General features: G+C 38.4%; 1 protein-coding gene across 1 annotated transcript; it reads left to right on the forward strand.

The window, feature by feature from the left end:
• Window positions 1–9,811: 9,811 nt before the first annotated feature.
• On the forward strand, window positions 9,812–41,812 carry LOC121389105. Its single transcript, XM_041520720.1, has 9 exons — window positions 9,812–9,860; window positions 16,711–17,280; window positions 18,535–18,600; window positions 22,899–23,023; window positions 23,958–24,135; window positions 37,458–37,541; window positions 38,591–38,664; window positions 39,674–39,775; window positions 41,289–41,812. Exons 1-9 carry the CDS (start codon window positions 9,851–9,853, stop codon window positions 41,556–41,558), a joined length of 1,479 nt encoding a protein of 492 aa, XP_041376654.1. The 5' UTR covers window positions 9,812–9,850; the 3' UTR covers window positions 41,559–41,812.
• The last annotated feature ends 30,277 nt before the right edge of the window (window positions 41,813–72,089 follow it).

Consider the following 72,089-nt stretch of genomic DNA (forward strand, 5'->3'; position numbering starts at 1 on the left):
CCCCATGTCCCAATTGCTTGAAATAATTTTGAAAGTTTGTATTCTGATGTCACCGGTAGATGTCGCTCGAAGCACAACAATGCCTACGTCACGACAAATTTCACAGACTTGGGGTGCGTTCGTTTCACCTCTCCTGGACATGTTCCAACTGTTCTGTCCTGGTTGTATCCCCTCTCCAGATATCGTAAGACTTAGCAAAATTATTGGTTTTAAGGGTTTGTAACGTGCACGAGGAAACAAACCGAACCAAAATGATAACGGTCACATGATATACCAACGTCTGTGACATTGAAATGGAAATATCCCCTCTAAAAATAGATTGGACCTCGCTTGCTTAACGGTTTTTTCTCGACAACACGTCTTGTGAAAAAATGCAAAAAATGCATTTCGTGGTTTTACAAACATCAGGATTACCAAAAAGCACTCCAGGTGAATGGAAATGTGTATTCTAAATAATAAAATGTAAGTAAAGTGCAATTTTATTTGTGAAAAATGGGGTTTAATAGCGAAAAACAACGCCGTAATGGTTAACAAATAAACGTAACTAGGGTGTGTCCCTTTAAAAGGACTATCCTAAGTTTGCAGCCATTGTAAGATGTTTCGATAACAGAGCCTTGTTAAACAAAACTCTCTCTCTCTCTCTCTCTCTCTCTCTCTCTCTCTCTCTCTCTCTCTCTCTCTCTCTCTCTCTCTCTCTTTATTGGCAGTTTAAAATGGGACACTTGAAACAGCGCGCAAATACTTGTACTTTGATCAAAATCATTCATTGAATTACGACAATAACCCCGCCAGCGATGTGATTTACCATCAACACAAATTGCATGGTATTGACGCAATAAGAAGGCCGTCCCTACAGTGTCAGATCGTAACGCTGTTGTCTCGGATTCCATAACGACATCTCCAGTAACCCTCACAGTACTTCTATGACATCAGAGGACCGCGCAACGGCAACCCGCGTAGACACTGATTTGATAGAAAGTGAAATCAGCCATTGATCGAGCCCGTAATAAATAATGGACATTAGTACATAACGTGACACCAACACCTGGAGGTGTTCACACGTGTATTGATATAGTGCACAAACCGTGAAACATAGAAAGGTGCTAAAATTTTGTATTGGTTTAAGTTTTTTTTTTTCAATATAAACTCTTCAGAGAAGGTAGGGGAACCTGAAATATTAATGTTAATATGAACTGTTAAACCGCCACAGACATCCTAAATAGTAAAGAACGTTCAGGTCTGTTTATCAACACACCGAAACACATTCCATAGTTTGCACATGCAAGACACAGTTGTCCCGTACACGTGCGTGCGGTGTCATTCTCGATTTTGACAATTTTCAGGAAGGTCGATTAATCACCGTGGAACATTATTTCTGTCAATCTTTTTCATTCTGTTGATCGTCCAGTTGTTATTGTTTTGTTTTTAGTAATTTTTAATCTTTCAAATTTTACTTCTGACCCCAATCGTCCTTCAAGATCTTTTGTGGTCATAAAACCTACTGTAGTACTGAACTACCGGTTGTAATTGTTGCCCAAATAATTCACTATTATCATATAACCATTCCCCACAGCTAATTTTTGGAAGAGTATATATACAACGTGGCCAGTATGGCCAGTATGGTGCGAGGGAGCTTTTTACATGGAATGAATTTTTTAAAAACAACCAAGTTTTCTTTAACAACACCACTAAAACACATTGATTAATTAAACATCGGCTATTGGATGTCAAACATATGGTAATTTTGACTCATAGTCAGAGGATACCCGCTTAATTTTTTGTAACTCAGCAAGGAATCTTTTATATGCAGTTTCCCACTGACATGAAAGCCTTTGATCAGTTGTGGTGCACTGGTTGGAACAAGAAAAAAACCCCAATCAGTTGAATGGATCCACCGAAGTGGTTCGATCGTACGACGCAAGCACCTCAAGCACGCACTCAACCAACAGAGCTAAATCTCGCCCCTGGAATGAATCAAGCCATGAGCTGCATAGAGTCCTCGTGCACACACACACACACACACACACACAACGCACACGCGCACGCACACGCACATACATACACACACACACACACATACATACATACGCACACACACACGCACACACATACACACACATACATACGCACACACACATACGCGCACACACACACGCACACACACATACACACACACGTACACACACACACACACACACACACACACAGACAGACACACACACAGACACACACAGACATTTACACACACACAGACACACACACACACACACACATACACACACACAGACACACACACACACATACACATATAGAGACACACACACACAGACAGACACACACAGACATACACACACACAGATAAACACACACACACACACAGACACACACACACACACACACACACAGAAACACACACACAGACATACACACACACACACACAGATAAACACACACACACACACACACACACACACACAGACACACAGAAACACACACACACACACACACACATAGACACACACATAGACACACACACACACACACACACATATACACACAGACACACACACACACACACATCGACTCGACCTCATTTTTTAAAATTGAAACCGATGAACATGAAACAAACTGGTAAAAGTGAATAAAAAATTGGGATCCACATCTCATTTGTCACCAGTAATGGAGGGTACCCTGGAAAATGCTTCTCTTTCGTTGATGTCCTGCTGGGGCAGGACGTAGGATTGATCCCCGTCTGTGGGCCCATTGGGCTAATTCTCGTTCCAGACAGTGCTCCACAACTGGTGTAACAAAGGCCGTGGCATGTACTATCTTGTCTGTGGGATGGTACATAGAAAAGATCCCATGCTGCTAATCGGAAAGAGTATCCCGTGAATTGGCGACAGCGGGTTTCCTCTCTCAATATCTAACCATATGTCCGACGCCATATAACCGTAAATAAAATGTGTCGAGTGCGTCGTTAAATAAAACATTTCTTCCCTGATGTCATGCCATAATTGGTATTCTCAAAATGTTGTGCACCAAATTACCCACATATGCGTCTATGGCATGTATGATATATTCAATCAAGCTTACACTCTACTGGTCCTGATGACGTGATTGAATGTAAGATACCCTCTAAAAGTATGATTAAATCTTCACTATACTCCTTGTGTTGGTTGAATTTTGTTCTTGGGAATCTGCAAATGGAAATGGAAATGGTTTATTTAACGACGCACTCAACACATTTTATTTACAGTTATACGCCATGTCTGTATTGATTAACCTCTTTGTGACCCAGTGGATTATTTCACATTCCAGCCATCGGTCCACTGTTGTGTCATAAGCCGTGATTTGCAATACCATCAGAATTAGCAGAGAACTGGCGCTTTGACTGACAGCTTTGCGACCAAAAGTAGTAAGAAGCATTGCCAACAAGGGCAGGGGTAGCTAGGGTCGGAGATAAGGTCGGAGCAAGGGTCGGAGCAAGTGGGCTTTGAGGTAAGGAAAATAGCACACGGACGAACAGGCAAGGAGACGTTCAGACAGAGGCTGTTTGGAAGCAAAGCAGACTTGAAATTACGCATCCAATCAATAAATGTATTTGTTGTTACTCCGTTGCCTAGTAACATTAAGAAGGAGCTGTATTATTATTATATGTACCTTCTGTTACTGGCGTTAATAAGCATGGTAATTATGAGTTTCCGTTGCAGCTCTAATTATTAGTGTGTGGGTTTTTTCCCTCGCTCTCTGCGACCCATTGATTGCAAAGCTAGATACTTCACCGCCGACTCCTTGTCGGCGAGTAGCTGACTCGCCCAGTCCTGCTTCTGCTCAAACCTAATAATATTTTTTTTCAGTGAAGTCAGTGTGGTTTTAACGCAGTTCATATTAATTTCTGTGCGCGTTCGTTCAACGCTTTTTCGTTTACCTAATAAAAAAAATCACTTTCGCATGAGGTCGACAATCAAAGTATGAATTTGAATTGACCTGTATACCTAGCCTCACTGTTTTTGTTGTCTCTGTTAGTAGTCTGGTAGCACTAGCGTAGCCAGGATTTTACATTGGGGGGGGGGGGGGGGGGGGGAGAGGGGGGCATACGAGGGGTGGGGCAACCCACACTATATATGTATGTATGTATGTATTGATGTATGAATATCTATATATTGTATGCATGTCGAGGTTGACTGTTACATACATAGATATTAACGCACTGGCGCAGGGGATAATTAAATCCTTTCTGGCCTCACAAATTGTCCCATGCTGTTGCTGGGACTCTAACATGTGGCACCGAATCGCCCGCAAATTGCTGACTAACAACGATGCGTTCTGAGATATCCAGACATCCATTATGTATGTATGTATGTATGTATGTATGTTTTTATAAAAAATATTTAATTTTAAAAAAGGTTTGATTTTGGGAGGGGGTGCATAAATTAACTAAAAGCAATTATTAATTATGTATGTGTATTTTTCAACAAACTGGTCATATATTAAGTAGATTAATGTTAGTTGTCACGGGGATCCTATAATACCCGTAACTGAATAAAACACGATTATCCAAATATCTCTCCTAACTGTATATCTATTAGATCTCTCTGTATCTGGCAGTATATACCCGAGTAGCTCGGCTCTAGGGATATCAGAGATAAGATCTTATATAAAGTATATATACTAAAACGCAAAAGAAACGCAGGTCCTGAAAATGCGAAAGAATTGCACTTTGTAAAGCAGTATCTTTGGTGGAATTGAACCTCAACTGTGTTAAAGGACATGGCACACACCCACACCGCAGTCCCACCTGCGTGTCAATTTCATTACCTGTGTGACGTCACGAATTCTCAAAACACGTTGTTTGCACGTGCTGGATCATCCGTATCATGAATCCAGTGCAAACACACTCATTGAAATGCTTATAAAGCCTACACACCTGGATTTAATCGCATAAATTCAATTTGAGTAGTGACAGACAACAGAATCACATTTTAAAAATGCCGCGACTGACGCAACTCCAGCGAGGGATGGCCATCGGGATGTTGCAAGCCGGACAGACCCGTACTGCTGTAGCCAGACAATTGGGATGTCATGTTTCGACAATCGCACGCCTTTCTCAACGTCACCAAATCACTGGATCTGTGAACGATCGACCACGCACCGGCCGCCCGAGGGTGACAACCGCAGCCCTAGACCGGTACATCCGGGTGACCCACCTTAGGAATCGGATGCTGCCAGCAGCTAACACCGCTCACCAGGTGCGTGGTCCACGTGGTCCAGTGTCCGCCGATACCGTCCGACGCCGTCTGAGGGCAGCAGGACTCCGTAACCGCCGTCCTTATGTGGGACCAATATTGACCCCTCGGCACCGCCAACAACGTCAACAGTGGGCGCAACAACATCAAAGATGGCGACGTGGCCAGTGGCAACAAGTTCTGTTTACTGATGAGAGCCGTTACAATGTTTCCAACGCTGATGGCCGAATCCGAGTATGGCGACGTCGACATGAACGTTACTCCGACTGCTGCGTTCTGCAGGCCGACCGATGGGGCGGGGGTAGTGTGATGGTGTGGGGTGGGTTCTCATTCAACCACAGAACACAACTTCATGTGTTCAGACAACGCGTTAATGCCGCCGTGTACCAAAATGACGTCATCAACAATCACGTCGTTCCCTTCTTTGCCGCTCACCCACGTGTGCGCTTGCTGCAGCAAGACAATGCCAGGCCGCACACTGCCAGGGCAACACAGGCGTTGCTGGCTCAGCACAACATCCCAACGTTGCCTTGGCCAGCCTTATCACCGGACATGGCGCCTATCGAACACGTCTGGGATGAAATCGGACGTCGCCTTCAGGCTCGCGGACAACCTCAGAATATGCAGGCGCTGGAGGCAGCATTGGTCCATGAATGGAACTCACTCCCTCAGGCATTCTTTCAACGGCTTGTCAACTCAATGAGGAGACGTTGCACTGCCTGTTTGAATGCCCAGGGTGGTCACACGCGATACTGACTTTGACAATGCTACAGGTCGTCTCTTTCACATTTTTAACATGGACCCCCACCCTACTTTATGACATGAAACAATAGCCAAAAAGGAATTCAATCAAAAATTTCCAACACCAATGTGTGCCGAATTGGTGTAGCTCCAAAATAAATGTTGAAATCTTCATTTCGTTTTGTTTTTTTAATATTTTATATCCAATTTAATGAGAACCTGCGTTTCTTTTGCGTTTTAGTATATAATATAGCACGTTAGTTCACTAGAAAACAACAAAACACAATACGCTTTGGAATCTGTATTAACCTTAAGCTGACAAATATATTTGCCGCAGGTAATTAGTTAACAACAACAATAATAATAACAACCCAGAACTAATCACTTAATTAGTTAATCACTAGGTGTCTAGTTTACACAATATTCTAATCACTTCACCGTGATACAACACACACACGTGTGATAATTGAGAAACGCTGCCAGGGGAACTTAATTAATAAAGGAATTACAACTCTATTCCTAACTGGTTAATTTTTAATTAACCTGTAACTACTCATTCAGTAACCTTGTAATACAGAATTAATACTGGTACCTATCACAATAAAGACAATAACATACAGTTTACCTAGGTCCTCTAGGATGACCGGCTAAGCTTTATATTTTTAGAACAGTGAAGCCTACAATTTACTTCGTCAGTTACCGGAAACACTGTCTAAATAATATTGGTATAATACAGTATTAAAATATTTAAAGTCACATCAATCACATCAAGGTTATACAACAGAGCAGAAAAATATATTTACCAGTCCAGACGGACAACGTTCCCTGGGAGCCTTCCTATGTTTCTCCCCGATATCTCTAAATCCTATCTATTTATTACAAAACCGAATATCGCCTGGGGGTACAAGGCGGTACCGAATACCTACAAGTGATATTTCCACAGCGACCAAGACGGAATATTTTTCTTAGTTGGTCAGACTAGCTGTCGCCAATCGCTAAAAATTCCCGGTCGTAAAACAGAACTCGCGGAGGTATTACGTAACTACTGGCCACATGGCCTCCGCATCTGGTCTGGGTGTGTATTGGGAACAGCTCGACCACCGTCGCGCGGAGGTATTACGTAACAAAGTGCCCACCTAGTCTAAGTGCATATTGGGACTGCACACGGCCCTCTAAAACAATTAATATCGCCACAGGCGAAAAGAATTTAAGAGCATGTTCCGTCACATTAGTAGTTAGTAAAACTAAGTTCATACCATTGCTTCCTCTAATAATGATATTTACCATCCATTAAAGGCTTTTGTAGGAGATATCGCTTCTTGTAATCTTGATTGGTCAAATTTTAATCACAAGACAATGTTTTGTTACGTCACTGTGTTTGTTTCAGCGCTAAACCTACTATTAGTGACGCCACGCCACTGCCGTTCTGCTAGTTAACGAGTCTACCACTGACATTCAACCCACATTACTGACATTGTTTACAACTGTCGCAAATGAAAAAATTTATAATGGATGATAAAAAGAATACCCCCCTCATGTGTTGTGATATCATAATTTATCAGCACTCGTTGATAAAAGTATAAAATCCTTGGCAAGCCTCGGATTTCCTACTTTTATCAACTCGTGCAGATAAATTATGATATCACAAGACACGAGGGGAGTATCCTCTGTATAGGTAGTACTAAACCAAATAACTTCCGGCTGGGTCAGAGTTCGAGGTGCACCGAACTTTTGATAGAGAAGTGAACACCACAAGTCCTGTGATTGGTTATAAATGTGAGTGTGTTGGTTGTAAAAAATAATAGTTTCATCTGGGTAAAACAAAAGTGCAATTTTATTTCATCTAGTACCAATGTGTCAAGTAGCCTTGTGCTTGAAACATGTATGGGGTACCTGTAAAAAAAAGTACTCGAATTTTGTGCGAAACTAGGGTAGTCATAGATGCTACCCGTTATCTCAGAAACGAGCAGCTTGACCCCCATTTTTTCTGATTCACTTTAAGTGTAAGGGGTGGTAGTATTTATATCCGTGGCGTTTATGTCGGTTGATACGTTGCAGGTAGGAGTTTTAGCCACATATGTTACTATTGTCGTCTATGGGATTTGATTTGGTAGTATACACCCTATACAGGTCTCAGTGGCATACTGGTTAAGTCATCGGCCTTATGGTAGTACTAAACCAAATAACTTCCGGCTGGGTCAAAGTTCGAGGTGCACCGAACTTTTCATAGAGAAGTTAATACCACAAGTCCTGTGATTGGTTATAAAAAATAATAGTTTCATGTGGGTAAAATAAATATGCAATTTTGTTTCATCTAGTACCAATGTGTCAAGTAGCCTTGTGCTTGAAACATGTATGGGGTACCTGTAAAAAAAAGTACTCGAATTTTGTGCGGAACTAGGGTAGTCATAGACGCTACCCGTTATCTCAATTTTTCTCTGATTCACTTTAAGTGTGAGGGGTAGTAGTATTTATGTCCGTGGCGTTTATGTCGATTGATACGTTGCAGGTAGGAGTTTTAGCCACACATGTTACTATTGTCGTCTATGGGATTTGATTTGGTGGTATACACCCGTATGACTGGTTGGTACTTGGTTCGAATGAATGAATTTAAACAGCACACATGTCACTATACCACTAACCCATGCCGTAGTTGACATAGCTGAGGTAATGAATAAATGCACAGAAACAAACAGAAATGAAATAATATTGATTTCGTTTAAAGTCGTAGACCCTAGTTTCAGCCGGTGATAATGGACTCTAAGTTTAGTTAATCCACAAACATGCAACACACATTTAGATAAGGTTATAACAGAGAGAAGCTAAAGTCTGTCATGGTTTAACGAAGAAATACCCCCCCCCCCCAAAAAAAAAAAAAAAAACACACAAAAAAACCCACAAAAAAAACCCACTGAAGATTATCTCGATCACCATTAAAGACAGAAATGTTTTATTTAACGACGAACTCAACACATTTTATTTACGGTTATATGGCATCAGACATATGGTTAAGGACCACACAAATATGGAGAGGAAACCCGCTGTCGCCACTTCATGGGCTACTCTTTTTCGATTAGCAGCAGGGGATCTTTTATATGTACCATCGCACAGACAGGATAACACATACCACGTCCTTTGATATACCAGCCGTGGTGCACTGGCTGGAGCGAGAAAAATAGCCCAATGGGCCCACCGACGGGGTCGGCTATTGGATGTTATACATTTGGTAATTTTTACATAAAGTCTCAAGAGAAAAAACCACACAGATTTTGAGAGGAAACCCGCTGTCGCCACTTCATGGGCTATTCTTTCCGATTAGCAACAAGGGATCTTTTATTTGCGCTTCTCACAGGCAGAATAGCACAAACCATGGCCTTTGTTGAACCAGTTATAGATCACTGGTCGGTGCAAGTGGTTTAAACCTACCCATTGAGCCTTGCGGAGCACTCACTCAGGGTTTGGAGTCGGTATCTGGATTAAAAATCCCATGCCTCGACTGGGATCCGAACCCAGTATCTACCAGCCTCTTGACCGATGGCCTAACCACGACGCCACCGAGGCTGGTCCGATCACCATTACTTCTCAGACGAACGTGCGTTTTCAGAATTATAAAAATAAAAATGTATTTTTGGAGTTTTACAAAAACCTGGATGACCAGAACCACTTCAGGTGTATAGAAATGGGTATGGTAAAACATAAAATGTAAGTACTTCTAATTTAAAATGATCAAAAATGACTTTAATAGTGAAAAAATACGTCTTAGTGTTTAAAAGTAGGATCTGTGACTTTAATATGTGGCATTTTTTCGTCTTGCAGCACGATGACCAATCGCTCTGCTTGAGGCGAGACTTGTCATTTCATTCATGGCGGATGGTAAGTAAACACTTTATAGTCAAATAGCATCAGGTCTCACTACACAGATCACTTCCGGGTGATGTATTTTGCCCATGCTACTTTGTAATATTGTGCATTGACCTTTTGGGACATGAGTGTATAGCGCAAGAGGCAGCCGGAGTGAATCGGTTAATGAACCACCTGTTCAGACCGGTACTACAGCCAGATGCGGTCATATAGCAAAAAACTGAGACGGAAATATTCTAAATTTTGGAGTGAAAATAAATGCTTATATAATGTATGTTCGCAATGGTGTATGTTGTTAGTGCCAACGAGAACCTGTTCTATTGGCATTCTTCGTTTGAAGGGAAATTTAACATGGATTTCAATGGCAGATGGCATCTGTGTAGCGAGACCATAGTCTTGAACCCGGAAATAAGTAGTACATAGTTATTGTTTATGTTGTTTACCGACACCACTAGAACACATTGATTTATTAATCATCGGCTATTTCCATTAGTTGCAAGGGATCTTTTATATGCACCATCCCACAGACAGGATAGCACATACCACGGCCATTGATATACCATTCGTGGTGCACTGGCTGTGACGAGAAATGGCCCGATGGGCCCACTGACAGGGATCAATCCCAGACCGACCTCGCATCAAGCGAACGCTTTACCAATGGGCTACGTCCCGTCTAAAGTAGTGCATAGCTGAATGTTCAAGGATAGTTTCAGAATACCATTAGGAACTCCATATCAGATAGTTTCAGAATACCATTAGGAACTCCATATCAGATAGTTTCAGAATACCATTAGGAACTCCATATCAGTTTCAGAGTACCATTAGGAACTCCATATCAGATAGTTTCAGAATACCATTAGGAACTCCATATCAGATAGTTTCAGAATACCATTAGGAACTCCACATCAGAAGCCCCCAATGTTCTCTAGTATGGTTCTCTCACAGCAGAGTTAAATGTGTAACCTTTTCCCCGTCCCAACCAGTGCACCACGACTGCTACATCACAGGTCTGTGGAATGGCGCATATAAAAGATCCCTTGCTACTAATGGAAAACTCCTGTCCTGGACGAAGGAGCCGGCCGAGGCCTGCGCCTGTGCCCAGGACAGGTGTGCGCTACAACAGCTTGCTCTGAATGTGCACGTTAATTCTCTTGACAATTGACAATTGAAAATGTAGCGGGTTTACTTGCTAAGTCTATATGTCAAAATTACCAAATGTTTGACATCCAATAGCCAGTGATTAATAAATCAATGTGCTCTAGTAGTGTCGTTAAACAAAATAAACTTTAAATATATAACCATTATTTTAGCATTTTCTAAGGATTTTGTTTTGTTTTCTTTTTTTGTTGTTAATGTTTCTCAATAAAACAGTAACTGTTGACATTGTGCGACTATCCTGTGGAAAAGGGGCGGGACGTAGATCCCAGTCGGTGGGGGCCCATTGGGCTATTTCTCGTCACAGCCAGTGCACCACAACTGATGTATCAAATGCCGTGGTATGTGCTATCCTGCCTATGTGATGGTACATATAAAAGATCCCTTGCTACTAATGGAAAAATTTAGCGGGTTTCCTCTCTATGACTGTCAAACTGACCATATGTTTAACATCCAGTAGCCGGTGATTAATAAATCAATGTGCTCTAGTGGTGTCGTTAAACAAAACAAACTAGCCTGGAAAATTCATTCACGTACTATTTATTTCCTGGATGGGTCTATTTTTGAGCCAATGTTTCTGGGCCTCGCTCCACGAATAGTCCACTAAAAATGTGAGGGAAAATTGGAAAAAAACTAGTAGATGCATTCCTCTAACCACCCCTAATAACATACATAGACGTCCACATGAATGCTCTGAGATTTCGCCGCTAATGCGTCATGACGTACTGGTATGGTAAATGCAAAAATAAGGTGATGAACATCGATATAAAAAAAAAAAAAGTAAATTAAAACAGAGCGTAAAGAACTGTGCAAAAATACAAATATCACAGATAGGTAAAATTAAAACTTAGAATAAAATTCAGTATCACGAACATAACATTTCTTCTAACAAATATATCTTAATTAATTAGTTTCCTTCCGATGATTGCACTTCACCAACACCTGGCGTACTGATGATGATGATGATGATGATGATGATGATAACTAGTTTAACGTGCCCATATACCACTAGGGTTTCGAACAGGCCCATCCCGATTCCGACCTCCGATAAGATCGGTGGCCTGACTCGGGATGGAGGGGGGGGGGGGGGGGGGGGTTGAAAATGGGCAGAATTTTAAAAATAGCAATTAGTAAAGAAGTTAATAGATTAAATAAAAAAAAATTAAAAAAAAGGTTACAAGCCAAAAATAAAAAAGAATTGACTGCTCGGCCGAATATTTATATAATTTGGAGCATTTTAGAAGGACAGTCCAAAATTAAACAAGAGAAAGAAGAGAGGATCGGACTATTTAATAATATTTTAAAAAAGAAGTAATTTCGACATAAAATTTTGAACGCAGATCTAAAAGTTTAAAGTCCGATCGATATGTTCACGCGAGTAGCCTCGTTAAGGCCGTTTGGGTACACAGCTTAAAGGGACGAGATGGGTTGCATCCCGTCAAGAAAACCCCTAGATTGACAGTCGATAGACGTTGAAGGTGTAGTGCTGTGCTGAAATACAGATCTTGAGAAGCCGGATCCGTCTGAACGAGAGAGAATATCAGACTAGGGTATAGTCCAGTCGTCATGGGTTGGTATAGTGGTGCGAACGGGCCCGACTCCGGAGGATACGAGATGGTATCACTATAAAGCAAGGTAAAGTCTAGAAAAAGAGTAGTAGGGGCCGACCCCGCTTTCTATTTCTTCTTCGAGTGGGGCGGTCAATCTTCCAGTGCTGCTAGGACAGGCTCGGACATGTAGAGACTAAACGCGAACAACCGTGGCGTTCTGCAGAATGGCCGTCATACGAGTCGCGAAAAAAACAAGTCGACAGTCAGACGGAGAAATGACGTGGAGGCAAGGAATCTCGCTAAAAAAGAATCCAACTGTCTATCGAAACGAGAAGCTTTCCGGCGTTCAGTCAATTCCAATGGCCGCATACATCCCAGTAGAAAACTTCATTTCGCTGACAAAAAAAAACGAAATGAAGGACCCCCAAGTCGAGCACACGAAAGCACGTGCAGTGTGCACAAGCAAAATAAAAACGTCTCATGGCGTGGAGCTCCAGACTGGGAATGTGCGTACTGAGGTGAAGGATCCTCCTTCAGAATAAATGAACGAGTCGAGTCTGTATGACCGACTAGAGCACGACTCAAGCACTAATGATGAACACAATCCGGCATAATTTTCGCAACGTTTTACAATCATTAAGCGCATTTGTTTTACTTATCGTTCATCACACCAAGTATATGGTCTGAAAAACATTAGATTTTTGTTAAAAAGCTGTCAATATCAAACACATTCCCACCCAACATGCCATTGTCTTAATGTATTCAGACTCGAATAATGCAAAATAAATCAACAGACAGGAGTAAATTTAGTTTCATTGTCAGGGGCTACAGAAGGAATTTGACATTGGGCGGCGGAGAAGGTGGGAGTAGGAGGGGTGTTCCCCTCTTGCAGATTTGGGGCCTAATTCACTAAACTCTCGCAAATTTGCAATCTCGCAGTGCAATGCTAAACTACTTACAAAGAGGATGCTTTGTTGTCTAACAGAGCCGAAGAGAGCTTTGTAACTTAGGCCCCTGATGCTCTGTGAACATTTTATTTTCAAAATCTTGATTAGCGATATGTCTAGTCAATTGGAAATTTGTTAGCAACGACGGTTTAATGTTTAAAATTGTGTAGCGATCTCTGTAACTTACGTAGCGAATCGCGACGCGATACTGAACAAAATGTTCCCTAATGGTGATGGGTCCTGTTCTACGAAACGATCTTAGCGCTAAGATCACCTTAAGTGCATTTGGTTGTTATGCATTTAAGTTGATCTTAGCGCTAAGATCGCTTTGTGGAACGGGGCCCATTAGAGGTTTTCCCGCTTGAAACATTTTCAAAGATATTTACTTTTGGGCGATATTAAACAGAAAGAACACTAAAATATGTACGAGTATGTACTGTTTAAAAACAAATGGCCATAATATTGGGGCGGCATAATAACCATAATAAACGCATAATTTTAGAATTATTGAAAACCTCCATTCTAATTGTATACAATCGCAGTAATTTACGTCAAGGGTCTTCGCTTTGATCAGCCTAACTTGTAAAAGAAAATAAATGCCACGATAATATAATAAACTGTTTAACTAAACATATTCCAATGTGTATTAACAGTATACTTTCCTCTAAACATATCCAAAGAACAAATGTATACTATTAGGCGTATTGGTGCGTTCGAGCAAAAACGACTTCCCATCGTGATCATTTTCTTTTCTTTGGAATGACGTAATTGGTCACTTCTGTGATTTTATATGGGACAGTTTACTTAAAGGGACACGCCCTAGTTACGTTTATTTGTTAACCATTACGGCGTTGTTTTTCGCTATTAAACCCCATTTTTCACAAATAAAATTGCACTTTACTTACATTTTATTATTTAGAATACACATTTCCATTCACCTGAAGTACTTTTTGGTAATCCTGATGTTTGTAAAACCACGAAATGCATTTTTTGAATTTTTTCACAAAACGTGTTGTCGAGAAAAAACCGTTAAGCAAGCGAGGTCCAATCTATTTTTAATGTCACAGACGTTGGTATATCACGTGACCGTTATCATTTTGGTTCGGTTTGTTTTCTCGTGCACGGTTCGCGCAATCAACATCCGATTTGTTGTTGTTCATTTGTGAGATTTTTCTTCACAGTTCGTGAACATTTTCAGTAACAATAAAGTTCACACAAGTAAGTGTCTCAATACAAAACGTTACAAACCCTTAAAACCAATAATTTTGCTAAGTCTTACGATATCTGGAGAGGGGATACAACCAGGACAGAACAGTTGGAACATGTCCAGGAGAGGTGAAACGAACGCACCCCAAGTCTGTGAAATTTGTCGTGACGTAGGCATTGTTGTGCTTCTACCGGTGACATCAGAATACTAACTTTCAAAATTATTTCAAGCAATTGGGACATGGCGATTCCCATGGTATTTATCGATATAAAACCTGCTTTTTCACTCCATTTGATAAAAACGTGATCTAAGTGTGTTACAGGTTTGTAGATTAACTAAATTATAATTTATTTTCGCTGGATGGAACTAGGGTGTGCGGCTTTAATCGAGAGTTTTACAGAATTATTTACAGTAATAAACGCTGTCGGTTGATAATGCCCATTACCATTTTAGGGATGACATGTTATTTATTGGAGAACGTTTTAATTTATTTCAGCAATATGGTGACACGGGTCCTGATCCACTACATGCTAATAACATAAGTGCCTACATTTTCTCCATACTATTAAACAAAGACTAATATTAGGACATGTCATGACGCATCAGATTGGTTAAAAAATGCATCACAATACCCTGTGATGTTAATAATACCGGTGCATATTATTACTGTGTCTAGATGGCGGTAACTGCCTTGTCTGGTGACCTACAAGATATTATCCTGCCAATCAAGTGGAGGCAACTAAAAGAGTAGACCAATTAACTAAGTAAACAGTCAGTTTATCCTTTCAGTGTGCATGGTTCAAAACAAATGGTAAATTTCAAAATTGTCCGCTTAATTTGTTTTTGTCCCGAGACAAGCCCCTGGCTATCCAGAGACAGGCCCCGGGACGGACATGCTCGAAACTCTAGTGGTATATGAACATGTAAAAATTATTCGCACTCGCATTCGCATGGTTCCTGACATACACTGCAGGTTTGATAGTTGTTTTGATCTGTTTAATAGCCAGTTTGACAATGGTGGGTTATTTTATTTTGGAAAATAATATATATTTAATGCTGGATTACTTGGATGGATATTGTTATAGAACACGGCGACGCATGCCTGTTTCATCATACCGCAAAAGTCAGCAGACTGGTTTGTTTGTTTCTTCGGTTCTATCAAATTGGCTGCGCCCGTTATATATAATAACCGTCACATTTGTACCGTTTTATTAATTAAATATACCAGTATGCTTGTTGATATTAAGCAATGGTGTCCAAAAGTCTTGCCCAAACATCCCTTCAATCATGTCTGTCTGTATTTAAATAAATCCATGTAGTACATTATTGTTACTACTGTTATTATTATGCTTAATTCAGTACTTTGGTTTTACTGCTGCTGCTGCTGCTGATACTACTACTACTACTACTACTACTACTGCTGCTGCTACTACTACTACTACTACTACTACTACTACTACTACTACTACTACTACTACTACTACTACTACTACTACTACTGCTACTACTACTGCTACTGCTGCTACTACTACTACTGCTACTACTACTGCTACTACTACTGCTGCTTCTACTGCTACTGCTACTGCTACTACTACTGCTACTACTACTACTACAACTACTACTATTACTACTACTATTATTCTTATTCTTATTATTTATACTGAATAAAACTTAAAGTTTGTTTTGTTTAACGACACCACTAGGGCACATTGGTTTACTAATCGGCTGTTGGATGTCAAATGTGATTATTCTGACCAATAGTCATAGAGAGGAAACCCGCTAAATTTGTATTAGTAGTAACAAGGGATCTTTCATATGCACCATCCCACAGACAGGATAGCACATACCACAACATTTGATGTACCACTCGTGGTGCACTGGCTGGAAACGAGAAATAGCCCAAATGGGCCCACCTTATACTGAGTATGTATAAAATATCGATACATTGTTGTTGTTAATTATCACCTTCATCATCTTCATCATTATTATTGTTATTATCACAGACCACGAAACGCTGATCGAGTCTGACACGGCTCCCGCTGGCACTATCTTCCTAACAGAAGGTTCTCACATCTGCGACGGGCACCACGCTTTCGACCAACTCAAGCACGAGCAGTCCTTCGCCGACAGCTGCATCGACTACGACGAGGAGCTGAGCAAGGCCCCGCCCCTCCAGGACCTCTACAGGTACCATGTGTTCTTCTCCCACTGTGCCGCGGACATCGACTGGGTCACGGACACGGTGAGGAAGCTGCAGGCCGCGCCCTTCTGCTACAAGTGCTACTACCTGTGTGAGAAGTTCAATCGCAGGCTGAGCATCGTCCAGAACCTGCTGTGTGCTGCCATGCTCAGCGAGAGGGTGGTGTTGGTGCTGACGCGGAGTTTCCTGGAGGACACATGGCCTGATTTCCAGGACATTCTCAAGAGTCTCACGACCACCAGTCTCCACAAACAACGAATGCTAGTCGTCCTCTTGGAAGAGTGTCCCATTCCCGAACAGCTCGAACATTTTGGTTTTATCGATGCTAAGGATCCGGATTTCTTTCACATTTTTACAAGCAGGTTAAAAAGTGGTAAGTGTACTGTTTTTGTTCGTTTTTACATCAAAAAGTACCAGTCCTATATAAGTAACTCACTGGATGCATGCACACAAAATACTTCTGCCTTACTGGTGACATCTCTTGGCTGTTTTGAAGATGTGCTGATGACTTGACACTCAGTTTCCAGCAGAATTAGTGTAACCTGTGTGTATATATTAAAGGGACATTCCTGAGTTTGCTGCATTTTTAAAGATGTTATCGACAGCAGAGACTTTTTAACAATTATAATTACATATCAGATATATTTTCCTGCATACAATATTAGTGTCTGTATGTTAAACGTGTTTCTGATCGTTCTAATATTTGTACTAGGTTAAATTTGATTTTATGTCCTAAAATATGTTTTTTCGTATGTACGAAATTATTTGAAGACAAAATCCAGTTTGGGTTTGTTACAAATATTAAGAAGACCAGAAACACATTGAATATAAAGACACTGATATTCTAAATAAGAAAATATATTTAATATGTAAGTTTAACTGTAGAAATATTATATTACTATTATTAGTCGGAAACATCTTACAATGCAGCACTCAGGAATGTCCCTTTAACGATCTCACAGTGAACGACCACCACAATTACCCTTTCGACTCTATATTGTGCTTAGAAACCTTTTGGATCATGGTAATGGGGTCAAGTTTGTTTTTGTAAATGACCATGTGTAGTAATTTGTCTGCTTCAATATGCTTTTCACGTTACCTGTAGCAATATTGTTGCAATAAATATATAAAGTAAATATATTAACGTGATTTGAAATGAATTTGGTGAATCTATCAGAAAAAAATCTCCATTGTGGCAGCCATTTTGTCATCTTGAATCGGTCATACATTGTTGATCGCGGTATGTTTTTGTACTACGACTACGTAGGCATCAGCTGAACAGTGATTGACGTTCCTATCCAAATGTATGACAGACTGGTCCACGAGATAAATCGACAACTTGCGGTGCACGACATGCCCGATCATCGGGATTTGTCGGCTGGTGGCCCTAAATGCCTCGGGATTTCTTTCTCATTTCTTTTTCTTTCTTTTTTTCTTTTTATTCCTGGTTTTAGTTAGTTCAGATAGTTCGTTAGTCCGCCAAGCGACGGGTCGTTGCTGCGAACGGGTGGGTGGGGAATGGGGTTCCTTTCAGTAATTTTAAAACAAAAGCCAAATGTTTAGTATTTAAGATATGAATAGTATCAGTATTAAAATAACCTCCATGATCTTTTGGTATTTATTTTAGGTCGTCTCCCTCGAAGCAGCCAATCAATAAGCAGTGACCTGGCCGCCGTATTCTCACCTAGGGCAAGTGAGACAATCTTTATAATTCATCTAAAACAAATACACTAACAAAGGAGTCATTGGTCGGGCTGCTGGTGTTCTCTGGCACCTGCCAGCGCGGGCCGTCCCCTCCTCTCACCTACCCCAAACCCTTTCCTGTCCTGGACGGAGGAGCCAACTTAGGCCGACACCTGCGCCCATGACAGGCGTGCGCTAAAACAGCTTGCTCTGAATGTGCACGTTAAACCCTATGATCTGACCTGACCTGACCAGTGATTGACTGAGTGATGAGTGAGTGAGTGAGGGAGTCAGTAAGTAACACATAACTTGAGTAATTAAGTGAGTACCGTAAATAAGTAAATAACTAAGTAACTGTATACGAACAACACACCAGTTAATTTTCATTAATATTCGGTCGAACATTCAAATGCGTTTCATCAATGACTGATGGAACCACTTTTGTAAATTCAGCCTCTACTGTAATTTAGAATACGTGCTTTAAATGCAGGGCAGTCGCACGCCTTATTTGTTATAGGGACGGGAAAATACATAGATATATATTTTTTAATATAATAAATAAATAAAAAATATAAATCACTGTCACCGTGTTGAGATTGAAAAGACCTTTCTAGTGGGGTATTACATTTGACGATAGCTTTATTTCTGATCCCTCCAAAGCTTCATAAAATGCTTTATGTTTCGCCTATATAGTAACTATAGGTAGTACTAAACCAAATAACTTACCGGCTGGGTAAGACTTCGAGATGCACCCAACTTTTGATAGAGCTGTTAATACCACAAATCCTGTCATTGGTTATAAATGTGAGTGTATTTGTTGCAAAAAAATATATAAGTTTCATCTGAGCAAAACATTTATGCAATTTTATTTCATCTAGTATCACTGTATTAAGTTGCCTTGTACTTGAAACATGTATTGGGTACCTGTAAAAACAAGTACTCAAATTTAGTGCGAAACTAGGGGTGTTTGTTGCAAAAATTATTAGTTTTATTTGAGCAAAACATTTATGAAATTTTATTTCATCTAGTACCACTGAATTAAGTTGCCTTGTGCTTGAAATATGTATTGGGTACCTATAAAAAAGTACTAAAATTTTGTGCGAAACTAGGGATATTGTAAAAACATCTGGTTATACCGAAAATGAGCTATGAAAGGTACCATTTTCTTCAGTTAATACTTTGAGGAAGGGGTTGTAGTACTGATATGTATGGGTCATAGCTCGGATGATATATTGCATATTGTGTTTTTAAACACAAACGACGTTAACATGGTCGCCTATGGAATTTTATTTAGTATAATACACCCTTGAGTCTGAGTCTATCATTGCCTGCATATCTGGAAAGGGACATAAGTGAGGGATACTTTGTAGTTGAAGCTCGTTAACGGTTTATTAGCAAACATATTAGGACGGGAAGTAGAAAAAAAACCCACGTAATTTCAGTGACGTCTTGCTGATAATCGGCATAAGTAATCTGTATGTGTGGCGGACATCATCTCTCACCAACTAGAAAAGGGGCCGTACCCTGATCAAAATTCTGGGGGTGGGCGCACTACTTTTTATAAACAGATGAAACACTATAGAAATTAAACCCTGAGTTGTGTATGCTATTTTCTGGAGTAAAAAAAAAGAAGACATTCTCAAGGGGGTAACTTCCCCTTGCCTCCCCCCCCCCCCCCCCCCCCCCCGGAGAGTACAGCCCTGGACAGAATAGCTACATAACCATCTCCAGCATTTTTGTATGTGTCAGCGTTTTTGGCATGAGGGTCCTGTCTTGCATGTGTGTGCTTATGCGACTACGTGCGTGTTTTGTGTGAGTGGTTTTGTCCTTACTCTCCTCCCCCGATCCGCCACTGATGTTTTTCACATAACAAAAAAAGTTTGTTTTGTTTAACGGCATCACTAGAGCACATTGATTTATTAATCAGCGGCTATTGGATGTCAAACATTCGGTAATTTTGACATATAGTCTTAGAGAGGAAACCCGCTACATATTTCCCATTAGTAGCAAGGGGTCTTTTATATGCACCACCTCACAGACAGGATAGCACATACCACGGCCTTTGATATACCGGTCGTGTTGCACTGGCTGGGACGGGAAATGGCCCAATGGTCCACCGACGGGGATCGATCTCAGACCGACCGCGCTTCAAGAGAGCGCTTTACATAACAAATACTATGGGGTATGTCCTTTTGGTACTAAATCGTGTGGTGCACCAGGTTGTGAACTTTGTAAGCGCTGTGCTGTCTCTCACCTGGTAGTGCAGGCCTGGTGCTTATAACACTCTCTAATGACGTCACACGCATACCATTTGTATGGCGTTGTCATGGCATTAGTCTCGAGTCTAGACTCTAAACGTTTTATAAGCACCAGGCCAGGTACAAAGTCGGCTGGAATATATCTCAGACCTACAAACGTTTCAAATGAAATCAGGTTCTGGCCACGTATGACTGTTTTTCATTTCTTTTAATCATGTGCATCTCTCGGGATTTTGAAACATGAGACTTGCATTTTGAGTACATTTCGTATCATACTGTATATATTCTGTCCACAGAGGTTTGAATGAGACGATGTCTGGGTAGTTAATGGTACTGGAGAGATATCGAAAAACATATTACTTCGTATATTTGAGCTAATGTGGATAATAAATGTAATTATGACCCTATGGGCTCAAATGTATCGTTAATTATTTTGTCGATCTCTGCACACTGTGCAGATTGCTTCTACAGCAACTGATTGGCTGGCATAAAAATCACGACGTTTGGATGGTTGTTTACCACGGCCGAAACTCCAGTTTCATTCATATAATGGTTCCAGTCATGAGTCAGATTGTAAACGTTATACGATCTACACAGATTTTCAGAAAAATGTTGAGTCATTTGTTTTATAAACGTGAAATGGTATATTAATTTTAACAATTTTCTAATTCAACCACAGTCTTATTATTTTGTATTGTAAACAGTTGGCTGTAAAAAGAACGCCGTTATGTCAAGACGTCACTTACATTATTACCCATATGGTTAAAAAATAGCTTGGTACGTTTCAAAGTGATAGGTCCACAAGAACGCCAAGTGGGACGTAACACTTCGTGACGTCATCGATTGGCGCACTACACACCTTACACGCACGTTAACCAATCAAGTTGAGTGATATAAATTAAGATCGATTTTGGGTAGTAAATAGGATATTAAACTCACTACCATTTAGTATAATTTTAATTAATGTCCCTCGTGAAATAATTGTCATTGTCACTCGCTAAGCTCGTTTAATATCCTTTAATTACGTCATGTAATGCCAGTGGCGTAGGAGGGAGGGGGTGGGGTGGGCATAGGGTGTCATGCCCCCTCCCCCCCAATCAAGAAAGAAGAAAGAAATGTTTTATTTAACGACGCACTCAACACATTTTATTTACGGTTATATGGCGTCAGACATATGGTTAAGGACAACACAGATATTGAGAGTAGAAACCCGCTGTCGCCACTTCATGAGCTACTCTTTTCAATTAACAGCAATGGTTCTTTTATATGTACCATCCCACAGACAGGGTAGTACATACCACGGCCTTTGGTGTACCAGTCGTGGTGCACTGGCTGGAACGAGGAATAGCCCAATGGGCCCATCGACGGGGATCGATCACAGACCGACCGCTTTACCACTGGGCTACGTCTCGCCCCCGTGGCCCCCCCCAATCAAACCTTAAAACAAAAACTATTAAGTTTTATAAAATCATACATACATACACACATACATAGTATGGGTTGGCCCCCTCGATATGCCCCCCTCCCCCTCCCCCCCCCCCAATATAAAATACTGGCTACAATAGTGTGTAATATGTGTGTAAGGTTATATCACGTAATGGCTCATGGCTGTGTTGTAGACAGCAGGGGAATTTTTACATTAAAAACCAGTTAAAAATGACAATGGGTAATAAAGAGAATAACCAACTCGCTGTGAGGAGTTACAAATTATCTGTCCCTCGTGAATGAATGTTGCAAAACCTTCGTCAGAAGCTCGGCTTCACAACATTCATTAATTGTAATTCACAATTCCTCGTAGCTCGTTAGTTATTCTCGAATTAGAATTCATAGTGAACGATTAAATTAAACGAACTATAGGATGGGTCAAGTCCAAGATGACATGTAAATACAGCTCCATTTAGTGCACCGTTTCGGTCCATTTCGATCTGTTTCGGTCTGTTTCGATCCGTTTAGGTCAGTTTTTGGTGTTTCGTTGGACCCTGTGTGAGCTAAAAAAAAAAAAACATGGTTTTTGTACAGTTGTATTATGAATAGAGTTGTTTAACTTCAGATCTGGCAAACGGTCACGTGCTAGCCACCATTGTCCTGGAGATGCGTGGCTATTGGAGGACCAGTCTCGTGGTTGCATCTAAGGATGACGAAGTGCCCACTGCTCTACGGTGGCATGGAATAAATGTACGTCCATGTTTGCAGACAGATATGCACTTCGTTTATTAGTGTTTGAAGCATCCTATCATCGGTATACAACTTAAATTCAGTTACTATTGCATCATCAGTTTTGTGACTTTAATAGTTTTCAAACAGTGTCTTTTGTCAAGTACGAAGACCAATCATGGAAATGATATCTAATTTGCGTAGTCACCTCGTGGCGCATGCATTTGTCTTGGCTCTGTCTTGTTAAAAAAGTTTGTTTCTGTTTAACGACACCACTAGATCACATTGATTTATTAATCATCGGCTATTGGATGACAAAGAGAGGAAACTTGCCACATTTTTCCATTAGTAGCAAGAGATATTTTAGATGCACCATCCCACAGACAGGATAGTACATACCACTGCCTTTGATATACCACTGGCTGGAACGAGAAATGGGCCTACCGACGGGAATCGATCTCAAACCGAACGCGCATCAAGCGAGCGCTTTACCACTGGGCTACGTTCCGCCCCTCTGTCTTGTTCAAAGTTACAACTTGGATATAATAAGAAATGCTTTGTTTAAATTTGATTATTTTACACATGGGCATTTCTTATTTTCTACATCTTAATTACCAGTTAGTCAGGCCTACATATTCTTCCTTGGGTGAACATTTCACTTTCAGGATAGAGAGTTAAAGATGAAACCCGTTTCAGACTGACTGAGATCGAGTGCGCAAACCAAAGTTTCTAGGGGGGAGGGGGGTGGGGGGTAGGGGAGGGGGGTGGGGGAGGGGGGTGGGGGATGGGGGAGGGGATATGCACCTCCGTAAATGTTTGAAAACTAGATGTCCTGAATTGTACCTTCTTGCATTCTACAAGTAAAATTCATCTGTGCCTTAAGATTTACTACCAGTAATATTTGTAATATGAAGCTGAAAATTGCAATTTATATCTTGTCTGGTTTATTGTACAGATGACTCAGGATGAGTACTGGGAGTTGGTGCAGACGGTAGCCCAGGCTCACGGCGGATCCACTCAGCTTCCGTGGATCTTCAGCATCCAGCCCGTGCTCGTGTTGCTGTCCGCCTTTGGGATGTGGACCCTGGCCTTCATCACCGTCATCGTTGTTCTTGTGGACGATTCCTCGGGAGGTAGGTTGTCTTGGATCACGAAGGAGCAAATGGCTATAGGAAAATATCACCGACAGGCGCGATATCCTTGTCCTCAAGTTTATAGGAGAATAAACGAGCTTCCATTTTATATCATGTTTATGTCCCGAGTGAAATAATGTTCAGTTGCACGAGCTTTTGAAAGTGACAATGAACATTATTTCACGAGGGACATAAACATGATACGAAATGGTAGCGAGTTTAATATCCCATTTATTACCCATAATCGATCTTAAAGGGACATTCCTGAGTTTGCTGCGACTTTTAATATGTTATTGACTAACTGAGCCTTTTTAACGATTGCAATTACATATCAAATATATTTTTCTGCATAAAATATTAGTGGCTGTATATTAAACGTGTTTCTGATCGTTCTAATATTTTTACTAGGTTAAATTTCATTTTATTGAGCCTTGAGGAGCACTCACTCAAGGTTTGGAGTCGGTATCTGGATTAAAAATCCCATGCCTCGACTGGGATCCAAACCCAGTACCTACCAGCCTGTAGATCAATGGCCTAACCACGACGCCACGTCGAACTGTTACCTCCCACTTGGCGTTTTAGTGGGACCTATCACTTTAATATATACTAAGATATTTTAACCATATGGGTAATACTTCATGATAGGGTCGCACTAAATGCATTTAAAGGACCCTTGCTGCTAACGGAAAAAATATATAGCGGGTTTCCGATGATTAATTAATCGATGTGTTCTAATGGTGTTGTTAAACAAAACAAACTGTTACTTTTACATTGTACACAGTCGATGTAGGATCAATTCCCGTCCCTATTGGGCTATTTTTTGTTCCAGCCAGTGCGCTACAACTGGTTTATCAAAGGCCGTAGTATGTGCTATCTTATCTGTGGGATGGTGCATATACAAAAATCCGTTTCTACTAATGGAAAAAAAAGATAGCGGGTTTCCTCTCCAAAACTATAATATATCAAAATGACCAAATGTTTGACATCCAATAGCCGATGATTAATAATTCAATATACTCTAGTGGTGTCGTTAAACAAAATAAACTTCTTCTTCACCAGTTTTTCCATTCAGGTACTTCACGACCACTCAGTTTGAGCTGATAAGAGAATATAAAATAGTGTGGCCGCAATGGGTTTCTTTTCTTTCTGTTTCTCGACCAAATGTCACATTAATCATATGTTAGACACCAAATAGCTGTTACTCCATTAAAGAGATCATTGAAAATGTCAGATTCATAATAAAAGATCCTATTTTCAATTAACAACTGAAATCAGTATTAGATAATATTATAACAAAAGATCAAACTAGTTTATTAAAGGCAGGTACATGGGTATATACGATTAATTTATGACATAATGCAACATACACAATGCCATAAAACACTAGGGATGTTATCAAAGATAACAATACAAAATGTTATATGTTTATTTATTTATTGTCCACGGCTTAATTTAAGGTTACCACCCGAAAATTGGGCAACTGGGCAACCCAAATATAAACTAGCATTCGCAGAGTACTGCTAAAGCAATACATGTCCCCTACCGGTCCCAACAAATTTTTATATCTCCTAAGTTCAAGGGCCATAACTCTGTCAAAATGAGTAAATCATCACGAAAGTCAAACTTGAACTGTAATTTCAGCCTAATTAATACTTAATTTTATGACACCCAGTAGTCTATGTGTATTTTTCTGATGGGGTGTCGTTAAACATTAATTCATTCATTCATTCAGTCAATCAGTCAGTCAGTCAGTCGGTCAGACCGGCCTCGGTGGCGTAGTGGTTACAAAATAAACGATACTAGCAAGAAACTGCCGGTATTAAAGAGTATCTAATGTTCGCAACTTCCAGCATTGTCTAGATTTACTCATGCGATTGATCACACATCCAGCCGTGACGATTTCGTTTGACCAATGTCTTCATATAGCACGTGGCGTCGTGGCAGGCCATCGGTCTACAGGCTGGTAGGTACTGGGTTCGGATCCCAGTCGAGGCATGGAATTTTTTAATCCAGATACCGACTCCAAACCCTGAGTGAGTGCTCCGCAAGGCTCAATGGGTAGGTGTAAACCACTTGCACCGACCAGTGATCCATAACTGGTTCAACAAAGGCTATGGTTTGTGCTATCCTGTCTGTGGGAAGCGCAAATAAAAGATCCCTTGCTGCCTGTCGTAAAAAGAGTAGCCTATGTGGCGACAGCGGGTTTCCTCTAAAACACAGTGTCAGAATGACCATATGTTTGACGTCCAATAGCCGATGATAAGCTAAAAAATCAATGTGCTCCAGTAGCGTCGAACCCCCCCATGTACGCCCATGTTATTAGACACCCATAATTTATTTATTTTGATTTATTTCAAGTGCTTGTATGTTACTAACAATGTTTTAGCATTATGCATTACGATAAACCTGGGTTCGGGGTACAAAATGAACATATCTCATTTAATTTTAGCTTAGTAACTAGTTTAACATGTCCATATACCACTAGGGTTTCGAACACGCCTATCCCGAGTCCGGCCTCCGATAGGATCGGGGGTCTGGCTTGGGATAGGGATATTTAATTTTAACCAGAAATATATACTTTATATTTTATACTTTCAGATGTGCTACCAGTTCGACTTGTAGTGTTTATATTTCCTATCGTGCTGGTCACATTTCTGTACGGAATTCGATGGAGAAGAAGACGTTTGAAAAGAAAGGTAATTAGGGCTTTAATACGAGCTATTTGTATAAATTTGCATCCAATAATGACACGTAACAGATGGGATTGTCTTGTCTTGTTTTATTATTTAAATAAGAATTGTTTCTCATTTTTTAGGAATTTATCGATGTATAAAAGTCACAAATGGTATAAAATCGCGTAGTACAAACAGTACAAGCAGTGTACCTTAAAACACTCAAAAATAATTTCTTTCGTTCTTACCGTCAGCCATGTTCTGTAAATAAGCGTAGGAATACATGTATATATACTATTGGATGTTTTGGGTTTTTTTTTTAACAGAATAAAAACAAATAAAAAATATATTGTAATTTTTTTAAATTTATAACATGAATATCTCATCCAGTTTCCCTTATTTTTTTAATCGAGAAAACAGGTCACTTCCTTGTTCTATTTTTAAAACGATCACCGAACTGGGTCATTGGGCTTCTCGCCCATCCAGCTAAAAAATAGTTCCAATCGATCTTGGTCTTCCGTGATGACGTATTTTTATGAGGTTTATGGAAGGATAACGCTTGGTTTTTTAGTGACGTCAGCCAATCAGAATACAGTAAATCGTATAAATTCGGAAAGTTTGTAATTATATCATAATACACATGCCATTTAAAGGCATACTGTCACAGATTTAAGGACCTTATTTCTTTTTTAATGAATAATAAATCAAAATTACATTAATTTTTACAGACCAAATCTAACTATTGCATCACTTTAACTACATCATGATGGAGTAAAATCCATGTCATACCTCTCAGCAATGTCAATTTTTGAATTATGGACCATTGCCATAATTCAATTATTTTTATAATAAGTGGAGTATGGTGGTTACATAGATGGTTGAATAAAGTACATTTAAGGACAAAAAATATATATATATATATATATTTTAGTAATACTTTGTTAGGCCATGTAATAGGTCAGTGGTCTGTGACAATATGCCTTTAAACATTCAGAAACCGATAATTACATTAAATTATGTCTGAGACATCATTCATATGTCTACGATCGATCCCCGTCGGTGGACTATTTCTCTTTCCAACCTGAGCACCATGTCTGGTATATCACAATGCCGGGGTATGTGCTACCCTGTCTGTGGGATGGTGCATATAAAAGATCCCTTGCTACTAATGGAAAAACAAATGTAGCGGGTTTCCTTTGTAAGACTTTATTTGAGAATTACCAACTGTCTGACATCCTGTAGCCGACGATTAATAAATCAATGAGCTCTAGTGGTGTCGTTAAATAAGAGAAACGTTATTCATTCCTATATGTGTTCGTTATTTTAGATCGAATATTGTAAACCATTTCACACTAGAATTGGTGCAAACTTAGTCTTACATACGTAATACACCTTCAAGCTATATTTGAACCTTTTAAATCCCAGCAATTTTTAGTTTGAAAACCGATGACAATCAATACGTCACAGGAGGTATTAATGCTATAATGTTCACCTAACGGAACCGGAATAACATAACACAGCATGTAAGCTACTATAAGGTTTCCTGTGGAATTGTACGGTTCCATGCGGTCGATTACGGTTCCACGTGGTCGATTACGTTTCTGATGAAGATTTACTTCCGGTACCTAAAACACGGTAATTTATAAGTCGCATCGTGCGGATTTTATGACGTCTGTTAACCATGATAATATCATCACCTAACGCTAATCAGGATTGTCGAACATATAATCAATCTTAGGACAAGATAACTGTCAACCAAAAAAAAAGAGATAAAGAAATATTTTATTTAACGACGCACTCGACACATTTTAATTACGGTTATATGACATCAGACATATTATGGTTAAAGGCATACTGTCACGGATTTAAGGACCTTATTTCTCTAGAAATGGTTAATAAATAAAAAATTACATTAATTGTTGGAAACCAAATCTAATAAATGGAGTATGGTGGTTATGAAGATGAGTGAATAAAGTACATTTAGGGACAAATCAAATTATTTTTGTTCAGGTAATACTTTGTTAGACTATTAAATAGGTCAGTGGTCTGTGATAATATGCCTTTAATGACCACACAGATAATGAGAGATGAAACCCATTGTCGCCACTTCATGGGCTACTCTTTTCGATTAGCAGCAGGGGATCTTTTATATGCACCATCCCACAGATAGGGTAGTACATACCACGGCCTTTGATATACCAGTCGTGGTGCACTGGCTGGAACGAGAAATAGCCCAACGGGCCCACCGACGGGGATCGATCCCAGACCGAGCGCTGTACCACTGGGCTATGTCCCGCTCACTGTCGACAAAGGCACGAAAAACACGTTATTCAAGTCATTTGAACCATATTATTTATATGTAATGTATAAGGTGTTAACACCGTTTATAATACAGTGTTAAGATGCCAGTGTGAAAAATGCTCGTAAATATAGCTTTTATTTAAGGATTGTCTGTTATTTATTTTACGTTAAAGTGACATTCCCGAGTTTGCTGCATTGTAAGATATTTCCGACTAATAAAATAGTCCTACGATTAAACTTACATATTAAATATATTTTCTTGTTTAGAATATCAGTGACTGTATATTCAATGTGTTTCTGGTCGTCTTAATATTTGTAAGAAGCCCAAACTGGATTTTGTCTTCAAATAATTTCGTACGTACGAAAAAATCCTTTTTAGGAAATAAAATGAAATATAACCTAGTCCATATATTAGAACGATTAGAAACACGTTTAATATACAGCCACTAATATTTTACGTAGAAAAATATATTTGATATGTAAATACAGTCGTCAAAAAGTCTCTGTTAGTCGATAACATCTTAAAAATTGCAGCAAACTCAGGAATGTCCCTTTAATCGGGGTATATATATATATATATAAAAAAATACATGGAGGGGAAGGGACTTAGCCCAGTGATAACGCACTCGCTTGATGCGCGGTCTGTCTAGGATTGATCTCCGTCGGTGAGCCCATTGGGCTATTTCTCATTCCAGTCAGTGCACCACGACTGGTATATCAAAGGCCGTGGTATGTGCTATCCTGTCTATGGGAAGGTGCATATAAAAGATACCTTGCAACCAGCATCGGTGGTGTCGTGGTTAAGTCATCGGACATAAGGCTGGTAGGTACTGGGTTCGCAGCCCGGTACAAGCTCCCACCCAGAGCGAGATATAGCGACTCAACGGGTAGGTGTAAGACTTCTACACCCTCTTCTCTCTCACTAACCACTAACAATTGACCCACTGTTCTGGACAGACAGCCCAGATAGCTGATGTGTGTGCCAATGACAGCGTGCTTGAACCTTAATTGGATATAAGCACGAAAATAAGTTTAAATGAAATGAAAATGATCCCTGGCAATCTAATTAAAATTAGCTCCACTATTACATGTGAATCTAACACCAGCCAGTTGGAGCTCATGTCCACCAATCAAAACCTTACTTGCAGAATCCTGTTTTTTTTTATACATGGAAACAAAATGTGTTGCAATTTGTGAATGAAGGACGTCTTGAATACTGCACTATTAATCAAAAACTTGACCCATAGCGTCCGTCTCCATTAATCAGAGTCTTAGTTTGCGTCAGAGAGCCCGCACCAGGGGTAAGTTCAGCCAGCCATTTTTCGCTAACACTTTCCGGAATGGTTTTGACATTTCTCATTAAACCGAATGATCACTTCCAGAACCAGCCAATAACGGCTTCCTGAACAAAGGCGATGTATTTCGGTCATAATATATAGAGAATAATACACGATTGGCCGTTAGATACCATTTATCTCATAACACGTCGTTTTAAAATGTATCTAAAGGACACGAATGTATTATTATATTTTATTATATTTCTTACATATCCTCAAAAACCATGTTTTAAGCAAATTTTAACATCTTTTTCGACTAAAAAGTTATTTACCGCCGTTGCACTTGTAGCTGACTTACACGTCACAGACACATGACTCAGGTTAACTATACGGCACAGTGTAATTGATTTCCATCGCGCTGTTTTTTTTTATTGGACGTATGGCATTGGTGACCTGGTCATCACCTAGGAGCATCCAGTCGTGTGTCTTGAAATTATTAACACACGTACATGAATAACACATGGTGTTCTCACCAACGGGTGCATAAGAAAATAATATAAATACCTTGGTGAATGCGTTGGGTTTTGCCCCATCCCAACCACTGCTCAGCGACTAATTTGTATCAAAAGCTGTTATATCCTGTCAGTGAGAAACTGCATATAGACATCCTTGCTGGTAATTGTAGCCGAATATTATAAGTAATTTCTTTAAAACGAAAGGATCCTCCACCTCAGTGTGAGCACTGTCAGTATACTCTGACGGTACGCCACATTTTGGTGGAGTGTACTCATCTGACAGAAACTAGAAAATATATCTTTGTACACCGAAATGTGATGGAATCCTTTCGATTCCATCCAGAACTTGTATTACAATATTTACGTGATAATAACTTTTATTCTAAGTTTTAATTCTATTTATCTGTGATATTTGTATTTTTTGCACAGTTCTTTGCACTGTCTTTTATTTAACTTTTGAATTTTTATATTGATGTTTCTTATCACATTATTGTTGCATTTGCCATAGTTTGACACCATACAGCCGATGTATTTGTCATTCATTCATTCGTTTATTCTTTCATTCATTCATTCTTTTAAATGAAAACACACACACACACATACGCATATATATATATATATATATATATATATATATATATATATATATATATATATATATATATGAGAGAGAGAGAGAGAGAGAGAGAGAGAGAGAGAGAGAGAGAGAGAGAGAGAGAGAGAGAGAGAGAGAGAGAGAGAGAGAGAGAGCAATCTAATTAAAATTAGCTCCACTATTACATGTGGATCTAACAGCAGCCAGTTGGAGTTCATGTCCACCAATCAAAACCTTACTTGCAGAATCATGCCAGTGATTTAAAAATAATTTGAAAACATTCCGAATTATCCTGAGGGTATACGACATGTTTCGTGTGAATTACGAATGCCTTAAAACATGTTTTATTTTATAAAATAAATAATTTGTAATGTAAAACTGAAGACTGATTTAGTTGGGGTTTTTTTTATAAATAAATAAATAATTTTTAATGTAAAATTGAAGACTGATAACCCATCCCGTACATATTGGTATGGTTAACTGTACTGCGGCCACTAAAATAGACTCGCCCGATATTTTTAGAATTTGTATACTCCCAAATAACGTTATAAAAGGCGAAGTGTGATTGGTCAATATTTAAATTATTATTTACAGACGAAATGTTACCTGGACAGTGTTGTTAGCAATCCGATTAAAATTAGTTCTACTGGTCTAAATAAGGCATTCGTAATTCACATGAAACATATCGTATACCCTCAGGATAATTCGGAATATTTTCAAATTATTTTCAAATCACTGGCATGATTCTGCAAGTAAGGTTTTGATTGGTGGACATGAGCTCCAACTGGCTGCTGTTAGATCCACATGTAATAGTTGAGCTAATTTTAATTAGATTGGAGAGAGAGAGAGAGAGAGAGAGAGAGAGAGAGAGAGAGAGAGAGAGAGAGAGAGAGAGAGAGAGAGAGAGAGAGAGAGAGAGAGAGGGAAGATACACATAAAGGTTTTTAAAATAATTAAAATGGTTCGGTTGGATGTTTTACTGAACAATTAGATAATACGTCATCAAGGCCGTATCTCTGCACAATGCATCGTCCAATGGGTATTTGGCAAAATACTGGTTTATTTTATTGAATCTATATCCAGTGCCTAGTCTGTAAGATGACAGACACTCCTGAGGAGATCCCATCCTCCTTGTACCGCAACAAAGAGGACTGCCACACCCAGACTAGTTTAGTAAATCAACACCAGCACAGGACAGAGCTCATTGGAATATCAAACCAGTGACGCTATCAAGTGTTAGAGATAGTTAAACACATCCTGGCCCAAAGGTGGAACCTTCTATGAGTACTGCTACCACAGCTGTAAAGTCCGTCACTGCATCTTAAAGCGATATTCCTGAGTTTGCTGCATTGTAAAATGTTTCCGACTAATAAAATATTTCTACGATTAAACTTACATATTAAATATATTTTCTTGTTTACAATATCAGTGTCTGTATATTCAATCTGTTTCTGGTCGTCTTAATATTTATAAGAAGCCGAAACTGGATTTTGTCTTCAAATAATTTCGTACGTACGAAAAAAATATATTTTAGGAAATAAAATGAAATTTTACCTAGTACAAATATTACAACGACCAGAAACACGTTTAATATACAGTCACAGATATTTTATGCATAAAAATATATTTGATATGTAATTACAATCGTTAACAAGTCTCTGTTAGTTAATAACATCTTAAAAATTGCAGCAAACTCAGGAATGTCCCTTTAAATAATGAAGAAAATAGATGTGCAGTAGTCTTACCAAAAAGATGAAAAATATGTAATAGCATCAGCTATTCGATCTTATTGAAATTTGTTTAAAAGGATTTCCGTGTTTTCTGTCTGATTTATTATTAAAGTAAATAATAATGCATGTTAGACCAACGTTTTGAAACTGGCAGCTTTCAGTGTCAGAAATCAGTCTTCACATATATACTCATCTTGAAAAATCCCGGGCGGGCTTGCGCGGGGGGGGGGGGGGGGGGGGGTAGAAGAGAGAGGGTATAGTGGGTCCAAGATCTGTTATATTACATTTAAATAAGTATATAAAGTAGTACAATTTTCAAGGTCATCTTAATATAATAAGACAGACCCAGTCACTATCGACTGCAATCGTTCAGTGCATCAAACCTTACCAGACCGAGCCAGCGCAATATCTAGTTTATATGTCTGTCTGTATGTATGTACATGTATAATATATATATACATGTGAAGATTTAAATAATGGAGAATACTAGTATTGGTTAAAAAAAAATGTTCGTTTAATTCATTTGCCTTGATGATTTACCATTTCAACAGTAGTCTGCATCATCAGAAAGCATAACTTGTTCAGCTGTATTACAGTATATATACATCCTTGAACACATGTGTGGCATTAGAACTATCGAGACACAGACGAATAAACATTGTAACATGGAGAATTATTACAAATAAACAATGTAACTAACATGTGAGAGGCGCGCAATAGGCATTATCCTATGCTAACTCTCGATTCAATGGAATGTCAAACAGCTTAATGAAATGTTTTTTCTTTGGAGTCCAAAAGTATATTAACATTTTGTTCTTTATTGGCAAATACGTTTTAGACGGCATTTCCTCGATTTCTCTCCAGTTCAACCAAGCGGATATCAGCATTTCGATCGACACACCAAAAAAAACGTCTTAATAACAAGTCACGTGAATAAAATTACTTTGACACAATTGACCAGACATCATCATAAAGAGCTGTATGAATGTCATCAAAACAACTGGCGCGAACACCAATGACGCTTGCCCCACACATATCAAGTAATGAACCTACGAAATGCCGTCTAAATCAGTTAGAAGGCTTAAGACGTTTCTTCAGAAATAAAAACGGACTCCGCTTCGCTCCGCCCCTTGTTATTTCTGAAGAAAGGTCTTAATGCCTTCTAATTTATACGTATATTGGAAATATCTTTGAATTATCAGCCACACAAGAAAGAATATGTTTGGAAACATGCAGGTGTCTGTGTTCGGCATGAACAATTAGTTGTCTGTGAACAGTTAATTCTTTTTTAAAGGTGAACTGACTGTCTGATATAAATTTCATCACAGTTTGTACATTTCAAAACATACATTATATTTGTTGGTGAGCAAGTCGTATTGCTCTTCACAGTAAATTCTTTTGCATTTATATTAAATGTTGAACCTATGATCGTGTATAACAAACACATGACCACTCTTCTACAATCCCGCCCTTGTATGTATATTTTAGATATCAAGACAACTACTTCTCCAGTGTGTACACATTAACAAAACGTTGTACACAGACGACCGTCCTTTGTTAGTGACAGCGGCGCATAGCAAGGGAGACAACTTCAGCGTATCCTTTTTACATACCTCGTCAAGGTCTTGATGTACAATGTACACTGGAACGACTAGTAAGATTGTGAATGTGCATTCAATCCAGGGATTCGGGTTAAGAAATGTTTGACATCCAATTGCCGATGATTAATAAATCAATGTGCTCTCACGTTCTGCAGCTGTCGTTTCTGGTGACAAACAGTAGGGTTTTGAAAGGTATAGGAAGGAAGGAAGGAAGGAAGGAAATGTTTTATTTAACGACGCACTCAACACATTTTGTTTACGGTTATGTGGTGTTGAACATATCGTTAAAGACCACACAGATATTGAGAGAGAAAACCAGATGTCGCCACTCCATGGGCTACTCGTTTCAATTAGCAGCAATGGATCTTTTATATGCACCATCCCACAGACAGGATAGTACATACCACGTCCTTTGGTACACCAGTTGTAGAGCACCGGCTGGAATGAGATGAAAGGTATAGATTACATGGAACGTAGTCTAGTGGAGATATTGTTTGATTACACACACAGGTAACTTGTATAATTTTATTATCGATGATACTAATACATTTGTAGAGTTCAGGCGCAAAACCCGATAAATCTATTTTAGTAATTTTCTGCAAAGAGGTTATTTTTTTGTTATGCTTTCTATGTAAACTGAGTATGAAAATCAGAACATAACGCCTTGAACTGAGTAATGATAGTAGAAGTCGTTTTGGGGCTTTTTATAGATAAAAAAAATGGCGTTATCGGTTTTTGCGCCTGAAAGCTTCATTTATACCTAGTTTAGAAGATATGAACTATGTATCAGATACATTTGATATACTGAAAAGTAGGGTCACCACACACCTAGATTTTATTGGATAGAGACGAAGAAGATGCTAATTAAGGATGCTGTCAGGCGCAGATTCAGGCGGGGGCCTCTTGGGCCCGCCCCCTATTTTTGGTCAAACAATATATATTACAGAATACACCAAAAATGCAAAGTTATCCCGACCATCTGTCAGGGACCTTTAAATTCTATTTTTAAAAACAACAACGGCTTTTGGGCCCCCTCTATTAAAAGATTCTGGATCCGCGCCTGGCTGTTAACGAGACACTGTTACAATTCAATTAAGAAGAGTGCTTGTAAATGATGTCAGGAAACACGGAGCTGGCAGTGGCGACTTTAACATCAATCTTACAGACATGTACTCGCACATGTGACTTACAGTCAACTAACAAGAGACATGCTTCTATTAGAACTAGTGAGCAATGGTTGATAATAAATGTAAAGAGCTAAAGAAACAGAACTTCCTAGTATTTAATCATTTTAAACTGTCTGGTAATAAAGAGCTGCTGCCAGTGTATTGTAGACTGAGAAAGGAGAAAGAAAAGCACGAGGAGTCGACAGTAAATGATCTTATTGAAAACTGTAACGTGTTCTGGAGGAAGGAAGGAAATGTTTTATTTAACGACGCACTCAACACATTTACGGTTATGCGGCGTAGGACAGCACATTGATTTAGTAGGCCTAATTACCGAAAGGAAGGAAATGTTTTATTTAACGACGCACTCCACACATTTTATTTACGGTCATATGGCGTCGGACATATGGTTAAGGACCACACAGATATTGAGGGAGGAAACTCGTTGTTGCCACTTCATGGGCTACTCTTTTTCGATCAGCAGCAAGGGATCGTTTATACGCACCGTCCCATAGACAGGATAGCACATACATCGGTCTTTGATATACCAGTCGTGGTGCACTGGCTGGTCCGAGAAATAGCCCAATGGGCCCATCGACGGGGATCGATCTTAGACAGACCGCGCATCAAGCGAACGCTTTACCACTGGGCTACGATCCGCCCAGTGTTCTGGAAGAAGATTGGAAAACTAACCAAAAGTAATAATCATGTCACTCAAACAATTAGGCAAGAGCAATAGGATGATTATTTTAAAGACGTTTTTAATTTAACCTATATTCCAGTTGACTTTAATGTTTTAGATCGTGCAGAGGATAATAATAGCCATGATGAACTTACATGTGATATATATTCTGTTCTTAATGATATTTTAAACAGATATGTGACACAAAAAATATCGAATCGGCAACAAAACATTTGAAGTGTGCAAATAAAGCAGCTGGTCTAGATGGTATTAAGGCATACATGTTTCAGTGTTGTAGGTAGTACTGAACCAAATAACTTCCGGTTGGGTCAAAGTTCGAGGTGCACCGAAGTTTTGATAGAGAAGTGAACACCACAACTCCTGTGATTGGTGATAAATTTGATTGTGTTGGTTGTAAAAAAAAAAAAAAGTTTCCTCTGGGCAAAAACTGTATGCAATTTTTTTTTATCTAGTACCACAGTGTCAGATAGCCTTGTGTGTGAAACATGGGGTACCTGTAAAACAAAGTACTCGAATTTTATGCCGAATCAGGGTTATCTCAGAAATGAGCAGCTTGACCCCCAATTTCTTTCTGATTCACTTTAAGGGTGAGGGGTGGTAGTATTTATATCCGTGGCGTTTATGTCAATTGATATGATGCAGATAAAAGTTTTAGCCACATATGTTACTGTTGTCGTCTATGGGATTTGATTTGGTAGTATACACCCTGTAGTACTTTATTGATGCCATATCTTGTTGCTATATTTAATATTATGTCAACAGGTATGTTCCCTTCTGAATCGGCCAAACGAATTATTGTACCTCTCCATAAGAAGGGCAATGTTAACTGTGTGAACAATTATAGAGGTATATCACTAATGGCTATTTTGGGGGGAATGCTAACTTCAAGACTTCCAAGCAGGCTTTAGAAAAGGTTATTGCACAGCAAATAATATTTTTATTATACATTGTTTAGTTCAGAAATATTTATCAATCAGTCGCAGTCGATTTTATTGTATATTAATTTTGTTGATTTCAGAAAATCCTTTGAAGTTACTTTGGTATTCTATTATGAACAAGGGAATTCATGGAAGATTACTTTCAATGATAAGAATATGTATTCTAAGGTTAAAGGGACTGAGTTTGCTACATTGTAAGATGTTTCCGACTAATAAAATGTTTCTACGATTAAACTTACATATTAAATATAGTTTCTTGTTTAGAATATCAGTGTCTGTATATTCAACGTGTTTCTGGTCGTCTTAATATTTGTAAGAAGCTCAAACTGGATTTTGTCTTCAAATAATTTCGTATGCTGATGACCTTTGTATATTTGATGACACTGTTATTGGATTGCAGACAAAAACATGTATATATATATATATATTATGTACGTGTTGTACATCCTGGGGATTGCAGGTCAAAATGGACAAAAGTAAAATATTAGTTTTTAGAAACGGGGATATTTTGCGAACAAATGAGAAATGGTATATGAATGGTAAACAACTGAAAATGTCTACATATTACAACCTTTTAGGTGTGTCATTGTCCACAAGATTATCGTGGATTAAGCAACAGCGATCGTGGTGAATGTTTGTTAAAACTACTGTTTATGGCCGATATAATACAGTCCATATTCTTGGACCGGCACTGGTCGGGTCACTGAGGTGTTACCGGTTCTGACGTCACTAGTTGGCGTTTGTTGTTAAAGGCTAAAACAATGGCTGCGTATACTAAATTTTAATTAAATATGCGATTTTTTTTGTTTTGTTATAGAAAAAAAAATCCTTTCAACTATAATTAGATGACTATAGTACTTAGCGGCCAAAAGCATTAATTTAGCCTTCCTTTTAAGCAGTAGTTGTGTTTGGGTTTTGTGTTAATACAGTAATTATGTTATAATGTTCCTGCATTAGGAATAGGCTTACAGTTGTTTTCCTTTAATAACCGACAGCTTCACTTTCTGTACTTCAACGTTGAAGACTGCGTGGTGAGTATAAGCTCTAAATCTATCCTTTTAAAAATTTATCATACTGTTATTTAAATATTTTCTAGCAACATGTGTTTAATTGCATTTTTTGTTTGTTTGCCATATGCATGCCGCCGGTTACACTATAGGGCTATGAGACACGAAGGGAAAACACAAGTCAAATGTATGGAATGCAATACAATGGGATGATTTGGCATTCATGTTCAGCACTGGAATTAAGATGCATAATGTTATTTTACTTTATTGCTTAGTCTCATTATCATCTAGTCTGAACTGAACTGTGTACTCGAGTCCAATATTTTGGACATGTAGAGGCCTTAATGAGGTTGTAAGATCACTATACATATTTCGATCTCATTACAACAAGTAACCATTTAACTCATTTTATTAAACCACTGTTCGTTTCATTTCGTATAGACGAACAAAACTAATATTGACAACGGGAAGAACATAAACCAAAGAATTGTGTAACATCATATACTTTACAGTGATTGGCCAACTGTACTTATCTCAGGGTTAGTCAACACTAACCCTGGATTTGCTAACCCAGTTACAAATGTGTTTCAGCAACACGTTTGGTTACCAATGATTAATAAACCCTGGTTTAAGGAATTCAACTCCCAGTTAGTGTTAACATAGGCTTTGAACAACTGGACCCAGAATTTACTCATAAATAAATAATAACAGTATAATATTTTACTAAATCTTGTATAATAATAAAACGTAACTGTTGTATAATAATAATAATGATAATAATAATAAGATTAATGATGATAATAATGATAATAATAACAATAATAATGATAATAATTGTTATGATACATTCGGTCTACCGGAGTTGGTAACACAAGTCTATGACGTAATTCCGGTCTTATGGTCTTTTCCACTAGTGCGCAGTAAAAGTTGATAACTTTTGACAGTCTTCTTTTATTCTCAAGTTCAAAAGAACTTAAACAATACTACTACTACTACTACTACTACTACTACTACTAGATATTTAACCTTTCAGACGGACGTCAACCTTCTGATATGCAGCTGTCTGAATGAGGACTCTGATAAACTACTTCAGCTGATACAGTTGTACACACGGGACGTCAACTACATCAGTCAGGTGAGAACATTATATATCGCAGCCAGGTACTCGAACCGTTGGGAACAAAAGGACCCTGACACGAACCCCGCCGAGGATGTGTGTGGTCACATTGACAAGTAGAAGGCGATTAGTACAACCTGTCAACGTTCATGGAGTAGGAATATTGAGTAGAAGAATTAAAAAGCATTTTTATTTCTGAAAAATAAAAAGGTATTAAATAAAACTAACTTTTATATGTCAATTCTGCCAGGACGTGACATTGTATCTTTTGAAAAACAATTTAATATACTAATTATGAATACAAAGAAGACAAAGTAGTATTTTTATTTGCAGTATATTTATACATATGATGTACTGATACCTAATTTTTAAATATGGCGCAACAGTAATAAATTACTGCAAAATATAAATGTCACGTCCTTAAAATAAAACTGTCATTAAAACCCATAATACAATAGTAAATTGGCAATAGAAATAGTTTATAGGGTTATGGGTGTTAACTTTAAGCTATAATAAAAGTTTAGTTTAATAGATCATTTTTAAAATTCCATATCCATGAACCAAATAGCATGGAATAGCCCTTTTATGGAACGACAGTTTGTTCACAACATGCCAATAAACCACTCTAATGGATATAATAATAATAATAATAATAATCATATATATATATATATATATATATATATATATATATATATATATATATATATATATATATGATTTGAACATGCAGTACAAAGTAACATACCTCTATCCTTTATTGATTTTGTATGCTACACATAACTTGTCTTTCTTTGGTTGTCATATGTAAATAAATAACATATGTGCTGTGTACATGCAGTTTTATACACACGGAAAAGCAACTATAATATTATTGGTTGTAAATATTAAGGCAGAGAGGAATTGTACTTGTAAAAATGTAGGAAATTGCATTTCAGGACATATAGTTTTCAAAATTTTCCGGGGATCGTCCCCCCCCCCCCCCCCCCGAACATTTTTTAAAGGGACATTCCGGATTTTCCTGCAATTTGTAAGATGTGATCGACTAACAGAGACTTGTTAACAGTTGTAATTACATATCAAATATATTTTTCCTGCATAAAATATTAGTGGCTGTATATTAAACGTGTTTCTGATTGTTCTAATATTTGTACTAGGTTAAATGCCATTTTATTTCCTAAAATATTTTTTGAAGACAAAATCCAGTTTGAGCTTCTTACAAATATTAAGACGACCAGAAACATATTGAATATACAGACACTGATATTCTAAACAAGAAAATATAATTAATATGTAAGTTTAATCGTAGACATATTTTATTAGTCGGAAACATCTTACAATGCAGCAAACTCAGGAATGTCCCTTTAAAAATGTTGCTTTGCTCCCTGGATTTCAGTCAACCCCCAATGTCTACTTGCTTTCGCCGTGCCTGCAAACATAGCAATAGTTTAAAATTCTGCTGGGGTGTCGGTAATCGACTATTCCTTTCGTCTTAATTATCCTTTCCCTTTTTCTCCCCTTTCAAATGTAGGTGTCGCTAGCTGAACGTCTGACGGTGATGATGGCGGCGCCATACGCCTTGAAGCTTGCGTGCTTTCTCCTGCCGTACTCTGCGCAGGAGCGCCACACCAACAAACTGCTGTGCCTTTGTCAGTTCACAGAGGAATGTGTGTCGTCGTTCATCCACTTCTATGCCAAGGAAGACGTCGCAGGACTTGTCCAACTCTTCACAATCAGTTTATTTTGTGCCACGCCGGCTAAGGATATACGAAGGATATTTGACAGCACGGTACCCGTCTGACGATCGGTGGAGACGCTAATTGGGTCTAGAGAATTCGGCGTCACGTCTGCCAAATTAATGTCCAGATTTTAATTTATTTTTAATGTGCTTGGCCATGATTCCGCTGCTGCCGTATCCTGTTAACTTAAGAGTTACAACTAACCTCATTGGCAACCTTTCTACAAACTGAGGCTGAAATGGCAATTTAGGGCATCAGGACTGGAATGAAATATAATAGATGTTTAACGACACCCAGCACGAAGGACGGGGATGGAGTCCAGATATATATATATATATATATATATATATATATATATATATATATATATATCGTTAAAAGTGTATGTTTATCTCTACATGACAGGCTTGTTTCGTGAGAGAGTTGAATTGCTCTCACTCATCAGATGTAGATTTAATTACACCGTCAACGGAAAGCTGATGACGTAATGGACTCTGTGACGTCGAGGTTACGTCACTATGCAGGTCTATAGGAAAACGACTACTACTATATATATATATATATATATATATATATATATATACATTGTTTATTTCTGCTCTGTTTGCGACAAATTCATTTCATATATAGGCCTAACGTAAGCAAAAAATATAAATTCTAAATGTGATTTTAGTTATTATGATGCATTATATATTATTATTATTTATTAATTTTTGTTTTCATTTCTCTTCTAATTCAAAATGTAAATTCCATAGCCTTATGATCTTGTTATCAAAACTGATGTGTATGGGGTCAATGAGGTAATTAAAACTGTAAAATTATCAGATATTGGGCGGTATGTTTTGTATAAAAATGTAATAATATGACTTGACAAAAGCAAATTTCATGTGTAATGTTGTTTTTACATTTAATACTCAAATATGACAAGACAAGACAAGACAAGATATTTATTCAGTTATTGAGGCCACATGACCAAGATAACTACTTTTAAAACAAATTAATCGTGCGTGACTTGTGTACAAATTGCAATACATATTGAATTTAAACTGGTAGATTAAAAAAAAACCCAAAGGCTATTCATTTAATACACTTTATATTTTGATATATATGTAGCTATCAACTACTTCAATAGCTTTTTTTAAAGATATATGTTCTTTTGCTATGATTATTAGGGTTCAGCTAGGTTTACTAGCACGCGCGCGCGCACGCGTGTGTGTGTGTGTGTGTGTGTGTGTGTGTGTGCAACAGCTGATATACATATATATCTGTGCGCAACAGCTGATATACATATATATGTGTGTGTATACAATATATACATATACACTATAGACATGATAATATTTTTTTAATATTAAAAATAACATGTTCATTGTCACTTGCACATAAACAATCCACAGTTAGGTGGGCGTTCGGCATTATCCTAGATAGTACACGGTTAGTCGCGGGTTCGTGAAAAACAATTTACTGCTAGAACCATAGTATGTCGTCAGGAGTGTTGTTTAATGTTAAGTAAACCGGCCTCGGTGGTGTCGTGATAAAGCCATCGGACATGGGGCTGGTAGCTACTGGGTTCGCATCCCGGTACCGGCTTCCACATAGAGCTAATTTTAACGACTCACTGGGTAGGTGTAAGACCACTACACCCTCTTCTCTCTCACTAACCATTAACAACTAACCCTGTGTCCTGGACAGACAGACCAGATAGCCGAGTTGTGTGCCCAGGATAGCGTGCTTGAACCTCAGTTAAATATAAGCACGAAAATAAGTTAAAATGAAATGAATGTTAAGTATTACACGATATGGATTAAGAAACCTTGTCGACGTCTCAGGACCAATGTACGTGACTATTTTCAGGCTCGACGTTTTTGCTTACTTGACCGATTGACACCAATTAACAGTTTCTCTTACAAATATAGTACTGGAATCATATGGCATTTTGTCGTTGAACTAAGTAATCCTCGTATCTTCATTTTTTTTAAATTTTACATGGGAAGGAACAAAAACGTATTTTGGTACAAGCTGATTCGATGTATCAAATGACTCTTAAGGTAGTACTAAACCAAATAACTTCCGGATGAGTCCAAGTTCGAGGTATTTATTTAAAGACAGATTAAATACAAATTATTATTATTATTTACAACAATGAACGGTAGGATGTTTCTCGCTCCAGCCAGTGCACCATGACTGGTATATCAAAGGCCGTGGTATGTGCCGTCCTGTTTGTGGGGTGCATATAAAAGATCCCTTGCTACTAATGGAAAAATGTAGCGGGTTTCTTCTCTAAGACTATATGTCAAAATTACCAAATGTTTGACATCCAATAGCCGATGATTAATAAAGCAATGTGCTCTAGTGGTGTCATTAAACAAAATAAACATTTTTTTTTTAATCCCATTAATTTAAATCATCCAAGAATTTTGATATTAGTTTTAATTAATTTAATTAAATGCTGTGGCTCACTTATCAAGGAGGGATCTACTTCAACAGAATGAGAACTGTACGCTTGTGTTGTTTTCATCATCACAACAGACACGGTATTTGAATAAAATAGTTTTATTAATTACAAAACCTGCATTGTTGAGAGTTTAGAGGTACATGTTTAGAGCTACAAAGGAATCTAACTCTTAAACGCCGATAGCGTTGTTTTAATGGAGTTATCTTTCGTGTATTTTAGAAAAATATTTGAAGTCGTTCACCGGCCTCGATGGAAGGAAAAGAAAGAAATATTTTATACGACACACTCAGCACATTTTATTTACGGTTATATGGCGTCAGACATAAGGACCACACAGATATTGAGAGTGGAAACCTGCTGACGCCACTTCATGGGCTACTCTTTTCGATTAGCAGAAAGGGATATTTTATATGCAGGGTAGTACATACCATGGCCTTTGATATACCAGTCGTGGTGCACTGGCTGGAACGGGAAATAGTCAAATGGGCCCACCGAAGGGGATCGATCACAGACTGACCGCGCATCGAGCGTGCGTTTTACCAATGGGCTACGTTCCGCCCCTCGGCCTCGACGGTGTCGTGGTTAAGCCATCGGACATAAAGCTGGTAGGTACAGGGTTCGCAGCCCGGTCCCCGCTCCCTCCCAGAGTTTTAACTACTCAACGGGTAGAAGTAAGACAACTACACACCCTCTTCTCTCTCACTAACCACTAACAAACTAACTAACAACTAACCCACTGTCCTGGACAGACAGCCCAGATAGCTTAGGTGTGTGCCAAGGACAGCGTGCTTGAACCTTAATTGGATATAAGCATGCAAATAAGTTGAAATGAAAATGAAAATGAAAAATGAAGTCATTCGTTATGTAGTGAATACTTGGATTAAAGCAAACCAACAAATCGATATAGTGTTACCAGTGGTTTTAAACAACAGTGAGGGTAACAACATTAAATTTAACAATTATAAATGATAACTAATACTTCATTCTATTTAACGTTTAATACACAAAATTAATGGGGCTGTTTTTGAAGCTTACAAAAAACAAACAAAAAACAAGAGTTCATAAGTTTAAATGTTTTTTTTTTTAACGACACCACTAGAGCACATTGCTTTATTAATCATCGGCTATTGGATGCCAAACATTTGGTAATTTTGACAGTCATGGAGAAGAAACCCGCTACATTTTTTCCATTAGTAGCAAGGGATCTTTTATATGCACAAACTCAAAGACAGGATAGCACATACCACGGGCTTTGGCATGGTGCACTGGCTGGAACAAGAAATTACCCAAAGGGTCCACCGACGGTGTGCGCTTTACCACTGGGCTACGTCCCGCCCCTAGAGTTTATAAAGTCCCTTTGATTTCCACAAGTGACTATTCGGGGATTTTTAATACATAATATCGACTACTGTAAGTTCGTCCATACTATAAGATAGGTACGGTGAAAACAAAAAGAGTACTGTAATATACAGCATCAGACCCGGACCCAGGAAGGTCCGCCATGGGCGCACCCAAATAGTCGCAGATCCGTGATATTCATTTTCAAAACACGTGAGTCAAGTGAATTGTGGTCCGTTTTCGTCACGGGCGTCCGGGTCCTGGTTGGTGTTTATGGGTGTTTAGTTAGAGGTAATACTAAACAAAATAACTTCCGGCAGGGTCAAGTTCGAGGTGCACCCGACATTCGATAGAGAAGTGTACACCACAAGTCCTGTGATTTGGTAGTATACACCCTAGAATCACTCCATAAAACAAGCCATGCTCTGTGTTATCGTATATAGTCAGTATGTACGACAACAAAGGTATGACTCGCTCCATCGAGTGGTACTAACTAAACACCCATACACTGAATAACTGAATGGAACGAGTCATATCCTGTGTTGTCGTATATAGTCAGAAGTAACTAGACAGACAGACAGACAGACAGCTATTGTATTAAAGTCTCGCCCACAATATTATATAAATATATATATATATACTACTCAAAAGAATTTAAGGGTCAAAAATTTATAACCAAATAAGTTTCAGAGTGTATTAGATTGATGATGTAAACTACACCCAAAAATTTATTTATTGCTCCATATTTACAAAAAACCACAAATAAACGTCACTGTATACAAGAAAGTCACATGACATGCTGTCAAAGTTGAAGGTTGTCAAACATGGATTTTACACATTAGAACATTCGTTTAATAGTGTGTGAATCCACCACTGGCGCGAATACACTCGACACATCGTTGCCTCATGCTGTTGATCAGACGTCTGAAGAACTCTTGGGGAATGGCCTGCCACTCTGCCATAAGAAGTTGACCCAGATCATGAAGGTTGGCCGGAGGGGCATGGTTATCCCGAACTCTCCTGCCTAATTCGTCCCAGGCGTGCTCTATTGGGGCCAAGTCAGGCGAATATGCTGGCCAATCCATCCTGGCGATACCTTGTTGTCTGAGAAAGTCCGTTACCACCCTGGCGCGGTGGGGTCTGGCATTGTCATCCTGCAGAACTGCCCCGCCGCCAATCTGCTGAAGGCCTGGGAGAACCAACGGCCGGATAATCTCATTCAGATAGCGGATTCCATTCAGATTGCGGATTCCATTCAGATTGCCATCCACCACATAGAGGGGGGTCCTGTGGTGGATAGAGATGTCGCCCCACACCATGACGCTGCCACCACCGAAACGGTGACGTTGTCTAACGTTAACGTCAGCGAAGCGCTCCCCAGGACGTCTGTAGACACGAACCCGACCGTCGTTGAACTGGAGACTAAACCTGGACTCATCAGTGAACATCACTCGACCCCACTGAACACGTTGCCATCGCAGATGAAGCGTGCACCAGTGACGTCTGGCCGTTCTGTGACGTGGTAGGAGTGGTGGTCGAACAGCCTGGCGACGGCAGCGTAGATTATTGGCTCTCAGACGATTGCGTATGGTTTGATCAGACACTCGAGTTCCAGTCGCAGTCCGCAGATTTTCACGTAATCGGCGTGCAGTGGTTGCGCGTTGACGTAGAGCCATATTGGTGATGTAGCGGTCCTCTCTATTTGTAGTGCTTCGGGGTCTTCCCGAACGTGAACGATTTCGAACAGAATTCGTTGCTTGGTACCGTTGCCACAGTCCGCCAACGACACTCTGACCGACACCAAATCTCAGAGCAACATTTCTTTGCGTATTGCCATCCTGAAGCCAAGCAATAGCCATTCCTCGATCTTCGATAGTCAGTTGAAGTCGTACCATTGTCGAATTTGGAGGGTGCACCGTACACGAACGCAAGCTCCAATTATACGGAAATTCAGCATTGGGAACATGGAATACACGTGCAAAGCGTGCAAATGAAGCGCTTTGTGAAAAAGCGAGTTATGGGCACTTAGCAGACCTTTCGCTTTCGCCCTAATTTACGTGCAAATGTAAGCATCTTTTCGCCATTAGAACTAGTCGACAGTGTCAATGACAGTGGATTTTAATTCATTTATGGGTTGCTTAGACCCACTTTCGTCAAAGTGGAACAATACCATGCGTGACATTATGGTCTAGCTAATATAATTGACATTCGGAAAATAATGTCGAAAATATCGTCTGACCCTTAAATTCTTTTGAGTAGTATATACATAATAAAATAATAAAGAGGCCACTCCTTATGGAGTTACGAGATACTAAAACTGAAAAACTATATATATATATATATATATATATATATATATATATATATATATATATATATATATATATATATATAATACACAGTAGACATAAAAGTGTTGAAATATATACATATATACAGGGCTCAAGCTAGGTCTAAATGTTAGGGAGAAGTGACTTCTCCCTCCAGACCGTGAGAGGGAGAAGTTTTTAACCAGAGGGAGACTTGAATTTATTTCTATTTTTGACAGTAATAAACAACACAAAAAGCAACACATTTATTTTTAAAATCGACATGATTCACTTTGCATGTATACAAGTACATTTAGTTTTATGAAAACAACTTATATTTTATTACTGTTTATACTTCAAAGAAACGATATGATCCTAAATACCAAATTACGGATTCATGTGATTACATGTACATTCTTTTATTTTCCTTTGTATTATCTCCAAATTCCTGGTCAGTCAGCCGTAAACGCATGCTGCCAAGCATGTGGGCTCTGATTTGACAAGGCGACTTTAATATCGCTCCAGACACACGGTCAGGGCAAAAAAGAAAGAAAGAAGTGTTTTATTTAACGACGCACTCAACACATTTTATTTACGGTTATATGGCGTCAGACATATGGTTAAGGACCACACAGATTTGTTTAGAGGAAACCCGCTGTCGCCACACAGGCTACTCTTTTACGACAGGCAGCAAGGGATCTTTTATTTGCGCTTCCCACGGGCAGGATAGCACAAACCATGGCCTTTGTTGAACCAGTTATGGATCACTGGTCGGTGCAAGTGGTTTACACCTACCCATTGAGCCTTGCGGAGCACTCACTCAGGGTTTGGAGTCGGTATCTGGATTAAAAATTCCATACCTCGACTGGGATCCGAACCCAGTACCTACCAGCCTGTAGACCGATGGCCTGCCACGACACCACCGAGGCCGGTCGGTCAGGGCAAAGTCAGCGAGATCAAGGCGAAGTTTGGGTTCACTTCGGCTGGTCGCGTGAGCCCTGATATATGACATGAATTAACCATATAAAAAACATTTACGTCTTTTAAAAATATTTGGCGTCTTTTGGCGCATAACACAGACATACGTGAACCGTTAAAAAAACACATAAAATTTGATGAAAATCGTTAATTAAAAAACTAGCTTCTAAAAACAGCGGATATCTAAGATCATCGTAAAGAGGACACTTCACTAAAACGTGGAATTCATCTTCAATTAAAAGGCTTTTACACATAGTGCATGTTCGTTCCTCTTATGGTAGACGTTCATATCTACCAGTTTCTATCCTTAAAGGTGCAACGCCACATCTAAATTTGGAAACAGCACTTCTGTGCATTCCTGGCAAAAGAGTTGACACATATAATTCAGTAAAATATTCACATTTAAAATGTTTGTATTGTCTAAGTTTACCAGTTTACCCACTTATCCGTGTAGACCAATCAGATACATATACTGATGGAAAGAAATAAGGAAACACATCAACTTGTAGACCAAAATTTAATTCACAACTAGCGTAGTAATGTCTGTATTTCATACCAAGTTGTAATGTGGGATTGAATGTCTGTAGTGTTGAATGAGCTGCCTATATGTTTCCAGTCAACTTCTGACAATATCAATTGATTTTTGATGGATTCATTATTTATTGTTGCTATCTGTGTGATCCTTTATTTCTTTCCATCAGTATATATTTCGTAACAAGAATATTCATTAATAAATTTATAATATTGGTATAAAGAGCATCAGTGTTGTAAAAGTAGTCATAATTACACTCTTTAAAAATAAAGAAGTAACTAGTTTAACGTGCTCCTGTACCACATGGCTTTTGAACACGCTATAGTCAATATTAGTCAACACAGATATGACTCGTTCTGTCGAGTGGTACTAACTAAACACCCATAAAGTGAACCACTCCATGGAACGACTCATACCCTGTGTTGTCGTATATAGTTAATATTTGCTGCAACACAGTTATGACTCGTTCTGTCGAGTGGTACTAACTAAACACCCATAAAGTGAACCACTCCATGGAACGACTCATACCCTGTGTTGTCGTATATAGTTAATATATGCTGCAACACAGTTATGACTCGTTCTGTCGAGTGGTACTAACTAAACACCCATAAAGTGAACCACTCCATGGAACGACTCATACCCTGTGTTGTCGTATATAGTTAATATATGCTGCAACACAGTTATGACTCGTTCCATCGATTGAGCCCTTTGGGCTAATTCTCGTTCCTGTCAGTGCTCCACAACTGGTGTAACAAAGATCCCTGGCTGCTAATCGAAAAGAGTAGCCCATGAAGTGGCGACAGCGTGTTTCCTCTCTCAATATCTGTGTGCGGTCCTTAACCATATGTCCGACGCCATATAACCGTAAATAAAAAGTGTTGAGTGCGTCGTTAAATAAAACATTTCCTTCCCGTTCCATCGAGTGGTACTTACGAAACATCCATAAACTCCAACCAGGACCCGAACTCTTATGGTTTTCGTTCGTCGCTGTGCGACGTGCGTAAACTTTTCACATTTTCGATTTCTGATCGAAAACTGTTTGACCATATACAAGAAACTTTTGATTCCTCAGGTACAATAGGGGTCGGCGCAAAAGAGAAAAATGAAGTCAACTGAAAAAAATCAAATCTTCTCAAACTAACTATTTTTCTTTTCTTCGGGAAAACCCCCAAAACCCAACACACTATTTGGCATAAGGCTACATGTACTAAACTGTCAAAGTGATGGCTGGTGATATTCCATATTTTGAACTTGTGCATACTTTTTATCTCTTTGTTGAGACTTTGCACATGTGTTATGTTTTTCATAGTTTTAGATGGTGATGGACTTGGCAGCTGTTGTGGCAGTACTCATGATTGGAGCCACCGGTCAGGCAGGATATGTTCACCGGTCGCGAACACCTGCTATCATCACTGTTAAGTACAGTGATTTGTGAGTGCATGTCTTCACAACTGTACTTATGTCAGTAATCTCTGTCCGGTGTCTATTAGTGTCTGTATATTAAACGTGTTTCTGATCGTTCTAATATTTGTACTAGGTTAAATTTCATGTTATTTCCTAAAATATTATTTGTTCATACGTACAAAATTATTTGAAGACAAAATCCTGTTTGGGCTTCTTACAAATATTAAGACGACCAGAAACACATTGAATATACAGACACTGATATTCTAAACAAGAAAATATATTTAATATGTAAGTTTAATCGTAGGAATATTTTATTAGTCGGAAATATCTTACAATGCAGCAAACTCAGGAATGTCCCTTTAATATGTAAGTTGAATCGTGGAAATATGTTATTAGTCGGAAACATCTTACAATGCAGCAAACTCAGGAATGTCCCTTTAATATGTAAGTTGAATCGTGGAAATATGTTATTAGTCGGAAACATCTTACAATGCAGCAAACTCAGGAATGTCCCTTTAATATGTAAGTTTAATCGTAGAAATATGTTATTAGTCGGAAATATCTTACAATGCAGCAAACTCAGGAATGTCCCTTTAATATGTAAGTTTAATCGTGGAAATATGTTATTAGTCGGAAACATCTTACAATGCAGCAAACTCAGGAATGTCCCTTTAATATGTAAGTTGAATCGTGGAAATATGTTATTAGTCGGAAACATCTTACAATGCAGCAAACTCAGGAATGTCCCTTTAATATGTAAGTTTAATCGTAGAAATATGTTATTAGTCGGAAATATCTTACAATGCAGCAAACTCAGGAATGTCCCTTTAATATGTAAGTTGAATCGTAGAAATATGTTATTAGTCGGAAACATCTTACAATGCAGCAAACTCAGGAATGTCCCTTTAATATGTAAGTTTAATCGTAGAAATATGTTATTAGTCGGAAACATCTTACAATGCAGCAAACTCAGGAATGTCCCTTTAATATGTAAGTTGAATCGTAGAAATATGTTATTAGTCGGAAACATCTTACAATGCAGCAAACTCAGGAATGTCCCTTTAATATGTAAGTTTAATCGTGGAAATATGTTATTAGTCGGAAACATCTTACAATGCAGCAAACTCAGGAATGTCCCTTTAATATGTAAGTTGAATCGTGGAAATATGTTATTAGTCGGAAACATCTTACAATGCAGCAAACTCAGGAATGTCCCTTTAATATGTAAGTTGAATCGTAGAAATATGTTATTAGTCGGAAACATCTTACAATGCAGCAAACTCAGGAATGTCCCTTTAATATGTAAGTTGAATCGTAGAAATATGTTATTAGTCGGAAACATCTTACAATGCAGCAAACTCAGGAATGTCCCTTTAATATGTAAGTTGAATCGTAGAAATATGTTATTAGTCGGAAACATCTTACAATGCAGCAAACTCAGGAATGTCCCTTTAATATGTAAGTTTAATCGTAGAAATATTTTATTAGTCGGAAACATCTTACAATGCAGCAAACTCAGGAATGTCCCTTTAATATGTAAGTTTAATCGTAGAAATATGTTATTAGTCGGAAATATCTTACAATGCAGCAAACTCAGGAATGTCCCTTTAATGTCACAGCCTTAGTTTGTCAGGGAAAAACCCAAGACGTTTTCTTTTTAAATATTGTCTTCCATAAATACCGTGACACATAGGAAAATAAATTTGTGAATTTGGTTATTCTGATATCCCAAGAAATGAATGAAAGAAAGAAAGAATCTAGTTTTAAAAATCTTCTCTACTTCCAGACATGTTACAATTGAACAGTGTTCCTATATGTAAATGACATTAGATTGGTTATCAAAGTTCAGGCCTATGGGACTCTGGTTTAATAAAATATACTCAAAGGCAAAAGTTAATGTGACATGGATTGTTTGAAGTAATAAATTTGTGAATGGATTTATGGATGTAAACCAGAGAAAATGTGGATGAAACAGCTCAAAGAAATGCAACCAAGCAGTTGTTGCAGCAATTGCATGCTTTGTGCATGGAATATTCGAGAGAAATGCTGTCCAGTCACAAATCATTGCCACTCTGTGCAGCCTTCGGAAGTCCAAAAGTCAGAAAAACACTATTAGTGAACTGTTTGATGTAATTTCGTCATGCCACGCCTCAGTGAAAATGACAGATGGCGAGTCATAGGGATGCTTGAATCTGGGACCTCGAAGCGTGACGTCGCACGTCAATTCAACGTCCACAGAAATACCATATGACACTTATGGCAACGATATCAACAAAATTACCAGGTCAGAGACCGTGCCCGTAGCGGCCGCCCACCCGTGACAAACCCTCGCCAAGACACATGTATCCGAACCAAGCATCTGTGAAACATGTTCCAGCCAGCAACCCTCACAGCCCGTACCATCCCTTTCTTCGGCGTTTAGTGACCAGTAGTAAGGGCCTGTCTATAGGGCATATCGATTTCACTATTGCATCATCCAAGATGGCCGCCAAACTGCGCAGTAAGGGGATGCCATACTGACGTCACTAGACCCCGCCTCCAGAAGGGTGTGTACGTGTTCATTATAAGAACTGATGCCTTACTGACGTCACTATGCCCCCGACCCCCCCCCCCCCCCCAGAAGGGTGTGGACACGTTTATTTTAAGAATTGGTGTAATATTGACGTCACTCTTACAGTGTACATTCCAGTTTTTGTTTTAAGAACCGATGTAATGCTCAATACAGTATTTTGTCCAAATGTGTATTTGAAAACAAAGATTACTGAAAAGACATATGTTAATTAATATTCCCCACCCATTTTTTTTCACTCTTACTGTGTACATTCCTTTTTTTATTTTAAGAAACGATTTAATGGTCAATACAGTATTTTGTCTAAATGCGTATTTGAAGACAATGATTACTAAAAAAGACATATGTTAATTAATAGCCCCCTCCCCCTTTTTTTAATTATATAGCAGCTTATTAAAGACATCACACTCAACATTGAATACCAGTATCCCAGAGAAGAAGAAAAAGTAATGTTGGGATGTGAAACGTTAATAAATGATACATTGATATTTGTATTACACATTTATCAGCAAAACCATTCCTTGAAGTCTTTTTTAGTATTTCCAAAAACGTGTAACATACTCAGTCAATAATAATAATACAAAATATGATTCATAGATGTGTGTGTGTGTGTGTGTGTGTGTGTATGTGTGGTACCGACCGTTATGATGCAATCCTGAATGAAACTGGATGCTGGAACGTTTGGAAGTCTTGCCACATTCACCTATATTAGAATAATATCCATAGGAAAAATCCACATAGATGCTTACTTGTGAGAATGGTTTTAGCAACTAATCTTGTACGATATAAGGCGCCACAGTCTAGGAGTCAAATTGAAATGTGATATCTGTCAGCTGTGAATCGTTCAGTTGATCTGCATCCTGGTAATCTAAACTATGTGTGAGCTCACTTGAATTTTGGTTACTCCCCTCCCCACACAGATACACACACACACACACACACACACACACACACACACACACACATCTCGATGACGATCATATATATATAAAAATTGAAATATGATTTTTGTTTCTTAATATAATATATTCGTACTTTTGAAGATACAATACATCTTTAAGTAAATCCATATAATGCATTTTTAATCCACTCCTTAATACACTGTTTATCACAGTACATGTCATACACTTTTGCTAACATAGAGAAAATTGCAATTGAAACATCCGATTCTGAATGGAATCATATTATGGTGTTACAGTTCCAAAAGGGTCTGTAATGGAGGGGGTGATTATATACAACGTTTGTATATGCTGAATGGATCGTGTTTTATGATATTCATTACTGCTTGATATTCTGGCCCTAATATCTGACCACTTAAAGAATTTGAGAACTGATTTACAGAGTGAGACTGAAACCGGATACGCACACTTACGTTTGAACTCTAGACGTGATAAAAAACCAGAAGCAATTCTGAAGGGGAGGAAAGAAAAGAAAACATGGACCATGTTTGCTACATTGTACATCTTTAACTCTGATCCGTGAATGTTTCTGTTATGCTACAATATAGTGTATGGGTTTTAACAGGTTATTTCGATATAAAAATCAGAAGTAATATATTGTTCAAGCATACACACACACACACACACACGCGAAATCGGCCTATGGAATATCCACTGACGTGTCATATTTATATCTATGCTGAACAAGATTTATGATGAAATATTATTAAATTTTGTGTGATTTTCTTCTAATTAGGTCCATTTGCTTCAGTTTACATTAAAAATGTCATTAAAAAATTATGTTTAAAAAAACGCTTGTATGCTAGTCTATGACCGTGTGGCTTCCTCGTCTTCGTCGGCAGTTGATTCATCCGAATTTTCGTCTAAGACAACATTTCCAGGATTAGGGACAAAGTCTCTGATAAGTGGTTCAAACTGATACGGTTTGATGTCATTAGCACAAGCTGGACACAATTCTACGTCACTCGAATCGCTAAGTTCGTCCATGCTGCTTGGTAGTTTCTACAGTTTTCCTCTCATCGATGACGTCACGGGTCTAGCTCATCAATTGTCGACAGTTTCCGGCAAACATCAGAGATCGGAGATATTATACCATAATATACGCGATTTTATACCATTTGTGACTTTGATACATCGATAAATTCCTAAAAAATTAGAAACAATTCTTATATAACAAACCACATAACAAAGGCCGATATTCCGGAGATAATACCGTTGATAGAATTAAACACCAGATGGAAAGGAAATTGCTAAATGTTGATGACACATACCACGAAGCAGGTAAACGTGGTGCATATGGCATATTTGTTCTAGATCTGTATTATTACAAGTACTGCTATGACTGTCTTGTCTATTCCTACAATACCGCAAAATTTGATACACAAAAAGCTATGCTACATAGTCAAATAGTAAATAGTTCCATAAATATGAATGAACGCAACAGGAATCATGTACATGTAGGTTTTTTTCTGACAAAAAAACACCGCAGAATTAAGTGAAGAAATGGTTTTGATGAATATAATCTGTTGTTCGATTCCTGGGTGTTTTGGGGGTTTGTGCAATTATCTTTTATACTATATAACATCTGTTGTTCGATTCCTGGGTGTTTTGGGGGTTTTTTCGTTTAGAGCTTCTTTTCTTTTACTTCGATTTCTGAATGTACTTGGGCATGTTTTATGTACAGTACAGTTAGGTCGATAATTATTCAGTTCAGCATAGCCATGAGCTAAAGCCGGAGAACCGTCAACAAATAATCATTAGCAAGTCACATTGTCCGTACAACGTAATTCTTCTGATTTTTCCTTTCAACTAGCTCACCCTAACCCAGCATCTAAATATATAATTGACGCGATAGCCCAGTGACCTAAATAAAGCAACTACTACCCGTGTCACACAAAAAAAAGCAAAACATTGGAAACAAAATAGTCTACCTAATTTCATTTGGAATGGCCCAAGATAACCGCAAATATGTTTTGTTTTGTCTGTTGAAAAAATCTTAAAATCCAGTGATCTAAATAAAACAATCACTACTCGCGTCACCAAAATGTAAACCATCGGAAACCAAATAGCCTACCTAGTTTCATTTTTAATGACCTAAGACAACCCCTAATATGTTTTGTCTCAATATGGTGGTGCACTGATTTTAATTCAAATGTAAACAAATAGTCATCCGTATGAAACATTTGTTTTGCAACAGAAACATCTTCGTATTTAAACTTACCCATTAGCCAAAGGAAGACTTATATGCCGACAATCGATAACTAACCGCAGTTGATGAACTTGTTGTACGCAGCTGACAAAGGGTTAACAACCTTTGGTTTATCAACAACCTGACATATGCAACCCTTTGAATGTGAACTTTCAATTTCAGAAGTAACAAGACCCAAATTATGTCTTGCCGATTTGTTAGTTAACAAATTTGCACAGCTTAGCAATTCTGTAAAGATATAACTGTCGTAGAAATGGGGATAGGGTATCAAAAACGTTAGTTACACAGAAAGAAGAAGAAGAAGTTTGTTTTATTTAACGACGCCACTAGAGCACATTGATTTTTGTATCTTATCACCGGCTATTGGACGTCAAACATATGGTCATTCTGACACTGTTTTTAGAGGAAACCCGCTGTCACCACATAGGCTACTCTTTTTACGACAGGCAGCAAGGGATCTTTTATTTGCACTTCCCACAGGCAGGATAGCACAAACCATGGCCTTTGTTGAACCAGTTATGGATCACTGGTCGGTGCAAGTGGTTTACACCTACCCATTGAGCCTTGCGGAGGTTTTATGTACAGATGCATATTCCCTTTATTAAAAAGCCAAACCTTCCCTTGCCAGACTCATAATATATGAGGTTCAGAACATAAACTTTATTAAAAAAAAAGAAAAAAAAAAGAAAAGAAATATATATATATATATATATATATATATTTACTTATGTTCAATATCAAACCAATTCACCGTTTTCATTAATAAAGTATGCTTTAATTTACTTGGATTATTTGTAAGTGTGGGAAACTGCACGTGACGTATTATGTGTATAATCTTTGCATAACTACTTGTTTCCATTCTCTCTTTTTTCATATTCTTTTTTATTCTATAACTTACTAATGAAATCCATGTCATAAATCCATGTTATAATTTTGTGTATTAACCCGATTAATAATGGTATGCAAATTTCAAGGAATATACACATTTTCAAGGTCTCTAGGTAATAATGTGCTACTGTGAATAGGTCATTTGTTTAAAAGCCATCAAGACCTGTATACCTGAGCGTAACGCTTTCATAAGATTTAGTTAAAGTGCGTGGCGTCATAGCAACTTGTACTAATCGTGATGACGTCATATTATCGATTACTAAATATCGAATGAAAATGTTATTTTACTAGTGTTATAGGATAAATATAATTGGCTACTCGTGTGTTTTTTTAATATGTAAAATATCAACCTCGCGTAATTAATGGTATTTGTTCAAAGGCTAAACAAGATTTTCCTATGATGTTCACAACATAGACAAATTATTTCATTTATTTTTATCACAGTGACCTAGTAATTGTATATGACACACCACCATCCAAAATTGTTCCTACGTGTGATGTTTGATGGTCCTGTATGCATCTGTATGCAAGATATGATCCGGACAAGGATTTATTGTCATGTGCAGCAGACCGTGAAAAGTAGGTCACAGTGACCTAGTAATAGTACGCGATACACCGCCATCCCAAGTTGTTCCTGTATGTGAGGTTTGATGATCCTGTATGCATCTGTATGCAAGATATGGTGCGGACAAGAAAACATTAACAGACGGATGTACGGACGGGCGGACGTACAGACGTACGTACGGACAACGCAATACCATGTGTGTGTGTGTGTGTGTGTGTGTGTGTATATATATATATATATATATATATATATATATATATATATATATATATATATATATATATATATAAACTGACGATCAAAAGAAAGTATACCAATTATTTTTATTATAAATAAACACAATACACGTTCATGGAAGGTTAAATAGGTTCCAGTACTGTTCGTTATAATGCAATCAATGACGAATAGTCGTACATTGCTGCGTTTGGGCGATGCCACACGTGCAAAATGAGTTTATTCATCAAATTTATACTGCACGAGAAATATGATACTCGTGCACATAAGGGTGTAAAAAAGAGTGCCATTGCTTAGAACATGCCTCAGTCAACAGTAAAACACCAGAGAACATGGTAAGGCTAACTGCTGAAGAAAGAGAGAAAGAGCTATTGGTATGGTGCAGTTGGATGCGGGTTATGCCCATGTGGCAAGAATCCTGAATTGCACAAAATTGACGATCACCAGGTTGATACAGCGTTACAGGGTGACTGGCAGGACTGCAGACAGACCATGAAGTGGAAGACCCCGCGTCACAACAGCCAACGAGGACCGCCATCTCCGCATCTTACACTTACTGTGACGGAACATGCTCTTAATTTTGTTTTCGCCTGTGGCGATATTAATTGTTTTAGAAGGCCGTGTGCAGTTCCAAATTGCACTTAAGCCCAGATGGGCAACTTGTTACGTGATACCTTTGCGCGACGGTCATCGAGCTTTTATAATACACACCCAGAGCAGGTGTGGAGGCCATGTGGCTAGTAGTTACGTAATATCTCCGGTAGTGCTGTTTATGGCCAGGGGATTGCTCGCGGATGGCGACAGGCAGTCTGACGATCAGAGAAAAATATACCGACTCTGGTCGTGGTGGAAACTCACATGATAAGATTCGGTGCCGCGATGTACCCCCAGGCGATATTCGATTTATAATAAATAGCTAGTGTTTTAGAGTTGTCAGGAGAAGCAAAAAGGACGGCTCTCAGGGAACGTTAGTCCGTTTGGACTTTGGTAAATATATTATTTCTGCTCTGTTGTATAACCTTGATGTGATTGATGTGACTTTAAATATTTTAATACTGTGTTATACCAATATTATTTAGACAGTGTCTTCGGTCATCTGACGAAGTAAATCGTAGTCTTACTGTTCTATATTTATACGAGTATTTGGTAATATAAAGCTTAGCCAGTCATCCTAGAGGACCTAGGTAAACTGTAGGTTATTGTCTTTATTGTGATAGGTACCAGTATTAATTCTGTGTTACAAGGTTACTGAACGAGTAGTAAAGGTTAATTAAAAATTAACCAGTTAGGAATAGAGCTGTAATTCCTTTATTAATTAACTTCCCCTGGAAGCGTTTCTCAATTATCACACGTGTGGGTGTTGTGTCACGGTGAAGTGATTAGTATATTGTGTAAACTAGACACCTAGAGATTAACTAATTAAGTGATCAGTTCTGGGTTGTTATTATTGTTGTTATTAATTAACTATTGCGGCTGTACATTTGTCAGCGTAGGTTAATACAGATTCCAAAGTGTATTGTGTTTTTGTTGTGTTTTCTAGTGAACTAAACGTATTTAATAATATATACTTTATATAAGATCGTATCTCTGATCATACCTAGAGACGAGCCACAGCGGAAATACTGCCTGTTACAGAGAGATCTAATAGATATTTGGACAATCGTGTTTTATTCAGTTACGGGTATTATAGAATCCCCGTGACAGGAGTTGAAAATTGGGGCGCTCGTCCCGGATCTGAAACGGGACATACATATTTAAAAAAGTATTGTTTGTAAATGGGGGCTTTATAAATTAATTTTACAAATTAACTAGAAGTAGCAACGTTGTTCGCTAGAAAATTAATTAATATTAAGTGCGTCATATATAAACATGGATAAAAATTTGCTGGATAGGCCTACGCTCAGTGTAGTGGAGATTAAGCGAGCACGTAAGGCCGATTTAGTTGAAATCGCGGGTGAGCGAGAAATTGATTTAACATCAGCTAAAACCTTAGGAGATATAAGATCAATTATTATCCAGGAAGTTTTTGGTGATAGTCCTGTTATGGAAGAAAGTGAGATTGTTCCAGAGATAGAGATAAATGACTTGAGTATGGAACAACAGTTAGCTTTTAAAAAGCTTGAGTACGAAAGAGAAGAACGTGCATTAGATAGAGAGAGAGAGAGAGAGAGAGAGAGAGAGAGAGAGAGAGAGAGAGAGAGAGAGAGAGAGAGAGAGAGAGAGAGAGAGAAAGAGAAGAGAGGGATAGAGAAAAAGAAGATAGAGATAGAGAAGATAGAGAGAGATAGAGAAAGAGAAGAAAGGGATAGAGAAGATAGAGATAGGGAAGATAGAGAGAAGGATAGAGAAGAGAGAAAGAGATAGAGAGAGAGAGAGACAGACAGAGAGACAGAGACAGAGAGAGGGAGAGACAGAGAGAGAGAGGGAGAGACAGAGAGAGAGAGAGAGAGGGAGAGACAGAGAGAGAGAGAGACCGAGAGAGAGACAGAGAGAGACAGAGAGAGAGACAGACAGACAGAGAGAGAGAGACAGACAGACAGAGAGAGAGACAGAGAGAGTGAGAGAGACAGAGAGAGTGAGAGAGAGACAGAGAGAGAGAGACAGAGAGAGAGACAGAGAGACAGAGAGAGAGACAGAGAGACAGAGAGAGAGAGACAGAGAGAGAGAGAGAGAGAGAGAGAGAGAGAGAGAGAAGAGAGGGATAGAGAAAAAGAAGATAGAGATAGAGAAGATAGAGAGAGATAGAGAAAGAGAAGAAAGGGATAGAGAAGATAGAGCTAGAGCTAGAGATAGGGAAGATAGAGAGAAGGATAGAGAAGAGAGAAAGAGAGAGAGAGAGAGAGAGAGAGAGAGAGAGAGAGAGAGAGAGAGAGAGAGAGAGAGAGAGAGAGATAGGGATAGAGAATTCCAGTTAGCAAAATTAAAAGTGGAACATGAGTTAAAGTTGAATACTGAAGAAGTTAGACGTGAGGCAGGAAATGGTTTTAACATGTCGGAGGCTTATAGATCAGTGCCTGTATTTGATGACCAGGAGGAAGATATGTTCTTTCAACTTTTTGAACGGGCCGCTAAGCAGCTAAATTGGCCGCAGTCTAAGTGGACATTGTTAGCCGTGTCTAAGTTTAAGGGGAAGGCTAGTGTAGCTTATAATTCAATGAGTGATGGGCGAGCAAGTCAGTACGACCTAGTTAAGGCGGCAGTGTTGAAGGCGTATGAATTACGACCTGAGGATTATCGTTTACGGTATAGCGAGTTGAGAAAAACGCAGGGTCAGTCTTATATTGAGTTTGTGGCTTAGAAGGCAGGGATGTTTGATAAATGGATGGTGTCTCATCAGGTAGAGTCATATACCGAGTTACGGGAGTTGTTGATCTTACAGGACATTAAAAATGGATTACCAGTTAGCTTACGTATTCATTTAGAGGATCGTGATGTCAAAAAGATAGAGGAGGCAGGCATAGTGGCTGATGACTTCGTGTTAATACACAAGGCTCAGGCAGTACAGGGTAGCTCTTTACAACAGGGTGATAAGAAGAAATTTCAGCTAGGTTTTTCCCGGGAAAGTAGCTATCGGGGAGAGTCATCTAGTTGGTCAGCTAGTCAGACAAGGAATGTACCTGGTGGGCAAAGTAAGGATAAACCTGCATTATCAGCCAATGCACGAACTTTTCGTCCACATTGCAGTTATTGTAAAAAGGATAACCATCTTGTCGGGGACTGTTTTAAAAGGAAACGCGATAATGCGCACGTGGTCGGTTTAGTGAGGTCAGCTCCGTTAGCGAGAGAGTTAATGGTTAGTCCCATGGCAGAGAAAGTAAACCCGTATGTGTCCACTAGTATGGTTTGTGATGTGAAACAAGAATTGAGTCCTAAGGCAATATCAATCTATAGAGATACCGGGTGTAGTCAGAGTCTGATCACGCAAGAGTTTTTAGCTGGTATTGAGAATTCAGATACAGGACGTAGTTTGGCTTTAACCTCGGTTACTGGAGAAAATATGGTTGTCAGGTTACATAAGGTTTTCTTGTGTTCGAAGTTTGTGACGGGACCAGTCATTATGGGTGTTGTGAAGGACTTGCCTTTTGAAAACATAGGAGTTTTGTTGGGTAACGATTTGACTAGTCAATGTTGTCAGCCGCAATGTGACCAATTGTTAATTGAAGACAGCCCTTTACCCATAGAAGAGTGTGAGGTTGATGAGACTAGATATCCTGCGTGTGTAATGACTAGGGATATTGCCAGTAGGTTAGCACGAGACCCAGAGGATATTTGTGATTTGTCTGATACGTGTGTGAGCCATGAAATTGGAGTGGATGAGGTTATCAGTAAAATGGTAGATAAGTCAACTGAGGAATTAAATGTGGTGGAACCTGTTGATCTCCCGCAGAGGGGAAATGAACCAGGTGTGTTTGATAGGGGGGACTTACCTTGTAATAGACAAGAGTTAATCCTAGAGCAGGAGGCTGATCCAAGTTTGTTGGCAGTTCGCACTACCTTGTTAACTGTGGACAAGGGAGTATTAATGAATAAGAGAGTTAGAGATAGAATGGATAGGAAGCAACTGAGCTATGCTCAGAGCAAAATAAAATCAGTGTTTGATAGGAAAGCTAGGAGTCGTGAATTTAAACCAGGGGATAAGGTGCTGCTGTACCTTCCCATTAAACGGGGTTCATTGCAGAACAGGTATTTCGGGCCCTATGTTGTGCGCAAACGGATTAATGAGACAGGGTATGTGATAAACACTCCTGATAGGGTTAGGAAAAGTAGGTATTGTCACATCAATTTGCTAAAAGGTTATTTTGACAGACTGCCGATAGTTCCAGTGTTGCCTGTCCAACTTCAGAGTTACTCAATTTCCTGTGATGACGTCAAGACTGCAGAGAGAAAATTAACCAACAGCCAGATTCTAGCAGACTTGAACCCCCAGCGAGAAAAGTTGACTACGCTGATACAAGGCAATGTTTCCATTTGTCGGGACCTTCCAACGGTTACCAATACCTTAAGCCAGGATGTGCGCTTGGAACCCAACGCTACACCAATTCGACAGCATGCCTATCGGAGAAAACCTGGAAAACATGCGACACTGAAAAAGTAGGAAACGAAGTTCCAGTGGTCAGATGAATGCGCGAAGTCATTCAACCGTCTCAAGCAGATGCGCTAGTCGTCTCCCGTGATGGCAGCACCAGACTACCGAGTGCCTTTCAAGCTAGCTGTGGATGCCAGTGACGTGGGAGCTGGAGCTGTGCTGTTCCAAGAACACGAAGACGGACTGGACCATCCTAATGAAAGCCACCAACCAGAGAGTTTTGAGGTGGAGTCTTCTTCTGCAGGAATTCCCAATTACCATTGAACATATCAAGGGCTGATGCCCTGTCCCGAAGTTGAACGTTATGATAATGTGTTGACATTCTTGATTTCTGTTTTGTTTTTATATATTATATATGTATACCAGGGACTCAGAGACTCAGTGTGATTACTGGTAGTCACCTTATTATTACATGTGTTATAAATGCCCGTATGCGTCGGTTAACGCACCTTTTTGTTTTAATGTAGTATATTTCCCTATTCCTAGAGTAGAGGAAATATACTTTTTGAGGTGGGTGTGTGTGACGGAACATGCTCTTAATTTTGTTTTCGCCTGTGGCGATATTAATTGTTTTAGAAGGCCGTGTGCAGTTCCAAATTGCACTTAAGCCCAGATGGGCAACTTGTTACGTGATACCTTTGCGCGACGGTCATCGAGCTTTTCTAATACACACCCAGAGTAGGTGTGGAGGCCATGTGGCTAGTAGTGTAACAAATTTGTATATTTCCAATACTTTCCTGAATAATCTGATTTGTTGTCTGTCCTTTTTCTACTTATGTTTGGTTTCTTAATTTTATTCTTGGTTTCTGAACTTCTTATACTAACATCTTCGAGCACCCTATTAGCACTTTAATCAGCCTTCTATGAATCAGATTATTGATGGGTAAAGTTACAGGAACGATCATTCAGATCCATTGATTTTCCAAACAGTGGCATGAGACCATATAATGTTGTAATGTTTAGGCTTGGTTTTTATAGTTAATATCACGTTGTGTAATATTTGGGGAGGGGTTAAACAATAATAATGTTATATTGTATTTTGGGATATCATTTGAGAAGATAATTAAGTTAGAATTGTTTATTTTATTTACGTAATTTTTGTTGTAGCGATGTATAATTTTCGGCAATATTCGGCTATAATTAAGTTGTCGTTAATCTTCGTTATTTCTACGAAGAATTGTTATGATAGGTTAACCAATCGTCATGTCCGATTAATGTCATGTCATTAATTTGGACCAATGAGAGCCATTCCATGTATTAATGCTAGATTTGTCCATTCGTTGACTCACTTCTGACTTTCCAACCACAGGTACATGTGTGTTTGTTGATTGTGGTTTTTTTATGTGTAGATTTTGAATGGCTCTCTCTCACTCGGTTATTCCAAATTGTGTTTTAGATTTATTATGTGAGAAACGACAATGATAAGCTATTTATTTATTATGTAATTCATTAACCAAATGGTAGTGTATTTTTGTTAGTTGTCACCGTCTCGCATTGCATTACCGTAAACCTTAAAATTATTGTTAGGCATATTTTGCATTGACACTTGAGAGGTTACTAAAGTATTTTTGAAAGAAGATTATTGGAATTTCGGGGAGAGGAATGGAGTGAAGGAAATATTATTTCTATCTCGTAAATTACCAAGTATTCCACGTTTGGGAATCTTGTGGTTTCACGAGTGGAAATGAATGTTTAGGTACGTTTTCGATGGATTTTCATTCTCTTAGAATAAACAAATGGTAATCCATATTGGGATTCTTAATGTTTCATTGGCGGGGAATTGAATGGTGGTTGAGTTGGGCGAAATTTGAATAATTATTATGTAACCTGTATCTCTCAATGTCAATCATGAAATCTATTAAAAATCTTAATTATTTTGCTGGTTAACTGTAATTGTTTTTATGATCTATTGACACCCTTAAATAAACACTGTGAAAAAGGACGACTTATGTGATTATTGTATTAGTTAGTGAGAAAGGTTAATCATGAGTTTACATATTAAAATGTGAGTTTTGGAAGTCTACGACCGAAAGGGGTAGCCGAACCCAGCAAGGCATTTTTAGAACTGTATTTAATTCGATTCTAGCAACGGTCTATAAGTGGGCACGTGCTGAGAAAGCGAAATCGTTACATTGGAACCTCCGGCGGGACTCAACAACTAAAATATAAAAAATAAAAATAAATTAATTAATTTTTGTTAAAATAAAGTTGCATATATTTTTTTTTTTTGATATGGATAGTCGAGAGCATGAAGTATTTGATATGGAAAGACAAAGGTTAGAAAGAGAGATTGCAGAAACCCGCGCTAGACTGTCGGCAAGCGAGACGTATGACCGTAGACCGTTTTTGATAAATGAAAATAGCTATCACGAGGGAGAGTCATTCTACAACCTGTAGTAGTGCCCGAGACCATAGATTTAGGTCATGATTATACAATGCCTCCTACTAGCACTCCAAATATTGTGACATGTGACCTACCTAGTTTGGTGAGGGACGGGGAAGAAAGAGTTGGGATGGGTAGACCGAAAGTTATGCCCGATACATACGCTGGTCAAACAAGTTGTAGAGATTGGCTTACTCACTTTCAGTTGTGTGTAGGAATAAATAATTGGTCAGAATCTCAGGCATGTCAGTTTCTAGCTGTTCAGTTAAGGGGTAATGCATTACAGGTTTACAGTGATTTGCGTGTCCATGAGAAAAACAATCTAAAATCAATTACGTCTGCTCTTTTGAATAGATTTGAGCCTGAACGAAATGCGGGTGTATATTGGACACAGTTAAGGAATAGGTTGAGGAGAAAGGGAGAATCATTATCTGAATAGCAGGAGGTATTCAACGGTTGGTGGGTTTAGCGCATCCATATGCTGACGATGTGACCCAAAACAATATTGCTGTTCAACAGTTTATCGAGGCTTTGGAGGACCTTGATATAAAAAAAACAGCTGAGAAGAGCTCAACCTGTAACTTTGTCGTCAGCATTACGCATAGCCCTTGATGAGAAAGTTACCAAAGGCTAGATGGTAAAGCTAAAATAGGTCAGGTTGGGGGGAACAGACTGGAGATTGATGAGATGAAAAGTAAAATGGAAAGGTTGCAGGATCAGTTACAGCAGTGTTTGACAGAAATGAGTAACATAAGAAGTGGGAGAAACAGGGTGGCCGATTCTGGAATGGGAAATGCGGGTAGTAGCTTTCAGACCCCGGGAGTGATACATGGACATAGGCCAAATGCAGAAACCAGGAATAAGTTAGATGGGCCTTCTCAGTGTTTTAGGTGTAGGGAATTTGGTCACATACAACGTTTCTGTCCATTAAACGGACCCAGACCAAGGTAGAGGGCGTATCTTGGCCTCACAAAAAGGCCCAAAGCAGAAGTGTAGTTCAGTATGTCAGAGTAAAAATAAATGATCAAGAAATTTATTTTCTTTTGGACACGGGTTCTGATGTTACTGTTCTAAACGTAGATTTGTTTGAAATTGCCTTTGGAAGTGAGATGCCTGAACTATATCCGTTAAGTTATAAATTTAGAACAGTGAATGGTGCAGAGTTGAAGGTTAAAGGGGCTTGTTTGTTGGATATTTGCTTGGATAAATATTTGTATGAACAGGAAATAGTGATAGCTGAGATGGAGGAAGGAGGTATACTGGGAATGAATTTCTTGAAGGAATATGGGGTATCACTTGACCTAAGCAAGGGTCATTTGGAATTGGAGAACAATACTATTTTGTTACATGATGAACCTTCTGAGTGTAAATGTTGTAGGATATTTGCAGAACAGAACATCCTCATACCACCTAATTCTGAAGTCATAGTCATGGGTAAGGTGTTGAAACGAGGTCCAACATATCAGAAAGGGTTAGTCGAACCAAATACTAGATTAGCATTGATAAAGGGTTCTCCATTAGCTGCAAGATCACTAATAACGCTTGGTAAACAGTGTTATAAACCAGGGATTTCAGTTGGGAATGGTTTGTCCAGTTAAAAACTGTAAGTCAAATGTTAATGAGGCAGAGGATGCGACTGAAGTTGATGAACTTTTGGAGAAATTGATTCAGGATACTCAGGAGAATGTAGAGATAGGGAAACGGGATATAATCCGGGAATTTCTCATAAATAATGCTCAAGCATTTATGAAAGCTGATAAGAAATTGGGCAGGTGTAATAAGTTATTACATGATATCATTGTTAATGATTCTTTGCCTATTAAACAAAGACCATATCGGATTCCTCAGTTTAAGAAACAGGAGGTAGATAAGCAGGTTGACGAAATGTTGAAGGAGGGAATTATTTCACCTTCTGAAAGTCCTTGGGCCTCTCCCATAGTTCTGGTGCAAAAGAAAGATGGTACCATGAGATTTTGTATAGACTACCGTAAATTAAATCAGGTGACTAAAAAAGATGCGTATCCTCTACCTAAAATCGATGATAGTATTGATAGTTTGAATGGGGCACAGTATTTCTCAACTTTGGATCTGGCATCGGGATATTGGCAAATGGGTTTGACAAATGATGCAAAGGAGAAAACAGCTTTTACTACTGGCACTGGGTTGTATCAATTCAATGTTTTACCATCTGGGTTATGTAATGCTCCTAGTTCATTTGAGAGATTAATGGAAAGAGTCTTAAAAGGCTTACATTGGAAAACCTGTCTGATTTATCTTGATGATATAATTGTGTATGCCCAATCTTTTGAAGAACATGTACAAAGGTTACACCAAGTGTTAGGTTGTTTGACCGAGGCAGGTTTAAAGTTGAAACCTCAAAAATGTCGTTTGTTTAGACGTGAAGTTTTGTACTTGGGATATGTAGTGGGGAAGGATGGATATAAACCAAGGGTAGTGGTATTGCAGGTGGGAGGAAATGATCTGGATAGTCCACATTTTCAAGTTGGTCTTTTTATTAAAAGGTTACGGGAAGTAATGGAAGAATTGAGAGACTGGGGGGTGCAGGAAATTTGTTTAATGAAAATATTCCCAAGAATTAGATTTCGTTCATTGAGCATGGGGGAGTATGAGGCAAGAAGAGCTCAGTTAAATTTAGCCTTATCACAGTTAGAACGGGAGGAGGGGGTGACTTTTGTCTGCAGGAAAAGAATCCTGCATCCTCGACTACTAATTGATGGTATTCATTTGGGGCAGCTGGGTATGAAGCTTTATTATCAGGAGCTAAAATGGGTGGTTATTAGGGCTTTGGTTAAATCATAACTTGTTTATTTTGTGAGGTTGTTAGAAATCTGTATTGAGTTGAAATAAGTTATAATGTAAGATACAACTGGTATTTCTGGATGTCATGTGATGATAATTCGGTGACTGATAGAAAAATCAGGCTGTATAAGTTGAAATAAATTGTAATGGATGATATAACTGGGTGTTTTTTTTAGGTATGGGGATGATAATTCGGTTACTGGTAGGAAACAATAGACGGAAATGGTTAAAAAGGATTTATGAGGTGTGGAGAAGCTACTTGATTTTATTGTAGTTTGACAAATAATATTGAATGTCAGTGTTATGTGTTTCTCGGCCTACTACAGGAAATATTAGGGCACCTTGGTTGCATTTCAGAAGTCCATATGCTCTACCTGTTTCTTTATACAGTTGTGTATGTACATATGTGGATGAGACAGGTTGGGGCATATGTTAAATATATTCACATGTGTTTATTTTTGTGGATAATTATAAAGTGTTAATTACTTTCTTTATTTTTTTTAATTTAAGATTTTTGGATATTGTGTGTTTCTAGTAAAAATGGAAATATAATTGTATATATATATATGCATATAACTGGACATTTTTGGATGATTGTGTGGTTGATTTTAGCTACTGTATATATTGTATTAATATACAGCGATAGAATGATGAGGTGGGCGTGATACCTAATAAGTGTTGTGTGGGGTTTTGTTTTTGTAACACTTGATTAAGAAGTGTTGGAATTATTTTTATTTTTTTTAAATTATTTGTTGTACTACTGCATTTACTGTGAAATTTAGGGGTGTAAAAAAAGAAGTTATATGAAAAATGTATCACATGTTATTGGTTTTCAATTGTGTTGTGTGATGGGATATTTGAATAATATTCATTTGTAATTATATGGTGACAATAGGTGAATATAAGTGCCAGGTATATTGGAAGAGTTGTTAGATGTCTCATAATCTTGTAATATAAAATGGTTGTGATAAGACGTGGGTAAATGCACATTGGTAATATATATATATATATATATATATATATATATATATATATATATATATATATATTTTTTTTTTTAAATAGGAAGCAAGTAATATATATATTGGAAATATAACTCAAACCAGTGCCAAAATTTGTGTCAAAAATTTAACTCTATGTGTGCATAGAGTTCAAGTGGTCGAGGGGAATGTAACAAATTTGTATATTTCCAATACTTTCCTGAATAATCTGATTTGTTGTCTGTCCTTTTTCTACTTATGTTTGGTTTCTTAATTTTATTCTTGGTTTCTGAACTTCTTATACTAACATCTTCTAGCACCCTATTAGCACTTTAATCAGCCTTCTATGAATCAGATTATTGATGGGTAAAGTTACAGAAACGATCATTCAGATCCATTGATTTTCCAAACAGTGGCATGAGACCATATAATGTTGTAATGTTTAGGCTTGGATTTTATAGTTAATATCACGTTGTGTAATATTTGGGGAGGGGTTAAACAATAATAATGTTATATTGTATTTTGGGATATCATTTGAGAAGATAATTAAGTTAGAATTGTTTATTTTATTTACGTAATTTTTGTTGTAGCGATGTATAATTTTCGGCAATATTCGGCTATAATTAAGTTGTCGTTAATCTTCGTTATTTCTACGAAGAATTGTTATGATAGGTTAACCAATCGTCATGTCCGATTAATGTCATGTCATTAATTTGGACCAATGAGAGCCATTCCATGTATTAATGCTAGATTTGTCCATTCGTTGACTCACTTCTGACTTTCCAACCACAGGTACATGTGTGTTTGTTGATTATGTTTTTTTTATGTGTAGATTTTGAATGGCTCTCTCTCACTCGGTTATTCCAAATTGTGTTTTAGATTTATTATGTGAGAAACGACAATGATAAGCTATTTATTTATTATGTAATTCATTAACCAACTGGTAGTGTATTTTTGTTAGTTGTCACCGTCTCGCATTGCATTACCGTAAACCTTAAAATTATTGTTAGGCATATTTTGCATTGACACTTGAGAGGTTACTAAAGTATTTTTGAAAGAAGATTATTGGAATTTCGGGGAGAGGAATGGAGTGAAGGAAATATTATTTCTGTCTCGTAAATTACCAAGTATTCCACGTTTGGGAATCTTGTGGTTTCACGAGTGGAAATGAATGTTTAGGTACGTTTTCGATGGATTTTCATTCTCTTAGAATAAACAAATGGTAATCCATATTGGGATTCTTAATGTTTCATTGGCGGGGAATTGAATGGTGGTTGAGTTGGGCGAAATTTGAATAATTATTATGTAACCTGTATCTCTCAATGTCAATCATGAAATCTATTAAAAATCTTAATTATTTTGCTGGTTAACTGTAATTGTTTTTATGATCTATTGACACCCTTAAATAAACACTGTGAAAAAGGACGACATATGTGATCATTGTATTAGTTAGTGAGAAAGGTTAATCATGAGTTTACATATTAAAATGTGAGTTTTGGAAGTCTACGACCGAAAGGGGTAGCCGAACCCAGCAAGGCATTTTTAGAACTGTATTTAATTCGATTCTAGCACCGGTCTATAAGTGGGCACGTGCTGAGAAAGCGAAATCGTTACATTGGAACCTCCGGCGGGACTCTACAACTAAAAAAAAAAAAAAAAAAATAATAATAATAATAATAAATTAATTAATTTTTGTTAAAATAAAGTTACATATTTTTTTTTTTTGATATGGTAGTAGTTACGTAATATCTCCGGTAGTGCTGTTTATGGCCAGGGGATTGCTCGCGGATGGCGACAGCCAGTCTGACGATCAGAGAAAAATATACCGACTCTGGTCGTGGTGGAAACTCACATGATAAGATTCGGTACCGCGATGTACCCCCAGGCGATATTCGATTTATAATAAATAGCTAGTGTTTTAGAGTTATCAGGAGAAGCAAAAAGGACGGCTCTCAGGGAACGTTAGTCCGTTTGGACTTTGGTAAATATATTATTTCTGCTCTGTTGTATAACCTTGATGTAATTGATGTGACTTTAAATATTTTAATACTGTGTTATACCAATATTATTTAGACAGTGTCTTCGGTCATCTGACGAAGTAAATCGTAGTCTTACTGTTCTATATTTATACGAGTATTTGGTAATATAAAGCTTAGCCGGTCATCCTAGAGGACCTAGGTAAACTGTAGGTTATTGTCTTTATTGTGATAGGTACCAGTATTAATTCTGTGTTACAAGGTTACTGAACGAGTAGTAAGGGTTAATTAAAAATTAACCAGTTAGGAATAGAGCTGTAATTCCTTTATTAATTAAGTTCCCCTGGAAGCGTTTCTCAATTATCACACGTGTGGGTGTTGTGTCACGGTGAAGTGATTAGCATATTGTGTAAACTAGACACCTAGAGATTAACTAATTAAGTGATCAGTTCTGGGTTGTTATTATTGTTGTTATTAATTAACTACTGCGGTTGTACATTTGTCAGCGTAGGTTAATACAGATTCCAAAGTGTATTGTGTTTTTGTTGTGTTTTCTAGTGAACTAAACGTGCTATAATAATATATACTTTATATAAGATCTTATCTCTGATCATACCTAGACGAGCAACACGCGGGTAAATAACTGCCCGTTACAGAGAGATCTAATAGATATACAGTTAGGAGAGATATTTGGATAATCGTGTTTTATTCAGTTACGGGTATTATAGAATCCCCGTAACACTTGCGTAACAGATTCCTCACTATGACGTCATCTGCAGCGACTGGCCTTGGATGTGTCATCAGTCGTCACACTGTACGTCGTCGACTACGACAGCATGGTATCAGGGCCCATCGACCATTCAGAGGGATGACATTGACGAGGCAACATCGACTTCGACGTTTAC

Source organism: Gigantopelta aegis, chromosome 14 (genome assembly GCF_016097555.1).
Source record: "Gigantopelta aegis isolate Gae_Host chromosome 14, Gae_host_genome, whole genome shotgun sequence".
Taxonomy (NCBI): domain Eukaryota; kingdom Metazoa; phylum Mollusca; class Gastropoda; order Neomphalida; family Peltospiridae; genus Gigantopelta; species Gigantopelta aegis.

What these genes read in the sequence shown, in the direction of transcription:
- LOC121389105 (XM_041520720.1), top strand. An exon ending in TACGGTGGCATGGAATAAAT is followed by an intron (nt 23,024 to 23,957) that starts GTACGTCCATGT and finishes TTTATTGTACAG; the next exon opens with ATGACTCAGGATGAGTACTG. An exon ending in CTGTGTGAACAATTATAGAG is followed by an intron (nt 37,542 to 38,590) that starts GTATATCACTAA and finishes TTCCTGCATTAG; the next exon opens with GAATAGGCTTACAGTTGTTT.